Raw genomic sequence first — 60,948 nt, 5'->3', positions numbered from 1 at the left:
CTAGTAAGAGGCAGTCAGGACCACCTCTGGGTTCTTGGGACTGGAGTCAAGATTCACGACCTCGGTCACTTTTTAAGGAGCCCACTCTCACAGCATTTCTGGTGAATGACGGGAGGCAGGGGAAGCGAGGGACACCCTCGCCTCCGGTTCTGACCCATCCTTACTGGCTAGCTGACCCTGAGGAAGTCCCTGAACTGCTCTGATCCTCGGCATCCCCGTCTGTGAAAAAGAAGCATTCACATCCACCACACAGGGGTGTTGTTCAGATGACAGGAGAGAAGTCGCACGAACACAGCCCCTCGAGGGCTACCTGGAGCAGATCCCGTGCAGACCACGTCCCTTCCATTCCTTCCTCCACTCTGTGCCATGCTCTCGGTCCCAGGCTGCGGCGCCCTGTAAGTCCACCTCCGGTTTCTGTCATCGGCACCTGGGAGAAGAGGCTGGAGGGGGAGGGCGCGGTGCTGAGACCAAAGCCACAGCTGGCCATGTTTGACTCTGAGGAGAAACCACAGACCACCTGAGTCTCTTCACGTCGGCCTCAGCAGTGGTGCAGGTCTCTACCGTGTGACGAGTGTCCCCTCAAAGAGGAAGAAGTCCTCATTCTGGTCATCCAGAGAGGAGAACGAGGTCCAATAGGTAGAGGTTGGACAGGGACAGGCACCAGAATTACTAAGATGGCACTTTTCCGTACCTAGAAATTTCGGGCAGCAAAGCTGGCAGCCTCCGAGGTTGAGGATCTTGTTGAGGGATCCACACATTTGTCCGAGGCTGGTCTAGGTGACAGCTGGTCCCTGCCAGTTGTTCCCAGCTACGGAATAATGTCCAGGGTGCTCAGCACACTTGTTCGGATGACTAAATCACCCTGCAGAATTGCAGACAGCAACTCTGAAAGGAAGGCTACATCACGTGGCGTTCGGACATTCTTCCAAGACCATTTGGAGAGATAAAAATGATTTGAAGTCAGTAAGATACCGACCAAAACACATGAAAGAGGAACGAGATGTCCACAGGGCTCATAAAAAAAAGTTTTGACTTATTCCTGGGAATCTAGAGAGAGCAGGCTTTTGCTGGGGCTCAGGGTGCCTGCCTCTATTGGTATTTTTGGCTGGCGGGCTTCTCCAGCACCCAGTCTGGTTTACGTGAAGCGGAAAGAAAACCCGGAAGAAAACTCACCCACCGTGTCTCTGGGCCCGGATGTCCCAAGCAGTCTGACTTTATTTCCACTGTTCGGTCTCTTAGAATTGTTTTATAAATAGTATCCAGTGGCCTTAGTTGTACTGAGTGGGAAGAAAAAAGTAAAGTACCTCTACTCCATATTTCCTGGAAGCAAAAGTTGAAAGTATATTTTTCTTGTTCGACACTGTCTCATCTTTTGGCTGGTTGGCATTACTTATCTGACCTTGATTTTATGAACGACTTTCATTTGTATTTGAAAACTCTCTCCATCTCAGGAGCTTCTGAGGCATGAACTGGAACTTGTCTCAGATTCGTGGGCACACAGCCTCGTCTCTCATAAATGCTTCCCGGCACCCACGGTGGCTGCAGAATGAGCCACAGCTTTCCAGGAGGTGAGATCCCCGTTCGCCACCGCCTACCTCTGGCCTCGGATAGTCACGATGCAACCACAAATGTAATCCATTTCTCGTTGGGTTTTTTTGTTTTGTTTTGTTTTCTATTGACTAGTCAGTGGGGATAATTGCGATGGGCTTTGTCATTATAACTTTAGTGCCAGAAATTCTCCCCCAAACTCTTGGCCCCGCAGGGTCTGAACCCACTCACGCGGCCAATGGCAAACTGAGGAGGACAGCGGTAGGGACCCGCCCGGCCTGATGCACCCCTGCACCAAGCAGAGCACCCCTGTGAGCCAACACAGGTGCAGCAGAGGCTGATAGGGTCCCAACAGGCACCTGCTTCTTGCTTGTTCAAGAAAACAAGAACCTCAAAACTGCAGGAGAGAGGAGGATCCTCATGAGCCACTACTTTTAGGACCATTATCATACCCACTGACTAGTCAACAGAAGAAAAGGAAGAAAGAAAGCGAGATTAAATTTCTGGTGTTTTCATATGCAGATATATCAACAGGCCACCTTCTCCATGGGGCAGCTTCCCGCTGTAGGTAGGATCCTTTTGCACGCCAGGAAAGACGGACTGTTTGTCTGGTGTTTGGATGCACCCAACACCAACCTAAAGAGGCATCCTTGACCGCGGGCAGAAATCTCTCGGACGAAAGAAGAAAAATAAAAACATAGGAATGCCTGCCTGCATTTACACGTGACCTGTATGTGTGGTGAACATTTTATTCTTTCCCCACAAACGGGTCAAGGGAAGGACACTTCAGGGTTGGAACACAAGAATGCCAGGTTGGCATTCTTTGAAAAGCAGAATTATAAAATCTGGGGGGGGAAGGGGGGGAATCAAAACAAGCGTGTGTCCCCAGTGCGCTCGCTGTTGTTTGTAGACTGAGGCCGGTGGTAGAAACTGCAAACCGTTCTGAATGACCCAAGACCATGATTCACATCCCACTGGCGAGCAAAGCCAGATGCGTGTGCGTTCTCTGCAGCACCTCAGAGAGGAGGTTGGCTGCGTGGGTGAGATACGAATATATTAATTTCCCGGACGCTTAGCCTACCGGGCAAAGATTAACAGGCCCGTGATACGTGAACGCTCTCCGATTTCTCCCTGGGTGATACAGAGGAGGGCTTGTTTGTGGGGTTGGGGTGAGGTAAGGCAAGCTCTTGGGGAGTGATCTTACCACACACACAACATCTGGCCCTGTTTCTTGCTCAGGGCACCCCGGGAGAGCGGCAGGACACATGTCCGCTGGAGGAGGGCACAGTTGGAAATTAGCCTGACCAAGTAAAAGTCTGGATCAAAGGTTGGTCTCATTCTAAAGTAAACTCCCTCCAACCCTCTGACTTTTGGATAAGAGCTGAACTGAGCCGGCCACGGCCTCACTCGGGGCCACTCGCACCAGCCCGGGGAAGAGCATCAGGACTCCTGCCTCCGATAATAATGCCAAGTGTGGATGACATCCTAGAGCACATAGGGGAATTTAACTTCTTCCAGAAGCAGACGTTCTTTCTCTTAGCTCTGCTCTCGGCCGCGTTCACCCCCATCTACGTGGGCATCGTCTTCCTGGCCTTCACCCCGGATCACCGCTGCCTGAGCCCCGGGGTGGCCGAGCTGAGCCGGAGATGCGGCTGGAGCCTGGCAGAGGAGCTGAACTACACAGCGCCGGGCCCGGGGGCCGCGGGCGAGGCGTCCCCTCACCAGTGCCGCCGCTACGAGGTGGACTGGAACCAGAGCGCCCTCAGCTGCGCGGACCCCCTGGCCGGCCTGGCGGCCAACAGGAGCCACCTGCCGCTGGGCCCCTGTCGGCACGGCTGGGTGTACGAAACACCCGGCTCGTCCATCGTGACCGAGGTGAGTGACTGCAGGACTCAGGGCAGGCGAGAGCCAATACACTGACTTTTCTTAAGGGAGAAGCCGGTAAGGCCTGGTTCTTACGCTGTCTGGACGTGATTTGGGGGCTCAAAGGATCTTATAAAATCCTCATTTCCGACAAGAACATGGAGCCTCTTATTTCTCTGGAGGATGAGTGAATTAGTGAAAACTTCGTCAAATTCTGGCAATAATGATTCCAGTTTATGTAAGTTTCAGGGGTAAGAAACAAGGGAAAGCATAGCCGAATTCTTGGACATAATTCCAGGAAAAGGAAAATTTTTAAGCCTCTTTTTTCTGGAGCCTGAAAGTTCATGGAACTCACCTGAACGGTGCCTTACCATGATACGATACATTTTTCTCTTGATAGCTACTTTTTTCTCTTGGATTTGCTCAAAATGTTTGCATAAAAACCATCTGGGGTTGAAGTTTCTGCTATGGTGCTATTGTTTTATTAAAAACTACAGTCAACATTAATAGCTAATTGTGAAGCCTCCTTTTAATAAATACAGAGAAAACAAAAAAAAAATGGGGACCTGCTTTTATTGGAGGCAAACCAAAATGGGAGGGTGCATTTATTCTGAAAATACAGAGAAAGCCAGCTGCCTGGCTTAATTTAAAATGACTGCTTGGGTAACGTGAAGACATTCTGTATAAACAGACATTTAGGTACTGGAGCTTTTCTTTTTTTTTTTTTATTAAAAAAAATTTCTTTAATGTCTATTTGCTTTTGGGAGAGAGAGAGAGAGAGACAGAGACAGAGGCATACCCAGGGGAGGGGCAGAGAGAGAGAGAGGGAGACACAGAATCCGAAGCAGGCTCCAGGCTCTGAGCTGTCAGCACAGAGCCTGACACGGGGCTCGAACTCACAGACCAAGAGATCATGACCTGAGCCGAAGTCGGATGCTCAACCGACTGAGGCACCCAGGCTCCCTGGTACACGAGCTTTTCTTAAATGGTCCGTTGCTTACATGAAACCATAGATAGAGATCACAGATATAACATCATACAATTTCAAGAGGCTTTACAACGTTGCTAATCTCATCCCTTCATACAGAGATGAGAAAACTGAGTCCCAGAACAGAGAAAAATTTTGCCCAAGGCCACAGAGTTAACAGTTCACTCTAGAAACCAAATTTCCACCTGTTCCTTCAACATTGCTTCTTGTTCCAAATGAGAGCAAATGTAGCAGGCTGTGAAAACATTCCAGATTCCCTTACTATTTTTTTAAATGTGTATTTATCTATTTTTGTGAGAGAGAGGGAGAGAGCATGAGCAGGGGCAGGGGAGAGAGAATCCCAAGCAGGCTCCATACTGTCAGAAGGAGCCCGATGCGGGGTTTGATCTCACGAGCTGCGAGATCATGACCTGAGCTGAAATCAAGAGTCGGAAGCTTAAGTGACTCAGACACCCCCCGACCCCGATTCCCCTACTGTTAAAGAGACAGCAAAGAGACGCTGAATACCCCAGCGCCCTCGGGCCAGCGTTGGCATCCAGCTTACACACCCATTTGCTTTTTCGTATCAACATTAGAAAGGGAAAATGGAGCAACATGGAGTACTTACCTGATTTCAGCTAGTTTCGCCAACAACAGATTTTGGCTTAATGACATGCTTCTAGGTGGAAGGCTAAATAGATTGTGGGACAAATCTCTTGGTTGTATAAGGAAAATTCACATAAGCAAAAAAAAAAAAAAAAAAAAAAAAACAGTTGGTTTATTGCCATTCATCCACATCAGCTCAAGGCAAGGAATATTCGAGGAGTTCCCTGGGCTGAGCTGTGTCTAACAGGATTTTGTTTTCTCTCCTGACCCGGGAAACCTCTCGCCCCTCGGCAGTTTAACCTAGTGTGTGCCAGTTCCTGGATGCTGGACCTGTTTCAGTCGGCTGTGAATGTAGGATTTTTTATCGGTTCTGTGGGTATCGGCTACATAGCAGACAGGTGGGTGTCACACAAATGTGGTGGAATTTAAATAGTCCCGCAGGTCCGGAAAACACTTGGATTCACCTGCCCCTGCTTGAATAGCATCCTTTCCCAAAGCACACAGACCACAGTTTCCTGGCCTCATGGCAGCCATCTTGACAATTTGAGATGTCTTCCGCTGCTTTGATAACCATGGCCGACGTGTCTGTTTTCTAAGTCCCTGGGGTCACAGAGGAATGTTCTATATTGGGCAGCAGTTTTTCCGCGTGGACTATCCAGAAGCCTAGGGTTAGAAGGGAGAGTAATAAATGATGTGACCCCTTTTGTGACTCCCAGTTCATTGGCCTCATCACTAGGTCCCCATTCATGAACCATCAGGGCTCCTAAGCTCTCCCTCCTCTGCCTGCCTCTCATAGACCCAAAGCCAGTGTAGACCTGCCCTGCAGCTGTCCTTGCCTAGCCCATTGGGTCACAGAATTCCTGATAGGGATCCTGGGGACAGATGTAATTGTGGGTACGGAACCTAGGTTATAATCTGGTAAAAGGGACACAGGGACCGTCTACCCTGACAGAGGTAAATATCCACTATCACAATGTCAGTGTTTCCGGAGAGAGACGAGGAAAGACCTGTGTGTGTGGAGCATAGAGCAGATGGTCCTCTGAAGAGGTCCGGTTCAGGGAGCTAGTTTTCAGTGAGTCGTACTAATCCAGCTCTGCCTGTATCTTTTGTATGTCCATCACTTTGCACTCCCAGATTTACTGTGCTGAAAGTGGCTTTTGACATGCATTTTTACTCGGTTGATGGCCAATTAGATATTTTTCGGAGTCCTCAAAAGAGAAAGTAACAGAAAAATTTGCTTTATAGCTGATACTTGAGCACTCGAAATACCAACTGTTTATTGGGTGTTCTCCATGTGCCAGGCACTGTGCTCCAGTGTTTGAACAGTATCATTCTCGTGAATAACCAGAGCTAGTGCTATGTAACTATATAATAAATACATATAATCTAGGTAAACCCGCTTTATGCTCACTGCTTTCCCCAACTAGATCTGTGGTAGAGATAAACCCAAACCTGTATTATATTAAATGTAAACAGAATATTTTCTTTGATGATGCTATATGGTCAGGCTGGATGGAAACTTGCAAATGAGTTAAAGATCGGTAACAATAGTTAATCCATCCCCTCCCAGGGGCATCTGTGTGTTCACAGCCCGGGCCCACTGTGGCGGCGGGAGGGAGAGGGGATGGCAGTCGAGGCCGCTGAGCCACAGGGCAGTCCATCCATCGCTCCACTTCAGTAACTGTCTGCTCCGCCCTCCTTCAAAGGTTCTTCCTGGAACTTTGTGTGGGAGGCTTGTGAGGTAAAAAGGAAGGTCATTTGCTTTTATTTTCATTGCCTCACAACCAATAGGTCGATGGTTTGGAGATGAGCCCTTAAGTCAAGAGAGCTGCAGGCAAGGGACGGTCTAGAGTGTGTGGCTGTCCGGCCCCCTGCCTCCTTGCCCCCTCTCCACTCCCTCCTTCCCATAAGGTGGGGATACTAACACTCAGCTGCCAGGATGGAAGTGAGCAAATAGGTGACTGAACGTCTCGGCTGGTTAAATAAATGAGTTAATTATTCTCACCCCACTCACAGAGAAGGAGACAGGTTATAATTCCCCACTGACAGTGCATTCCTGATTTATAACCCTGAGTCAATTATCCACCTTTTTGGATGACCTCATCTCATTATTTTCTCCTATTGTTGAAATCTTCTATGTAAAGTTGATTACTCACTATTCTTCCCCAAAAAGCTATATACAAATCTCCATTTCTTTTCCTTTTTTTTCTTGAAAGAGAGAGAGAGAGAGAGTACAAGCTGGGGAGGGCAAGAGGGAGAGAGAGGGAGAGGATCTGAAGTAGGCTCCATGCTCCGTGAAGAACCCAACGACGCGGGGCTCAGTCTCATGACCCTGAGATCATGACCTGAGCTGAAATCAAGAGTCAGACACCCAATCGACTGAGCCGCTGGGCGCCCCCATTTATGTTTCTTAAATTGTCTGAATTTCTGTTGTTTATTGCCCCTTCTTCTGTTCTACTTGCATATGCGGGTGAGAGTCTGCAATAGCACAACAGCCATTGGATTAAAAAGAAAAAGCAAGTTATCTTTTGCATAATTAATGCTTTTTTCTGAACAATATTCAGATTCTATACAATGGTACAAAATCTCATGGAAAATCATTTCGTGCTACGGATTAAACTAACATTACTAAAATCGATTGCCTTCTGTGATGCTTTTTAAAGATATGAACCAACAGCTGATTAGGGTATCTTTTAGAAGAAAACCAGGAGGATATTATGAAAAGGTTGCAAATAAGAATACTGAGTTTTACACCATGTCAACTTTCTGGAAGTCAGCTTTGCTGATGGAAGGGAGGGCTGAAGGAAGGGCATGTGTTAGAGAATTTGAAAACAAGCCCTTAATAATATGTCTAACTTATGTCATCATTCAAACCTCCTAAAGAATATTTTTTAGTATCACCTGATGCAAAAAAAAAAAGGGTAATCTCTCACCAATTCCCGGTTTTTTACTCTACTGATGGGTAGTTGTAAGTTCTGTATTTAGTGGCATGCCTGTAAATGTTTAATGACCGGCTTTCTGAGGGATAAAGGCCTGGTGTGTAGAATTTGCTGATTTCCCTGGTGTAAGTACTCCCACAGTGGTCCATTTCAAGCTACCAAAGTGAGGTCACTGGACACAGGGTTGACCAGAAATAGGCACCATTGTATGGTATTTCCACTGTATGGATACAGCAGACAGAGGTAAATAATCTCATGAGCATAGATAATGGCCGAACACAGTAGAGTAATTAGGAAGCAATGTTTTGCATATTTATTACACTTGTTTTTAATCTAATTTCCTTATTTTTAAGTGTAGGATTTAATTTCTAACAGTGGCTGTGTTTAACAATTAGCTTGCAAATTTTCTGAGATCCTAATGACCAGCTAACAAGAGCCAGCCCCTATTCCTCTGTATTTTGTGATGGAACTAGATCAGAGCAGAATTGGAGTCTCAACGGGTCATGGTCAAACTTACCCAGCTATGTGAAATCTTCCAAAACAAGTTCTCCGCTACCGACCACGTGCCAGGCACTGTACTGGGCACACTGATGTGTTATAGATCATTTAGACTCATCACAGCCTTTTAACATGATTTTGTTATTCCCAGTTTGCAGATGAGGAACCTGAGGCTCGGTGAAATGAAAGCAGTGCCCCCCAGACATTAATGTGCATGTAAACCAGCTGGGAATCTTGTTAAAACTCTGATTCGGATCCAGCAGGCCTAGAGTGAGCCCTGAGCCTGCATTTCTAACCCCTCCTACACGATGCGGATGACCCTGCCCACATTCTGAGTGACAAGTAGTCAAATACGTATGAAGCCAGAAATACTGGAATCCACCCCCCTCTCCTGTTTCAGCTCTTTGTTTTTCATTTAACCACTTACGTGGTTGTGTTGCAGGCAGAAAAAGTCCCAAACCACTATCCCAGATCTCCAAAACTTCTCCCAACCATGCCACAGTTTTGTAATGGCGTCGTGACTTTATTTGGCACGTGATCCCCGCTGAAGTTTTTCTGCATCACAGATTTGATTTTCTGAAGGTTTTCATGCTCTCAGTTTCCAATGGTAAATATTCCCTCTTATCAGCCACAGGATTTTGTCCATCTACAGGAGCGTGACTAGTATGGGAGGCCCAGGTCAACTTTGGAAGCTAAAGAGCTATCACCTGAACAAATGTTTAAAGACTCTTTCAGGGTAAAGGAAGGGGTGTGGGTAGGAGAACACGGGAGATGAAAGGCTAAAACATTTTGTCAAGATGGGATTTTGGAAGACTTTGAATAAAAGGCCAAAGAGGCAGATATTTACAGTGGGGAACCATTGACTGAGAATTAAGAAATCAATGGTCCAAACAGTGTCTTAAGAAGTTTAGCAGTTTAGGGGCACATGGGTGGCTCATTCGGTTAAGCGTCCAACTCTTGATTTCAGCTCAGGTCATGATCTCACCGTTTGTGACACTGAGCCCCACGTCGGGCTCTGCGCTGGCAGCATGGAGCCTGCTTGGGATTTTCTCTCACCCTCTCTCCCTCTCTGCCCATCCCCAGCTCATGCATGATCGTGCTCTGTCACTCTCAAAATAAATAAGTAGCCATAAAAAAAAAAAAGAAAGAAGTTCAATGGTTTACATTTATTACTCATGAGAATGCTTGATCTTTCAATTTCCAATTTAAAACATTAACATTCCCCGATAATTGTTAAGGATGTCGTGGATTATTTTCAAACGGTCAGTTGGTATTGAAATGGTCGCTAGGACGTAGTAGCCTAGGAGCAGAGTAAGTATTAAAAAATATTCAGCCACCATCAAATGTGCAAAGGAATGACATAAAACAGTCCGTGACTTGAGTTTGCAGTGGATAAGCAAAGACTGACTAAAACATTGCCTTCTATGAAGAATCTTTAAAATACCCATTAACGGCCAACTAGGACGATTCTTAGAACAAAACAAGGCGGACGCGATGACAACATGAATTAGCAGTGCTCTGCCCCAAGTCAACTCTCAGACAGCCTGCTTGACACACAGAAGGAAAGACATGGGGGGAAAGGAAGCCAATGTCTCTAGCTCTTTCCGTGTAATATCTCACTTAACCCTCTTGTCGACTGGGTAGGACAGGTCTTTTCCAGCTGAGGAAACAGAAAGATTGACTAACACAGACATCGGAGTAATTGGTAAGGCCAAGATTCAACCAGGTTTCAAAGTTTTCCCCTCCTCTGTGTCCTGGGACCCTCTCCAGGTCCCTAAGCTGATGAAAACCCAAGTCTCTCAGATAGAATGTGAAGAAGCTAACCTGGGGTACTCCATGACAAAGGCCCTCCGCCCCCGCAGCTGACACCAGAGACCATTTCCGGGGAGACATGCAAATACCCGAAAGTCCAAAGGCAGTATTGAAATTTTTGTTTTTCCAAAAGAAAAACTCTCTGGGGTGGGCAGTTGGTGGAGACTGTTGGTGCAGAGGCCCCAGCTTATAGGATGATGGAAGACCCAGATGGGCCCCTGGGTGGCCTGGAAGAGTCACCCCCTGCCTGAAGACCCTCCACAGTGTGAGACTGAGAAGGTTCTGGGGCCCTGGGGTGAATGAGGCATAGAATTTTCACAGAGTGCCCTGGGGAAAAGTACTAAAGTGAACTGACCTAAAGTCAGGGATCCTCCCTAGGTGGGCATCAAACCGCGTCTCCTGAGTTTGCCTAATTCAGAGCCAACCTCCTCTTGAGACTTGCATAACTTCTGTGCGTTTTCTACAGCCTTCATGAATCTAATCTAATTCTATTTTCTCTCCTTGCAGGTTTGGCCGTAAGCTCTGCCTACTGGTTACGATCCTCATAAATGCTGCATCAGGACTCCTGCTGGCCGTTTCCCCAAACTATACCTGGGTGTTAATTTTCCGTTTGATCCAGGGGCTGGTCAGCAAGGCAGGCTGGCTTATAGGCTACATCCTGAGTAAGAATGTTTGTGGCTGCTGCTTGGAGAATTAAGTGACATTTTGCCAAAATCCATAGGAGAAGGGAAGGGCTGGGCCCCAAAACGGACCCAGCTTCAAGAAAATGTTGAGAGATTTTTTTTTTTCTCTATCAAAAGTATTTCTAAAATCTTTTCAGCAACTCAGTCTACATTCTTTCTATAAAGAAAACAATGAAGGCAGAAATGAGGGTAAACATACCATCCAGATTCTAATATAACTTTTTAGGAAAAAGCTTTCTATACCCGGGGGTTTACATGCAGAGAAAAATCTAGCCCTCCAGGTCTATACATAAAGAAAATTCAATGGTGAGACATACGTCAGCTTTATGAGGGACTTCACTGCTTTGCATGAATGGATTCTTGCAAACCACTGTTCTCCTCAATTTATATACGAGAAAACGGAGAATATAAGCCCCGTAGGCAATCTAGATTCGACAGCCATTTGTCTGACCAGGAATATCATTTCATCCCACACACTGGTAGCCAGTTATGCTTAAACTCCACGGAGTCCGGGAGAATACTTGAATCCCAATAAAATAGCAAAGCGCCTTTAAAGCCATAGTGAGAAAAATTAGCACCATAATTAGATCTGGGGGATTAACGCCATCATTACTTGCCCCTGGCTACATTCAAAGAGCATCCATACAAAGGGAAATGGGCGCTTTGAAATCCAAACCATCACCATCATAAAACTCTCATTACCCATGAGAACTAGAATATGAAGAGCTGGAATATGTGTGCTTAAAATTTCACCTGGTAAAGTTAATTTGGGGAACTCTGTGAGATGCAGAAGGCTACTGTCTTGGTAGGCACCTCCCTAACGTATTCCCAGGCAACAAAGGAATTAATTAATGTACAGTTATTCAACCAGTAATTGGTTTTTAGAACACATGATATGTAGAAATATGTGTAATTTCATTGTATACATTTAAATTTCAGCCTTCTGCCCATTAATCTCTTCTCCAGTCCCTCTGAATGTCCTTGAGGTACACCTTGCTGCTTGACCTCTTCCCTCCCCACCACCCTCAGACCTCTCCGTGGCCGCAACCACTTTGAAAGGCAGATATTTCTATTTATTGAGCACTTACAGACTTTTGTTTAACTCTGTTTTAAATACTTTTTGATAATTGGCAGTAATTTCTAGAAATATTTTGGGGGCGCATTTATATTTGGTTTATAAATAGTTGACCTCTTGAACACGATTCCTAAACATTTAAAGCAAAAGGTCTGTGGCTCGTGGAATATCTGGAATTGAAGTTCTAGAGCGTTTGTGGTAACGAAATGACTGTCCCCTAAATCCATGTCCTGCAGACTTCATACATCTGTCAGGGTGGAGCCATGGAATGGGGGAAAGCTGATTCGTATGCCACATGCAGAGTTATGCTGCCAACCTGGCTCTTGGAAAACAAAGAGCCATGATTTGTTGTCTGATACCTAAGTTGTAAATACTCCCACCATGACTGAGGTTAATGGGTTTAATGACCAAGTTGCAAAATCCCTGAAAATTTATAAAGCGGTTCGTGCAAGCCAATGCTAGCAGACTCCAATCAGTTGGGAAACCCACTGCTAGGTTTCCAAGACATTTACATGCATTATTAGGATTGGCAAGAAAATACTTAACTCATATAAGAGATGTTCATTTACCTAAGAATCCTTTACAATCTCAATTCAGTGCTTGATCCATTTACTCACATCGTAAATTACCCCTGCCTTACTACTCTAGATCAAACTTTTGCAATTAGAAACAACTGGGTTACGTAAAAAAAAAAAAAAAAAAAAGCAATCACATGGGGCACCTGGGTGGCTCAGTCAGTTAAGCATCTGACTTCGGCTCAGGTCATGATCTCGGGGTTTGTGAGTTCCAGCCCCGCATCAGGCTCTGTGCTGATGGCTCAGAACCTGGAGCCTGCGTCGGATTCTGTCTCCCTCTCTCTCTCTGCCCCTCCCCAGCTCATGTTCTGTCTCTCTCTTAAAAATAAATAAACTTAAAAAAATGTTTAAAAAAAAAGCAAACACAACTTAAAAAAATAAAAACTTTGGATTGCTTCAAAAAAACATTTTTTTTGCATGTATCTGAAATCCAGTCACATTTTCCCTGGAAATTATTCTATCAATCAAACATTTTGCTCACACTGGCAGGCCTTTCCCCCCGCCACCCAATGTGGAATTACAAGATCTTATATTACTACAACAGCAAAATTATAACAAAATCAGTCCCAAAGAACACTTAAAATTATTCAGAAAGTTGTATACAACATTCTAGAACTTGGACTCTTTTTTGAGGCTGGCACTCTAGTTTCCCCGAAGTTGGATGGCCAACTCCCTGTCCTACTGACTTGCGTTGACCGTTTGGATTCTCTCTGCAGTTACAGAGTTTGTCGGGCTGAGCTATCGGAGAACAGTGGGCATCGTTTACCAAATGGCCTTCACCGTTGGGCTCCTGGCGCTGGTGGGGGTGGCATACGTGCTTCCTCACTGGAGGTGGCTCCAGCTCACTGTTTCCCTGCCCAACGTCTTCTTCTTGCTCTATTACTGGTAAGTCCATTTGGAACAAAAAAGGAAATAACTTGAGCTATTTTGTTTTCCTGAAAAGGCTACCTCTCCTTAATGCACACCATCCTTCTGTATTGCAAGGTGTCCTTCACTCTTTCCCTTCATGGAAAGCCCAGGTCAGTGTTTCAGGGATAAAAACAAAACAAAACAAAACAAAAACAACAACAAAAAAAAACCCATGAACTTCAACGTGTCTTGCCCTCTGGAAATCAAATGTCCTTTTGCTTTGGGCTTAAGAGTTTTATAACTCACATCTTTTTACATTATTAATGTGGTGTTTAAATTAACTTTTAGTGGCTGTAATGCCCTTGGCAGAGGTTGACAATATTACTATTCTCATTCCATCCCTGCTCAGAGGAGACTTTAGCGTGCAAGTGTTACCACTTCCCACATCCCTGCCCAAGGCACACATCTCCAATCAATCCAGCAGTCTTTATCCCAGATCAGGCAGACCATGTCAGTCAGAGTCGCCAGGACATGTGAAACTTGTTTGTCACACCTGCCGGGGAAACCGTGGAAACAGCAGAAACTATCAGAAATTCCTAATGCGAGTTTACCTGAAATAAAACAAGAGGGATGCTAGGTCATCGTGCAAATCCCTCTCTCAAGCAACAAACCACTTTCTGGACGTAGTCACCTGTTCCTCCCAGAGTCATCCTGTCTAAGAATTAAGCATCTCAACCCTTTCCAGAAAGCCTGGCTCTCCTCCAAAATCCGGTCAAACTCTGAGAGGGACCCTTACCTCCCTCCCATATCCATTCTATCTCCTTTGCATCTCTGAAGCCACCCCCACGATAGACTCACCCTGGTTTCTTTGACATTCGCTCTTCCATATCCTCCAATGCATGTTTCACACTCCATTTCTAAAATTAGTTCCACCGTGTTCCCTTCCTGCCTAAAAATCTTTCAACGGTTTTGTTTTTCTGATGCTTTAGCATCACAGAAAAGGTGCACCTCTCATCCAAGTTCTGGTCACCTCTGATGTGTTGCTTCTTGCCATTGTTACTCAATAGAATCAAATTTAATTTACTTCCAATTTTACGACCTCCGTGATGGGCCTACATCATCGAAAATCAGTGGAGATATAGAGTAGAAAACAGGTGTTTAGGGGGAAGAGTGGAGGCAAAGAGGTTAGGTAAGGGACTATCGCCATAATCCTTGCAAGAGAGACAGAGCCTGAGTTAAGACAAGTGGTGGCCTATGAAGAGGAGAAAACTGGAAAGAAGTTTCATCAGCGAGCAGGGACAGAGCCTGGTGGAGACCAAATGGGAAGGTTTAGGGAGAGGAGGTGCCTCGTGGGTGGAGTGGAGGCTTCTGTGTCTGCACGTGCTGAGATAAGGAGCACAGGAGGAGGGGTGGGTTTGAAAGGAGGGATGATGAGGGCGAGCTTTGGACACGCCCAATCTGAGATCCATCTGGAAAGGACATCAATGTGTACACGGCCAGGGGCGGTTGAACCTGAGGATCAGGAATTCAAGAAAAATCCCCCTGTTGGTGGGTAGGGGATAGAGGCAGTCCCTCAGAGGAAAGGAGCAGAGCCCGGAGAGGAAGTGAGTGGGGCAGAACACAAAAGAAATATACTATGGGGCGCCTGGGTGGCTCAGTCGGTTGAGCGTCCGACTTCGGCTCAGGTCACAATCTCACGGTCCGTGAGTTCGAGCCCCTCGTCAGGCTCTGGGCTGATGGCTCAGAGCCTGGAGCCTGCTTCCGATTCTGTGTCTCCCTCTTTCTCTGCCCCTCCCCCGTTCATGCTCTGTCTCTCTCTGTCCCCAAAATAAATAAACGTTAAAAAAAATTTTTTTAAAAATATATACTAAATTCTGAAAGCCTAGCTGAGGACAAGGAGCCAGGACAGAAGACAGAGGTGGTGCCATGGCTAGAAGGAGTAGGGGGTGGGCTACAGGGGAGGAGGGGATGCGATGGTCACCAAAGGGGGGACTCCATGCAGGCTGACCAAGGCCAGTGGGGGGCCCTGTCCCCTGCCCAGTGGCATTTCTCTCATGTCTCTGTAACCTTCACGTTTCACTGCTTGTTGGGGTCAGCTGTTCACCTGACACTGTGGGACTGGCATGTGTGTCCCAGTAGCTGTCAGCTCTTAGAGGTGAGGTGACATTAGAAGCCCTCTGACACAGCTTCCTGCCCAGGGCTGGAGCCCCAGAGCAATGCCCCCAGAGGATCATTATTCAGCCTCTGCTTGAAAACTGTTCTCGCTCTTACTCTGTCATCAAGCAAGCGACTTCACTGCAGAACCCAAAGCTCGTCTTCAAGAGACTTCTCATTGACCCGGAATTTACCTTCCTGGCATGTTTACCCAGGGTTCCTAATTCTGCACTGAGAGCTTCAAAAAATTAATTTCTATTCTACCGGGCAGCTCTGTACCTATCTGGATATGCCTCCGAGGATCCATCCAGACGTTCCACTGGGAGGCTAGCCATTTCTGGTTCCTGTCTTCTCCGACGTGGCTCCCAGGTCCTCCTTGACCCTTCAGCTCGCTTGACACCTGGCTCGGCCGACTCTGCTTCTGGGGGTGTGAGCGACTGGGCTGAACCTGTGCGTCAAATGTGGTCTAGGAAAATCATGCTACGGCATCACGGCAGAAAGGATGCTCACCGTGAGCTGTGGATAGGCCGCCGCCGAGCACCACATTTCTGTTCCTGATGTCGAGCCTTAACTGAGGAATTGGACTTGATTCCTCTCTCCATGGCACTCCCACAAACATCCATCCCGAGTTCCTTTTGGGCCCTCTCAGAGCAACTTTCTCCCCCAGGGTGAGGCCCCGACATGGGGCCTTCCGGACTCTGTGCCAGAACTCCCACCAGGGCGGTCCTTCAACCTCCTTCCTGCCAGTCCCTCTTCCTCCCATCGACCCTGAACCAGCTACTCCAAGAATACTCTCCAAACACAGATCCAGGTGGCTACAGTCCTGCTGCAGGAGGTACAGGGCCGCCCACCCCTTGTCCTGCCAGATCCAGCAATCTGGCTTTTAACCTCTGCTACCGTCTTATCTCGAACTCTTACCTCCTTCCTTTGAGAAATCAGCTCTCAGAACAATATACGTAAAATACTTGGTTTCCCCCGTGAGGGAACTGCATTCTGCTGTCCCCATACCCGGCAGATCTCAGCACTCGCAAAGCCCAGCTGACCTGCCTCTCCTCCCTCTAGCACAGGGCTGCCTGGGCATCCGGTTGACCACCGGGGACTCTGAAGAGGATGCCCCAAAAGTCTCCTGCACAAGGCTGAACACAAGTCAGCGTGTGAGGGGGGAAAAACCCACGTAGCCTCTGCAAAATTTTAAAAAATTCTTTTCTTGGGAGAGAACTTTGAAGACGGCTTGTCTCAGCAACTTTCAAACATGCAATACAGTTCTATTAACTGTAGTCACCGCGCCATATGTCGCATTCTCAGGGCTTCTAATTCTTTTGTAACTGGAAGTTTGTGCCTTCTGACCCCCTGTCCCCATGTTATCCACTCCTCCGCCAGCAACCACCCATCTGTGCTCTGTATCTATGAGCTCGGTCTGTTTGTTTGTTTTGGAGTCTACACATAAGTGAGATCATGTGGTGTTTGTCTTTCTCTGACTTATTTCATTTAGCGTAATACCCTCTAGGCCCACCCATGTTGTCAGATGGCAAGACTTCATTCTTATTTATGGCTGAAAACTATTTCATTGTGTAATATACACCACATCTTCTTCAGCCATTCATTCATCCATCCCCGGGCACTTAGGGTGTTTCCATGACTTGCTGAAGTAAACACAGGAGTGCAAATACCTTTTTGAATTGGTATTTTTGTTTCCTTCTAATAAATACCCAGAGGTGGAATGGCTAGACCATGTTGTGCTTTCTATTTTTAATTTTTTGAGGAACTCCACACTCTTTTCCATAGTGGCTGCTCCAGTTTATGCTCCTACCAACAGTGCATAAGGGTTTCCCTTTCTCCACACCCTTGTCAGAGTTTATTGCTTGTCTTTTTGAGACTAGCCGTCCTAACAGATGTGAAGTGATATCCCCTCGTGGTTTTGATTTCTATTTCCCTGGTGATTAGTGACGTTGAGCATCTTTTCATGTACATGTTGGCCATTTGTATGTCTTCTCTGGAAAAAATGTCTATTAGGATCCTCTGCCCATTTTCCAAATCAGATTTTTTGGTTTTTTGCTACTGAGTTGTATGAGTTCTTTATATATTTGGCGTATGAACCTCTTAACCTGGCACATGATTTGCAAATGCTTTCTCCCATTCAGTAGGCTGCTTTCTGTTTTTGTCGATTTCCTTTGCTGTGCCGCCCCTGCACAGTTTTATTTCCTTTGTAGATCCACCCCAACCTCACTTGCAGACACTTGACTATGACCACTGTGGGAAGAAGGTTCAGTAAGACCTCCACCCATCCCCCACTGAACAGCTCTGATAACACTTATGCTATTTCCTAGGTGCATCCCTGAGTCTCCAAGGTGGCTGATCTCCCAGAACAAAAATGCTAAAGCCATGAGGATCATTAAGCACATCGCAAAGAAAAATGGAAAACCTCTGCCAACCTCCCTTCAGGTGAGCCAGCGGCTGAACTATCAAATGATGGAACGGTGACGAAGGAGAATCTGGTAAAGCCGTGTGTTCTCAATGGGGAGTCATAGAAGGGGCCCACCATGTGCAACAGGATGTTTCCGTTGTACTCGGATTCATGGTCCCCAGTAATATATTGGATTCTAAATAGATCCAAAGCATAAAAGGAAAAGGAAACTGAAAATCACTGAAAGGCAAATGAGGAGTTTCTATCATGTGCCACCCAAGGCTGTGTGGGCCACTTGTACCCAACTACCCAATGTCTTCCTTACCAGATCGGGGAGGGGGGAGGGGCTCACAGAGGCAAGAGTCTTCAAACACAAATAATTTCTTAGAATTTTAAACATTTTGGATAGAAAATGTCCCAAAACATCGTGAGCTCTCTCCTGCCTTGTGGAAAAAAACAAAACAAAACAAAACAAGTGGCTGGGGTGCGCATTTTCTCTGCATTTCGTGTTTTGCCTCTAGGAGACCTCATCACCTTTAACTTAAGCCTTTCTACCTGGTGGGACAGAACAGAGAAAATCAAGCTGATTGGAAAACTCTGTCAAAATAAGAGTAATTCATCTCTGTGTGAGGATCTAAGATAGGTTCCCTGTAAGCATTTGCGATTTATATGACTTTAGACTTGAGCATTTGGGGACTCAGAGGCTTTTTTTTTTTTTTAAGTTTCTTTATGTATTATTTTGAGAGTGTGTGAGGGAAGGGCAGAGAGAGAGGGAGAGAGAGAATCACAAGCAGGTTCCGTGCTGTCTCACAGAACCTGTCATGGGGCTCAAACTCATGAACCATGAGACCGTGACCTCAGCCAAAATCAAGAGTCAGACGCTTAACTGATTGAGTCACCTGGGCGCCCCTGAGAGCCCTTTTTTTTTTCACTTCTTCTCTGGTTTCTGGTGGTTGGGTAGACAGTCTTTTCTACTGATGACCAGCCAAGCACTGATTAAGTTTTAGGCCATTTCAGAAATTGGTCAGGGATTAAAGCACATGAGTCACTCTGGCCAAAGTTCAGAAAGAATGGAAAGAGCAGTAAGTCCGCTGGAAGTTCTTCCTCTTGTCCTCGGGCTTTTAGCAGCCGTCCAGTGTTGCTTCCGGAAGGAGTGGTTTTTGAGAACATTCTGCTTCCTGAGCCCTGGAGATTGGGTCTCAACTCCACCACCTACTATTTTCTTCTAGAGCAGAGCTTCTGGAGCGTTAATACTTGTGCACAGGGTGCACCTGGGACCCTGTGGAAATGCAGATTCCGATTCAGTCTGTCTGGATGGGGGCCCAGGTCTTTCATTCTAACAAGCTCTAGGCGATAAAGAGCTGCTCCCAGTGCAAGGGTCCCAGAGCAGAGCTTCCTGACTGCGGGGTCCCAGCCGGTCCTGCAGAGAGGGTGCCCCGTGCCCTCAGCCCACAGGGCCGCTGAGCCAGGCCTCCTCCTGCCCCCCTGTGCTTTACCTCCAAGGGCCCCTTGACAGGGGCACATGAGTTACCCAACTCCCCCAAATCCCAGCTTCCTCTTCTGTGAAAGGGGTGAAAAAAGGTGGACACTAACTTCCAGGATAGTCCAGATTAGCCGAGCTAGTACATATGAAAGGCTCACTATGAGCCCCCAGCAAGTGTCACCTACTGTTGTGATTCCCTGTACTACACAGGGACACTGTCTTTTTTTTTTTTTTTTTTTTTTTTTTTTTTTTTTTTGACTTGCAGGTCTGACAATGCCTTTGTTCCCCTGGCTTTTTTTTTTTTTTTTTTTTTTTGACATATGAGATTTATTGTCAAATCAGTTTCCATACATACAGGGACACTGTCTTAAACCACACAAAGCTGTTCCTACGATTTCTATTCCTAGAGCCTCAGACCTGATGAGGAAGCTGACGAGAAGCTGAATCCTTCATTTCTTGATTTGGTCAGAACCCCTCAGATCAGGAAACACACTTTGATCCTGATGTACAACTGGTAAGGAATGTTTTTCACTTCAAAACCTCTCCACATTTTTTTTTAAATTTTTTTTTTCAACGTTTTTATTTACTTTTGGGACAGAGAGAGACAGAGCATGAATGGGGGAGGGGCAGAAAGAGAGGGAGACACAGAATCGGAAACAGGCTCCAGGCTCCGAGCCATCAGCCCAGAGCCTGACGCGGGGCTCGAACTCACGGACCATGAGATCGTGACCTGAGCCGAAGTCGGACGCTTAACCGACTGCGCCACCCAGGCGCCCCTCTCCACATTTTTTTTAAATCCCCATCATCCACATTAAGGGAGGGACCAAGAGCACCGTTCCATAGCCTAGTTCCAGTATCGGTATTGACCGTGGATGGTGAGGGGACTCATTTATTGCAGGTTTTCCTGATATCATTTTGGGGGGGGGGGGGCAGATGTTGAAATCGGCTTACAGTCCCAAAGCATAGATAAGCACATTCTCGACTTTGGCATTGCCAAAGGAGGTTATAAAATACCAAGCCGAGACTCCCCACACTGCCCCCCTGAAAATACTGATTTAACTGGTTGAGGGAAGGTCCAAGGCACCGATATTTTAACATTCTCCAGATGATTCCGGTATTTAGCCAAAATGGACAACTCCTGGTTCTATATTTATGATGAGTGTAGATCTCTCCTTATTGTACAGGGCTAGCAAGGGAAGGGTCTTTTCCTTTTCTTGTCTATTGGAGAAAAAAATAAACTTACGAATGAGAACAAGCCACAAAGAGTAATCCACTAACTCCACAATCCGTGGCTGAAGCGTGATTGTTTTCACTGTCTGCAGGCTTCTCTTGGAGCTCTGAGCCCTCACCCTGCACCAAGCCTTCCTTGGTCCAGTGAACTTTCCTTTCAGTGTGCATTGGACTGACACCGGCCAAAAGGAGATTTGTAACCACTGGCAGAAGCAAGGCTCACCAGGAATTAATCTGCCACCCTTTGCAGTACTGCGCGTAACACGAAGCAGTGAAATGTGGCTTCGTTAGCCTTCTTTCCTTTTCCGAATAATTGTGGCTCTTGCCAGGGGTCTTCTAGTTTCCATTACAGATAACAAACACTTTCAGTCGACAAAACAAAGCAAAAAAAAACATCGTCACAATGCTATCTGGATGGTGTCAGAAGAGAAATCCTCAAGAAGTGAGGCCGTACCCATTTGGGAATTTGGTACCCATTTGGGTCTCTGGTCTCCTAAAATTTGAATTAAGTAGCCAAGCCTTTTGATCCCGATTCCATCAGAAAACCACAAAGAGATAATAATTAACAGCCACTAATAAACGGATACAGTTTTACCAAATAAATCACTCTAGAAAGAAATTTCTTCTTGCCTTTCAGTTTGGCCAGGGAATGTTATCTTAATTTCTTCTGCTTTCCTGGTTCTGGGCTCACAACCAGCCACCACAGTGGGTCAGATGATGCAAAAGCAGTGGAAGAGAGGGAATAGCACTAAGATGACCAAGAAAGGTGACCCACAATCCACTCTCATTTCCAGAAGCTGCTCCTTCTCGATGATTTGCTTTTGGTGCTTGGCTTGACCTGAGCTCTCCTCTCTGCTCAGGTTCACGAGCTCTGTTCTCTACCAGGGCCTCATCATGCACATGGGCCTTGCAGGGAGCAATTTCTACTTGGATTTCTTCTACTCTGCCCTGGTGGAGTTTCCAGCTGCCCTCCTCATCATCCTCACCATTGACCGTTTAGGTCGCCGCTATCCATGGGCTGCATCAAATATGGTGGCAGGGGTAGCCTGCCTAGCCTCGGTTTTTATCCCTGATGGTAAGTGTCAGGCCAAGCTGGGGTCTTGTCTTCTAAGGCCCTGAGAAGAGGGAGGTCATAGGCCTCTGAGAGTAGGACTATGTAATTTGTCATCCAAATCAATTTGGAAAGAGTGAACACAGTATCTGGGACCTCCCTGAGCAAACCATATAGCCACCCTGTCTTTAAGAACAATTGTACCCAAAGGTTGCCTGACATAATACAATCACACTTGATTGTTCTCTAATGTACTAGAACAAGAAAGGCTAAGGGGACTCATGCTACAGACCATTGGCCTGGCCCAGAAAAGAAAGCATGGGCTTTGCAGGGGTAGAGCAGGCCCAGGGTTAAAGTCTTATTTTAGTGTTTCCCAGACACTATCCAGACAACTCCCTTGGCCTCCCTGCATCATTCTGCAGAACAAATAAGGAAGTTTAGGTAAATGCAACAAATGAACACTTATTCAGTTCCTTTCCTTCTTTTTAAAATGCGTTCTCAACGAAGGAGAGTAAGAACCTATACGATAGAATCCTCTTAGCAACTAGGAGCTTTGTTTGCATCCTTCAGTTATTAGGAATTACTTAAAATATTTCCGTATTTTACTGTTCCTTGTGGGCGACCTCTATAGACTAGAGTTGGCCCAGCTTTGAAAACTGGTATAATTCTGTCATCATTAATGACTGGGGTCTAAAGAGACTGTTAGAACTGTGTCCAAGTTAAAACTAACAGATGTGGGGAATCTTGCTCAAGACTTGGAGTCTATAGAAGAAGCATTTTGCATTCTCAATCCATTCTGGAATGTGGACTTTCCCTTTGCATGTCTCTGGAGCACTGTTTGCAGACCAGGGTTTGGAGACCATTACCCAGTGCTGTGTGTGTAACTGGTGTGTGTTCTCCCCTCAGATCTGCAGTGGCTAAGAGTTACAGTCGCGTGCTTGGGTAGGATGGGGATTACGATGGCTTACGAAATGGTTTGCCTGGTCAACGCGGAACTGTACCCCACATTCATCAGGTTAGCACGCTTTCCTCAACGTGAAGAGGGTGGTCGGGACATTTGGTTGTTGGCTAGAACTACCACAAGTGCCAGTGGAGGACACCTTTTCAGAGGACGCCTTCCTTTCCAAAACACGGGTAAGAGAAGATTAGAACATGTGAAGGCAGTAACGAGGCCACATCTCACACTTACGGCTAGGGTGAAATATAGCGTATTGACTGCAAGAGAGCAATGACCAAATGGCCCTGGGAGAGCGTGGTCAGAAACAGCACACACAGGACCACAGAACAGCGTAGAGAAGACAGGTGATAAGAGTAAAATCACCCCCCCCCCCCATTAAAAATCTTCAAAAAAGCTAACATGAAATAAGCACAACAGAATAGGGATGGAACTGTGTATCACACCATTTGTGTGTGTTGAAAATAATGTGAACCTTTTGGTTTTTTTCCAGTTCACAGACATTTTAGTGATGTAGGGAAGTATTTATGTGGAGGCGGTGGGGGATAACTACCATCCGGCGAGAAGCTAAAAGTTCAATCCATTTCCTGCATTTCAGGAATCTCGGTGTCCTTGTCTGCTCCTCCATGTGCGACATCGGTGGCATTATCACACCGTTCCTGGTCTACCGGCTCACCAACGTCTGGCATGAGCTCCCACTGCTGGTTTTCGGTAAGAGATCCTCAGACATGTCTTTGAATGAAACCCTATTTTCCTAGCATCCGCCATTTTTCTATCTCAAAATAGGTATCATGCCTTCCAGCAACTACTAAATACAGCTAGTAATTAGAACTACTCTTAACGTTAGTAAGACTAGTATTGGTAATACTATTAGTAGCTACTAAGACCCAGGCATGGGAGCCCACTAGGACTCACGGCCTTTGTGGTACAAAGTTCAAGAGGGAGTAAGATGGAAAGACATTTGCCTGAAGAAAACCCCTAACTCTCCTCACCGATTTCCACCCCTCCTTGGGTCTCTTTGTCAAAGAGCTCACTCTGCCTCCTCTATGGCCAGACGTGAGAAGATACACAACTCTTCGCTACATTACTTCAAAGAAAGGCAGTTATGGTTTTACAAAGAGCGTTTTCAAAATCCAGGGGAAACAAAGACCACCATTAAGGAAATGCGTTGGCTTAACAGTACACGTGTGCTGGTGTCGGGCACCCCTTCCTCGGATTCCTTGGGCAGTTAGAGTTAAGGAGGATTGGCTCAGTGCTTCCTTCCAACACTGAAGGAATGCACCAGTGCTGAGCCCTCCCCTCCCCGACCAGCCTACAGCCAGGAAAGTGACAGAGACAAATCTAATTATCAGCAATTCGCACACAGAGGCCGGTGTTGAAGGTCTGCAGGCTATCAAAGGGCTCTGGGAATCCTGGGCACTTCCGTTCACTCATGGCCATTGCCCTTCCCCGCAGCTGGGGACTGTGAGACCGACCCTGTCCTGGGCACCACGCAGAGAGGTGTCCAGATTCACGCACACAGCATTCACCTTCTCACGTTAGCCAGGAGGCCTCAAGGCACTCATTTTCACCTTCTTTTAGATCCATTGGGAACCACTTTTAATCGGACAAAAAACGTAACATTTTCCCCCATGGGCCTCCAACACTCACTTAACTGGAGGGAGGGAGGACAAGACCCTCTGCACATTGGACGAACACCCAAATGGCTTTTCCCCTAATGCTGCGCATTGTTGCACACAAACATGTCCGCTCCTTCCTCTTCTCAAGGGATTCGGGAAGGGGAGGGGGGGTTTTCCACTGCTGTGCATCTGCCAGCAAATGCTCCACGCCGCCAATAGAACTCCCCCTCGGAATAGACCCAAAGAAGTCTTCTATGTTGCAACGTAATAACAGCAAGATGGCCAAAGTTGCGAGAACACGAGCTCTTTACCCTGAGATAAGCATGATTTGGCCACAGAGTGGCTGGTACCACTTACCTATGGGGCCTACATGCCCCAGGCGCCTTCCTCTCCCCACACCAGTTGAGGGATCCGCACGGAGCCTACTTTCCAACTTGGAGGAGTCCCACAAGCCCCTGTGGACTCCTTCCTTCCAGGGAGGAAGGTGGAACCGCCTCAATCTCGGCCCCTCCCTTAGTTGGGCAGTGAGTGATCATGGATCAGTGAGACATTTGTGGGTCAAGAACAGAGACTTCATTTACCAGAGCAACGTAAGGTCCAGACCTAGAGGAGCCTCTGTTAACCCTCCCTCAGGATTCACCTTCCCCTTGAAAAGAGAAAGGATCTTAGCTGCATTTCACCGTTTCAAATAAATTCGAAGACAACTCCCATTTTTATTGGGAAGCGAAACTAACACTTTGACATTTTTATTCCTTTGCGTTTCTTTTGCCCACATTAATGGTGTGCCAACTGTGGTCTTGAAATCGCCGGAAGCGGTTCTCCAGAAGCCTGAAAATCAACACATCCAATGCTGAGAAAACCCCAATTGGAAGAGGACTGAAAAAAAACTGATTTAAGAAATAACTCGGTTCAGGGCGCCTGGGTGGCTCAGTCGGTTAAGCACACAACTCTTGATTTCAGCTCAGGTCATGAGCTCATGGTTTGTGAGTTCGATCCCCACACCGGGCTCTGTGCTGGCAGTTTAGAGCCTGCTTGAGATTTTCTCTCACTCCCTCTCTCTCTCATTCCCCCCTCTCAAAAATAAATTAAAAAAAATTTTTTTTTAAAAAGCAACAATCTGGTTCATTAAGCCTATCTTTGCAAATATAAAATGCTAAAGGGATGACAATTTGAGCCATCTATTATATTCTCTACATAATTCACTTACTTCAGAGGATCAAAGCCCACAGAATATGTTTATTGTTTGCACGAGTTACAACCAAGTGAATCGTTGGTGGTTTGGTGAGACTCTGAGGGGAGAGCTACCTCGTTCATGCACTGTGGCGGGCACGGCCACTTAACAGGCAGGAAGCCACTTGAGTCACACAACAAGCATGTGATGTGGAGATGTCACCCCACTTCATGGCTGAGGTTTAGAACAGAATTTCCCAGGGCTCTGAGACCAGTGAGTGGAGGCTCCGAAGTGGAGCCCAGGGACCCGGAGCTTCAGCCGGCGTCCTGAACTGTGGTGGCCTCTACTCCTGCCATTTTGCAAAGATGTCAAAACGGAGTCCAGTGTGCCCTTCTTTTGAAACTCCAAACCAGCGAAGAACCCCCACCTACTTCCTGTATTCTACCATAGCAAAGCATAAAATGTGACCTTAGAATCCCAAAATGTTAGCGGGGATTTAAGGAAGCATAAACACCCTAATGTTTACGATTACCCCCTAGCGTGTGCAAAAAATTAGAGCTGGAGACAAGGGAAAAAGGAACAAGAAAAAGACTCTATCAACCCCCGAATTAAAACTAAAAGCATAGGCCTGGCTATACTTTTTCATACTGCGATGCAGTAATACATGGTTCATTACCTCTGTTTGCTCACAGTGGTCCAAGTTTTTGACTCATTTTCATTGCTAAGTGCTTTATGTTGGCAGGGTTATGTTCTTCCTTTCCTCGGAGTTGATTTTTTTTTCAGAGTTATTTTCTAACTCTGTATCTTAATATCGTGGCAATGTTCTCTAGCCTAGAATAACCTTGACTCAAAATGTTAAGTATTTCATCTCCCTATAAGGAATTGCAATCCAACAGAGTTTGGAATCAGCAAAATATTTATAGGACAGTCAGAGAGAGCAAAGAAACCCGTAACTATAGAAAATCACACACAAACGTTTTTTTGAAGAAATTAGTGGAGTTCTAATTATAAAACTTGAATGTTTGGGGCCCCTGAGGAGTTTAGTTGGTTGAACATCTGACTCTTGATTTCAGCTCAGGTCATGATCTCACGGTTCGTGGGATCAAGCCCCACGTCAGGCTCCGGGCCAACAGCAAAAACAACCAACCTGCGCATTTTAGTTCTTAATGTGATTTGCATCTGTTTGACCTTCAGCTGTGATTGGCTTGGTTGCTGGGGTACTGGTGTTGCTGCTTCCGGAGACCAAAGGGAAGGCTTTGCCTGAGACTATAGATGAAGCCGAGAACATGCAGAGGTAAGGAAAGAGCTGAAATTCCTCTGTGCGTACGTGTCTGGGCCAGTTCTGAGGCCAGGTGGAAAAAAAAGAGGAGGTTGAATTTGTAGCTCATGCCGTACATTGAGATCGAGTCACACGAAATCAAAGACTGAAGAGTAAAAACAAAACAAAGCAAAGCAAAACAAAACAAAACACAAAGAAACAGTACAATAATGAACACACACCAGGAGATACCCTGATACTTTCAGAATGGGGAAGGTCTCTGTAAGTAGGGCAAAAAATCCAGATCCCTTTGAAAAGAAGATCAGTAAGTGTGCCTTTCTGAATGAAGAATTCTGCATTGAAAAACCAACATCGTCTAAAAAATAATAATAACAAATGTGGAGAAAATATTTACTCCTCGACAAGGGGCTGGTTTTCCCACTATATAAAGGGCTCTGACAAATCCATTAGAGGAACCACCCAAAAGGAAAAAATGGGCTAAGGACTTGAATAGGTAGTTCAGGGAAAAGAAAAGAAAAACAGCTCTTAAAGGTATGAAAATATGCTCAGATCTCCCATAGTAAGACAGGTATAAAGGAACCCCACACGACTCACAGCTGAGGTTGTCGAAGATTAAACTGCTCATTAACTATCATGTTGGGAAGGACCGTGGGGAAACGGCGCCCTGTGTTGTCAGTGGGAGTAGAAACCTGAACTCTCTGTGATGGCAATAGTATCAAAAATGTGCATTTCTTTTTACCCGGAAATTTCCACCCTTCCAGGAGCATATATGTACAAGATTAGGGGGGCACAGGATTACTATTTAAGACCGTGTTTTATGTAAGAAAATTTTGGAAACAGCCTAAATGCCCACTGATTATATAAATTATGGTAGGTCATTCGATAAAATACTCTGCAGCCATTAAAAAGAACGAGGCAGGGGCACCTGGATGGCTCAGTCGTTAAGGTGTCTGACTTCGGCTCAGGTCATGAACTCACAGCTCGTGAGTTCAAGCCCCACGTCAGGCTCTGTGCTGACACCTCGGAGCCTGGAGCCTGCTTCGGATTCTGTGTCTCCCTCTCTCTCTGCCTCTCCCCCTCTCATGCTCTGTCTCTCTCTCTCTCTCTTTCAAAAATAAATACACATTTTAAAAAAAGAATGAATAAATACATACCCGTGTTAAATATCTATATACATATACATATATATGTGTATTTACTGTATCTCTGAAAGAAGATGGAAAAGCTGTAACATTGGCCATCTGTGGAATTGGTGGGTGGAGAACATAGGTGGGAGAGATTTTCTTTTTTTTTTTTAAGTTTTTATGTACCCATTCTGAGAGAGAGAGAGAGAGAGAGAGAGAGAGCAGAGGGTAGGAACAGAGAGGGGAGAGAGAGAATCCCAAGCAGGCTCCACACGGTCAACACAGCCTGACACGGGGCTCGAACTCACGAACCACGAGATGATGACCTGAGCTGAAATCAAGAATTGAGCACTTAACCAACTGAGCCACCCAGGAGCCCCGGGAGGGATTTTCAACGCATACCTTTTTGTACATTCTGAATTTTGAACCATATGAACCTACTCAAAAAGTAAACTTAAGAAAATCTAATAAAGACAGGTGCCTGGGTGGCTCCGTTGGTTAAGCATCTGACTCTTGATTTTGGCTCAGGTCACGATCTCACGGTTCGTGAGTTCAAGCCCCACATCGGGTTCTGTGCCGACAGCACGGAGCCTGCTTGGGCTTCTGCCTCCCTCTCTCTCTCTCTGCCCCTCCCCTACTCGCTCTCTATCTCTCTCAAGAAAAATAAATAAACTTAAAAAAAAAAACAAGAAAATCTAATAAAGATAAACATAGGACACACTCCCCACAGGTTTGTTTGTGCAGTGTGCTTAGATGTTCTTACGCATTTTATTTGTAGTACAGTTTTGGCCCGCTGATGCCGAGGACTGAACAGAATTTTACCCATTCTCCACGATGTTCCCTTTTAACACGTTCAGTACTTATGCAGATGTTGCTGCAGAAGAAATCACCGTGGTCGGAGGCTTTCCCCCGAGCTTGAAGGCCAGCATTAGAAGAGGCCCTTGAATTCAGCAGAGGTCACACACTGGCTGCCAACAGGACACTAGGGTCTCGAGCGCTTTGCTTGGCCCACGTGGGTATTTTTTAAGTGGGAAAGTCCACATAAAGTGGATTCCCAGGATCTGTTAAAGCAAACAAATTCAGAGGATTTGGTAACACGGAGCAGGCGTTTCCTCTTGTCGATGATTCGTCGGAGCTGAGAGGCAGCTCCGCATTTTGAAGGGCACGCCCGCTGGTGTAGGCCGCGGTGCCACCAGGCCCGACTGTCTTGTGCCCGCTACATGTGTATCTTCTGCCCGGTACCTGCAGACATTTGAGTCGAGGTCCCTGATCTAGACCAACTGTCCCCTCTGTACCCCCGTCTCAGGGAAGCTTCCCATGCACACGATTGTCCCCTTGAAGACGTCTGTCGTCTTGAAGACAGATTGTGCCCCATTGACTGCCACAGCCCTAGAGCTTAGCACGGTGCCTGGCACACACACAGAGCGGGTTCCCCGCCAAATAGCTGTGGGACCCATGCTGAGTTCCTTCTAGAGCATCTCTGACTGTGGTTTCTCCAGGCTCTCCCAGCCAGCTCCAGAGGTGGGAAGGATATGTGGTGGGGGAGGACAGGGGCTGTGGAGTCTGATAGGCGAGGTCTTGACATTTCCTATCGTGTGGCCTTAACTCTTCTAAGCCTCAGTGTCTTCATCTGTAAATGGGGACAGCAGTTTCTACTCATTGGATTTTTGTGACGAGATACATGCATGTAAGGAGGCGGGCCCTTTGTGGATGCCCAATAACCACCGATATTGTTCACAGAAGTTTTCATGGCTCTTCTATAAAATAGGTAAATATGTACCTAGATCACTGACTGGGGATCAAATTTTAAAATCTATTCGGAACGGTGTTGAGACAGGGAAGTTCAGCCCAGGGACGTACACATCCACATCCCCTCGCAGGAGGCTTTCGTTTTCGTCAGGCTGGTTCGTCAGGCTAAAGGGGGATCGTGGAGATCATTCCTGCTGTGGCTTTACGCGCCTTCTCTTCCCGTGACCCACAAATACATCTGCGAAGGTTTGCGCTTTTCTGCTGTCTGTATTACATCCTCCGGCTCACCTTTCGAAGAAGGAAGGCAGACCTGTGTGAGGCTTGAGGCCTGCACAAGGGAGTGAGGACGTGGACGCCGAGGCAGGGCTGGGCAAAGGGCCCCCCTGTGGGGAAAGACAAGCAGGGGCAGCCCACAGGACGCGTAGATGGCCGGGAGTAGGGGCACCCCACGCTGGCCCTGGGGGGCAGGCAGGCTGCCTCCGTCAGGAGAGCTGACCCAGGTCCGGTGTCCCAGACCCTGCGGGAGAGGCACACAAACAGGGTAGGGCGGGACTCCCTCCACCCCCGTCGAGTCACTGGGCTTCCGAGGGCCCTGAGCCCATCCTGGTTACAAAGACGGCCCTAGGGATTTCCTAACGTACACCTTATTTCATCCCTGACCCTTGTTTCCTTTCCTGTAAAATTGGGTAACAGTGGCTAACGTTTACTCAGAGCTTTAGCTGGTACTTTCCAAGCCCTTCCCGTGTGTTGCCTCATTTAATCCTGGCACCAACCCTATGGAACAGGTATTATTATTATTATTAGCCCCATTGGACAACTGAAAAAAATGAAGGCAAGACAGATGGAAGGATTCGTCCATGAGGCCAGTAAGTGACAAAGCCAGGCTAGTCCTGGCACCCAGGTCCCAGACGGCCGGGCTCACAAGCGGAAGAATGCAGTGAGGGTCCAGAGCGGGCTGGGGCTCCTCACCAGTCAGTCGGCATAGCTGTGCCGCCGCCGCTGCTGCTGTACCTGCTGCTGTTGCCGTGGTCACTGTTGTTGCTGTTGTTGTTGCCATGGTTACTCTTGTGGCTGCTGTTGCTGCTGCTGTTGTTGTCTTTGTTGCCGTTGTTACTGCTGTTGCTGTTGTTGTTGCTATGGTTACTGTTGTGGCTCTTGTTGCTGTGGTTACTATTGCTGCCGCTATGGTTGCTGTTCTCGTTACTATTGTTGCTGCTGTGGTTCCTATTGTTGTTGTTAGTATTGTTGCTGCCGCTGTTGCTGCTGTGGTTCCTGTCGTTGCCACTGTTACTGTCATTGCTGCTGTTGTTGCTGTTCTTGCCGTTGTTGCTGTTGCTGTTGCCGTGGTTACTCTTACTGCTGTTGCTGTTGTTTATATTGCTGATGCTGAGGTTTTCATTGTTACTATTGTTGCTGCTGTGGTTCCTGTTGTTGCCACTGTTATTATTGATGCTGCTGTCACGGCTGTCGTTGCCATTGTTACTACTGTTGCTGTTGTTGCTGCTGTGGTTCCTGTTATTGTTGTTGTTACTACTGTTGCTGCTGCTGTTGTTGCCATTGTTACTACGATTGTTGTTGTTGCCGTTGCTGTTAATATTGTTGCTGCTGTGGTTCCTGTTGTTGCCATTGTTACTATCATCGCTGCTGCTGTTGCCATTATTACTGTTGCTGCAGCGGTTCCTGTGGCTACTATCGTTGTTGCTGTGGTTCCTATTATTGTTGTGGCCATCATTGTTGCCGCTGTGGTTGTTGCTGTTGTTACTATTATTGCTGCTGTGGTTCCTGTTGTTGCCACTGCTACTACTGATGCTGCTGTCACGGCTGCTGTTGTTGCCATTGTTGCTACAGTTGCTACTGTTGCTGCTGTGGTTACTATAGCTACTGCAGTGGTTCCTGCGGTTACTATTGTTGTTGCTGTGGTTCCTATTATTGTTGTTGCTACTATTGTTGCTGCTGTGGTTGTCGCCGTTGTTACTATCGTTGCTGCTGTTGTTGCTGTTCTTGCCATTATTACTACTGCTGTTGCCATAGTTACTCTTGCTGCTGCTGTTGTTGCCGTTGTTACTATTGCTGATGTTGTGGTTTTCATTGTTGTTGCTCTTGTTGCTGCTGTGGTTCCTGTTATTGTTGTTGTTACTACTGCTGCTGCTGCGGTTGCTGTCATTGTTACTGTTATTGCTGCCATTGTTGTTAATATTGTTGCTGCTATGGTTCCTGTTGTTGTGGCTGTTAGTATTGATGCTGCTGTCAATGCTGCTCTTGTTGCCATTATTACCACTGTTGCTGTTGGTGCTGCTGTGGTTCCTGTTGCTGCTGTTGTCACTGTGGTTCCTATTGTTGTTGTTGCTACTATTGTTGCTTCTGTGGTCGTTGCCATTGTTACTATCGTTGCTGCCGTTCTTGCTGTTCTTGCCATTATTACTACTGCTGTTGCCATAGTTACTCTTGCTGCTGCTGTTGTTGCTGTTGTTACCATTATTGCTCTTGTTGTTGCTGTTGCTGTTAATATTGTTGCTGCCTTTGTTCCTGTCGTTGCCACTGCTACTACTGATGCTGCTGTCACGGCTGTCGTTGCCATTGTTACTACTGTTGCTGTTGTTGCTGCTGTGGTTCCTGTTATTGTTGTTGTTACTACTGTTGCTGCTGCTGTTGTTGCCATTGTTACTACGATTGTTGTTGTTGCCATTGCTGTTAATATTGTTGCTGCTGTGGTTCCTGTTGTTGCCATTGTTACTATCATCGCTGCTGCTGTTGCCATTATTACTGTTGCTGCAGCGGTTCCTGCGGCTACTATCTTTGTTGCTGTGGTTCCTATTATTGTTGTGGCCATCATTGTTGCCGCTGTGGTTGTTGCTGTTGTTACTATTATTGCTGCTGTGGTTCCTGTTGTTGCCACTGCTACTACTGATGCTGCTGTCACGGCTGCTGTTGTTGCCATTGTTACTACTGTTACTGTTGTTGCTGCTGTGGTTCTTGTTCTTGTTGTTGTTACTATTGTTGCTGCTGTGGTTCCTGTTGTTGCCATTGTTACTATCGTTGCTGCTGTTCCTGCTGTTCTTGCCATTATTATTATTACTGCTGTTGCCATAGTTACTCTTGCTGCTGTTGTTGCTGTTGTTACTATTGTTGCTGCTGTGGCTCTTATTATTGTTGTTGTTCCTACTGTTGCCGTTGCTGCCATTGTTACTATCATTGCTGCCATTGTTGCCGCTGTCGTTCCTGTCGTTGCCACGGCTGCTACTGATGCTGCTGTCATGGCTGCTGTTGTTGCTGCTGTGCTTCCTGTTGTTGCTGTTGTTGCTATTATTGCTGCTGTGGTTACTACTGCTACCGTGGTGGTTCCTATTGCTGCTGTTGCTATTGTTGCTGCTGTTGCTTTTGCTGTTGCTGTTGTTCCTGTTGTTGCCGTTGTCACTGTTGTCGCTGCTGTTGTTGCCACTGTTGCTAGTGTTGCTGTTGTTGTTGCTGGTGTTCCCGCTCCTGATGGTACTGTTGTTTCTGTTGTTGCTGCCGCTGCTTTTGCCATTACTGTTGTTGGCACAGAGACCCCGGGAGTGCAGCTGACTTCCTTGGGCCCCAACGCCTGGGGTCTGAGAGAACTCCAGCACTGCCAGGGGATTCGGGTGAGCTTCTGCTACCCTCCCTGTCTCAGACTGGCCCAGAAGCTGAGGCAAGACTAGGCATCCCCGAGCAGGGCAAATTCCGCAAGGAGCTGGGGGACCCAGGGGTCGCCCCACTGCAGATTTCAGCCTTACTATCAAAGGGCATGTCTGGGAGCAGCAGAACGAAGAAACCAGCATCTCTACAATGAGTGTCAGCAACATCCTGGTATTCATGAATATAAGATGACTGAGAAAATGTGCAATTCGAACAAATTTCTAGTTGATTTTTCACTTGTGCAACTGTTGAAAAATAAATGAGCTTTGGTAAAAAGTTTCTAAAATTGTATTTGCAAGAAATGATAGCTGTCTAGATTTTGCAGTAATCATTTTTTACCAATATAAGATTAAATAAGTCATCACCCACATCCTCCATTACATAGAAAAGTGAACACCTAAAATAAGGAACATAGGCCAGTCCCAGAAGAGCATTTTTGGAACCACCCCACCACATTAGTTGTTCACCAAGCCCTGTCAGTTTTCTTTTCAGGAATCACCACTCAGAACACACTGCAAAACTAATCCTGGACAAAACTTACATCAATTTTTTGTCCCATTCATTTACTACCCACTTTATTTTGGTTTATAGTTTCCTTATTATGTCTTTATCTCCTCTCCATTTTCTTTATTACTGCAGACCAAGAAAAAATAAAGAAAAGATGATTTACCTCCAAGTCAAGAAAGTAGACAATCCGCTAAACTAAGAAGAGAGACCACTCTTGCTATGGCCTTGCTGTGATGATACAAGTCCAGACCAGAGATTTCTCCATCCACCACAACGTCCATATAATTCAACCTTACCTCCTTTCGAACCCTACGAACCTAAATCTATAGCCAAATAGAGTTTGTTGTCCCACTTATTAAAATCTACCCAGGGGACAAAACCCTACCAAGCCCCACCAGCTTACTCCATTCCCAGCATTCCTAGGACAATGCTATTGGTGTGCTGGGAATTGTCTTTATCTTATTGTATTTTATTCTTTTCTCCACAATGATATCAAACCAAAACACATAGGAGAATCGTGGGCCAGGGAAACAGAACAGAGAAGATCTGAGAAACTATTAAGTAGAGCAGAGAGCCTGTTTTCTTAAAGAAATGATACATGTAAAGTAATATCAAGTTGTCCAGAATGTATGCCAAGAAATTTAAATTGGCCTTTCAAGTGACATGGGTGACAAAATTTTAAAATACATTATTATCTGGGTTAGATTTTTAAAGGAAACTAAAATAAAGAATCAGAAATACAACATGAGTAATCAGTAAGTCTGCTCCATTTAGACGAGTTGAATACAAACGTGTGCTTTCCACAAAAAAATCTGGAGAAGAGTTTGATAGGGAGCAGTGTTGAATTTGGCCTATTAAACCGATGTGGTAATGTCTCACCCTGATAAAAATTTCTCTAAATTTGTGGTTTAAAAAAATTATATTAATATTTTACCACGGTAATATAGTAAATTAATATTTAGAAGCTAAATACTTCAAGACCTATAATGAAAACAAAAGTTCCTTGCCCCATTCCACCTCTACCAATGCCTCCAGAATAATTTTCAACTATTTCAGCTGTTTCTTTCTCTTGTGATTTATATATATATATATCTAAATAACCTGCTTTATATTGATATGTCTTGCCTTTTTAACTTTAAATATTACATTACTGGGGTGCCTGGGTGGCTCAGTCAGTTAAGCATCTGACTTCTGCTCAGGTCATGATCTCATGGTTCATGAGTTTGAGTCCTGCATTGGGCTCTGTGCTAACAGCTCAGAACCTGGAATCTGCTTCGGATTCTGTGTCTTCCTTTCTCTCTCTGCCCCTCCCCTGCTCTCTCTCGCTCTCTCACTCTATCAAAAATAAAATAAAAACAAAAAAATTTTTTAAATAAATATTACATTACCTATTGACTTTCTGGTATAAAATATGAAGATTTAGCTCTCTTCATCTCTGTCCTCAATCCAACACACAGTTTTTCTCTTCAAACTCTGTGTTATCACATTTTTATTCAATAAATAGTTAACATTTGCCTAATTTGGGCTGTGTAACTATTACTAACAGCTGAGCCACATAGGGTACTATGATCACTCTTCCACTCTTTTCACAGCATTTTGTTCCTGTTGAGCCTTGGTTTTTGTTGCTGTTTTCTATATATTCACCATTAATTCCCCCCCCCCAACTCTTTGATAAAACTATAAATATCTCAGTGCTTTCAAACACAGCTCCTTTTTCCAGAGAGCCTTCCCACCTGGAGCCTGCAGTTCTCCTGGTCCAGTGAGCCTGGCTGCCATTGAGCCCTACTGCACAGCTGTTGCCCTGGGCTCTCCTTTCCCCACCTCCTGAGCATGTCCAGTGCCTCTGTTTTGTGTACCTCTGTCTGCTAGATCCAAAGTCTTCCTCATCCTTGGTTTTCTCCCTCGTTTTGAAGAAGCACATCTCCCAGTATTGTCCTGAGAAAGAGCACACACGTGTCCTTCTAAATTCTTCTCTGTCACATCAAGAGTTGACACTAACACATGACATGTTCCTGGCCCTGTGCCACCTGGCTTCTTATAAGCCTCTCCCAATGGGTAGCATTGGCCAGATAGGAAGATAAGAGCAAGAGAGAAGCCATTTTCCCCTGTACCATGAAGGAATCTTGGGCAGCTGCAGTAAGAGCTGCTGGCGACCTCAACCAAAGGAATGAGGCTCCTGGTCACTTCTCGATGGCACAGGTGCAGTTTTAACGGCAGCAGCAGCAGCAGCAGCAGAAGTGCCTCACTGACTTCCAGCAAGAACAGGATCTCAGGCCCCAGCCAGAAGGAATCACTGTTTGCTGGTCTTACGTCAACACCCTTTTCTCTCTCTAGGATACCTTTCTCCCGTTTGTTCAACAATTTTGTAAACGAGTGCCTGTATTAAATTCCTTCTCTTTGAAATACGTGCAGCGGTTTCTGTTTCGCTGATTAAACACAAATTAATATTCTACTTGGGACCATGAGTAGACCACACCCAGGACATAGATGCCCAGATAGGAAAATCTGCAATTTGTTAAATGATATGTTTGGGATTAAATGCATCGATGGCACTGTTGTCAGAAAAAAGTGGGATACTGACAGTATCTACTTATGACAGTTGCAAAACAGTTCCTTAAACTTAAGCTGCAACTACCTGAAATGAAGTACCTATTTAAAACAAGACTTTGGGAGGTCAAGGGACTGTTGAATTTGATCACTGCAGTGGAAGCTATAACCACAGAGTTTCTGGAGTAGAGTTGATTGATTCTGACTCCACTGGAGAAATTACAAAAAGAAAATAAGAACCTTATGCTTTCAAATATCAAGTTGAGGCATTGTCAGAGAAATTGGGAGCTCCTTATAATGGCCCTAAAAGACATTCTTGAGTTTTGTAGAGGCAAGGCTGATACCACGGACAAGCAAACTCAAAATTTGAGCCTGTGGGTTAAGAGTTACATCCTAGATTGAATTCACAGCCTAGCCATGCCTCTTAAATATAAATTACAGAATGGGTGGGAAAGAGTTGACTCCTGAGAAATAAGATGGAAACTATAACCACTTATAGTTATAGTTATAGATTCAAATGAATCTGAATATCTGTAACCCCCAAAACCTCTGAACCTCTTTGGCCAAAAGAAGCATCCCCTTTCTCCCTTTTTGGAAAACAAAAACAAAAACAACATACTTTCCCTTGCTTGAATACTTTTCATGACCTCATCTTACCTTAAAAGGGGATGATAGGACTCCTAAGACAACACCCCCTACTTCCTCGTGTTGTACCCAGATATGCCTAGAGGAGATTACAGCATGTCTCAAGGGGAAAAGTAAGAAATTTGTCTGGGAAAGAGCTTACACATGAAAAGAATTTCAAGATTTTGTAACATATCAGCAGAAATCTAGGGATTTTTTTAGGAATGAATTGTAATGATGCTAGGCCCAAGAAGATGAAACAGTGTTGGATCAGGTCCAATTTGTGGAGACGGGTGCTCTAATCCAAAATTCCAGATATAATGTGCCAGCTGAAAAACTTGGTATTCTTTCCAGTAGTTTGCAGACCAGAAACATTAGAGAAGATATAAAGGAGTTTTTCCATAATTTGAAATAAGGAGGGCTACTTAGGCAAGAATAAAATCTAAGAGACATAAAATGAAAGATTAATCAATGTGACTATGCAAAACAAGACTAAACTAGTTGAGGCTAGCTGTGTAATACACATACACACACATGCACATGCATATGTGTACACACACACACACACACACACACCCAAAAAATTTCACTACATGAGTGACAGATCTGGGGAAATATTTGCAATGTATATAAAATTTCCAAAGGGCTAATATCCAAAAGAAATAAAAAGCTACTAAAAATAAGAGCAAATAATTGATAAGAGGGGGACCTGAGTGGCTTAGTCAGTTAAACGTCTGAGTCTTGATCTCAACTCAGGTCTTGATCTCAGGGTTGTGAGTTCAAGCCCCACGTTGGGCTCCACACTGGATGTGAAGCCTACTTTTTAAAAGTCCAATATGGAAAAGACAGTAAAAGAGAAAAAATAATGGTCTAAGAATACAAATAGTTATTCACACAAGTAACATTAAAATGGTTAATTATGGCACAAAAGCAGACACTCAGATCAACAGAACAGAATAGAGAACCCAGAAATGGACAAACATATGGCCAACGAATCTTTGACAAAGCAGGAAAGAATATCCAATGGAATAAAAACAGTCTCTTCAGAAAATGGTGCTGGGAAAACTGGACAGCGACATGCAGAAGAATGAACCTGAACCACTTCCTTACACCATACACAAAAATAGACTCAAAATGGATGAAAGACCTAGATGTAAGACAGGAAGCCATCAAAATCCTCGAGGAGAAATCAGGCAAAAACCTCTTTGATCTTGGCCGCAGCAACTTCTTATTCAACATGTCTTGAGGCAAAGGAAACAAAAATAAAAGTGAACTATTGGGACCTCATCAAAATAAAAATCTTCTGCACAGAGAAGGAAACAATCAGCAAAACTAAAAGGCAACTGATGGAATGGGAGAAGATATTTGCAAACGACATATCAGATAAAGGGGTAGTATCCAAAATGTATAAAGAACTTATCAAACTCAACATCCAAAAAAAAATAATCCAGTGAAGAAGTGGGCAAAAACCATGAATAGACACTTCTCCAAAGAAGACATCCAGATCGCCAACTGACACATGAAAAAATGCTCTATATCACTCATCATCAGGGAAATACAAATCAAAACCACAATGAGATACCACCTGACACCTGTCAGAATGGCTAATGTTAACAACTCAGGCAACAACAGATGTTGGCGAGGATGCGGAGAAAGAGGATCTCTTTTGCATTTTTGGTGGGAATGCAAACGGGTGCAGCCACTCTGGAAAACAGTATGGAGGTTCCTCAAAAACTAAAAATAGAACTACCCTATGACCCAGCAATTGCACTACTAGGTATTTATCCACGGGATACAGGTGCGCTGTTTCAAAGGGGCACATGCACCCCAATGTTTATAGCAGAACTATCAACAATAGCCAAAGTATGGAAAGAGCCCAAAGGTCCATCGATGGATGAATGGATAAAGAAGATGTGGTATATATATATATATATATATATACACACACATACACAATGGAGTATTACTCGGTAATCAAAAAGAATGAAATCTTGCCATTTGCAACTACATGGATGGAACTAGAGGATATTATGCTAAGTGAAATTAGTCAGAGAAAGACAAATATCATATGACTTCACTCATATGAGGACTTTAAGACACAGAACAGATGAACACAAGGGAAGGGAAGCAAAAATAATATAAAAACAGGGAGGGGGACAAAACAGAAGAGACTCTTAAATATGGAGGACAAACAGAGGGTTACTGGAGAGGTTGTGGGAGCGGGATGGGCTATTGGGTAAATTATTGTTGCACTATATGCTAACTAACTTGGATATAAATTTAAAAATATATAAATAAATATTAAAAATAAAAATAACTAAATAAAATGGTTAAATCATGAAGAGGAAATGTGCAACCTCATTGTTTTGTTTTGTTTTGCTGAGAGAGAGAGTGAGCAGAGGAGGAACAGAGAGAGTGGGAGAGAGAATATCTCAAGCAGGCTCCGCACTGTCAGAGCAGAGCCTGATGTGGGGCTTGAACTCATGAGTCATGAGATCATGACCTGAGCTGAAATGAAGAGTTGGATGCTTATCCAGCTGAGCCACCCAGGCGCCCCAGCCTCATTGTTAATCAGGGAAATGCAAGTAACAATAAAATATTCTGCACTCTGAGAAATCAATAAAATTAATAAAAATTAATAAAGTTGATATCCAGTGTGGATGTGGGTGTGAAGAAACATACATTGTTGGCAGGAGTATTGATTGGTATATTCTGTAGGAAGGCAATTTGGAAGTGTCCATAAATATCAGAAATGTGTCACAATTTCACCCCTAGCTGTTTTTGAGACACACAAATGTAAACACAGAAGCATCTCAGAGAGACTTGTTTCATCATTTCTCAATGCTGGTGAAAATTGGAAATAACCAGTCTTTAAATATGAGGAATGCTTACATAAACTACGGTATATCTACTCATCAGTTAAAAAGGAGTGACAAAAATTTATAGCTGCTCCATAGGAAGATGCCCACGACAAAGGACAAAGGTGAGTTTTGGAATAATAATGTAGGAATAATGGGATGTACACCTGACTAAAGATCTAGGAGGAGGAAGTCTGGGACTGGGCAGTGAACAAGATTTTAGATTTTTCAGTAATTCTTGCATTTTTATGTTTTCCTATGCATGTGCATGGCATATATTCATGATATTTTTTAAAATAAATGATTAACTCTGGCAAACGGTTTGGCACTTTCTTAAAAAGTTAAGTATGCAATTACCATATGACTCAGCATTGTACTCCTGGCATTTATCCCAGAGGGAGGAAAATATATGTCCACGCAAAATCTTACACACGATTGTTCATGGCAGCTTTAGATGTAACAGCCAAAAATCTGGAAATAACCAAAATGTTCCTCAAGGAGTGAATGGTTAAATAAGCAGGGGTATATCCACGCCAAGGAATACTACTCAGCAAGAAAAAGGAACAAATTAATGCTACACAACTTGAATGGATCTCAAGGGTATCATGCAGAGTTATAAAAGTCAAATCTCACAAGGCCATTCATGAAAGGAAAAATATCTGTACAGATGGAAGATAGATTAGTGGTTGATTACAGTAGTGGTTACATAAATCTACATGTTATAAAATGTCGGAGAACTATACTTACATATCGTACCAGTGCCATGGTTTTAATATCATACTATAATTATGTAAAATGTAATGATGGGGAGAAACTAGTGAAGGGGACCCAGGGCTTTTCTGTACTATGTTTTGTGACTCTATAGCTATTTCAGCATAAAGTTTTAAAAATAAATCTTTAAAATCACAGTATTTTTTTATCTTATAATTTGCAATTTATTTATTTTTTTATGTTTACATATTTATTTTTTGGTTTCAGGAGTAGAATTTAATGATTCACCACTCACCTATAATACCCAGTGCTCATCACAGCAGGTGCCCTCCTTAATCCCCATCACTCATTTAGCCCACCCCCACCCTCCTCCCTCCATCAGCTCTCAGTTCTCAACAGTTAAGATTCTTTTATGGTTTGCCTCCCTCTCTGTTTTTACCTTATTTGATTTTTTCTTCCCTTCCCCTATGTTCATCTGGTTTGTATCTTAAATTCCACATATGAGTGAAATCCTATGGTATTTGTCTTTCTCTGACTGACTTATTTCGCTTAACACAATACCTTCCAGCTCCATCCATGTCTTTGCAAATGGCAAGATTTCATTCTTTTTGATGGCTGAGTAATATTCCTGTGTGTGTGTGTGTGTGTGTGTGTGTGTGCACGCGCACACATCTTCTTTATCCATTCATCAGTCCATGAACATTTAGGCTCTTTCCATAATTTGGCTATTATTGATAGTGCTGCTGTAAACATTGGGGTGTGTGTGCTCCCTTGAATCAGCATTTTTGTATCCTTTGGATAAAAACCTAGCAGTGCAATTGCTGGGTCATAAGGTAGCTCTATGTTTAACGTTTCGAGTTTTCCTGTTTTCCAGAGTGGCTGTACTAGTTTGCCTTCCCACCAACAGTGTAAGATGGTTCCCCTTTCTCCACATCCTCACCAACATCTGTTGTTTCCTCAGTTGTTAATTTTAGCCGCTCTGACAGGAGGCAAGGAAAACAAAAGCAAACATGAACTATTGGGACCTCATCAAGATAAAAAGCTTCTGCACAGTGGAGGAAACAACCAACAAAACTAAAGGGCAACCAATGAAGTGGGAGAAGATATTTGCAAATGACATTTCAGATAAAGGCTTAGTATCCAAAATCTATAAAGAACTTATCAAAGTCAACACCCCAAAAATAAATAATCCAGTGAAGAAATGGGCAGAAGACATGAACAGACATACCTCCAAAAAAATTACAATATTAAAAAAAAATGAGGGGCGCCTGGGTGGCGCAGTCGGTTAAGCGTCCGACTTCAGCCAGGTCACGATCTCGCGGTCCGTGAGTTCGAGCCCCGCGTCAGGCTCTGGGCTGATGGCTCAGAGCCTGGAGCCTGTTTCCGATTCTCTGTCTCCCTCTCTCTCTGCCCCTCCCCCGTTCATGCTCTGTCTCTGTCCCAAAAATAAATAAACGTTGAAAAAAAAATTTTTTTTTAAATAAAAAAAATGAAATGCCATGGGAGCTCAGAAGAGGCCGTTTCTTTAAAGCAATGTTTCTTAAAGTTATTAATCAAGGTGCTTTTGAAATCTGAAGAAAATCATGACTCCTCTGTCCAGAAAAACACATACCCCAGATCTGCATACACTTCTCCAGGTTTACTGATCTCTCATTCAGTTAAAAACTCTTGTGATAGACACAAGGCTCAGCAAACTATGGCCCATAGGCCAAATCCAAACTGCTGCCTGTTTTTTAAGTAGAGTTTCATTGACACAAAAGCACGTCCATCCATTTCTATACTGTCTATGGCTGCTTCATAACCACTGCAGCAGAATGAATAGTCGCTATAGTCTCTGGCCCGTGAATCTTAACACATTTACTACCTGGCCCTTTATGCGGAAAGTTTGCCAACCTCTGGGTAGAATTCCACCTCTGGGAGCCGGAAAGAACACCGAAATAAAAAATTAATAATAAGAGCACAGAGAAGGCAAGACTATTAACACTCCAAACTTTGCACGTCTTTTTCTGTGTGCCTGGAATTAAACACCATTTTCTGTAGGCAGGTAAGCATTCAGGTAGTCAGATAAAAAGGCGGCAATTAAAAAAGAAGAACAGGGGTGCCTGGGTGGCTCAGTCGGTTAAGCGTCCGACTTGGGCTCAGGTCGTGATGCCCCATGGGTTCGAGCCCCACGTCGGGCTCTGTGCTGACAGCTCAGACCCTGGAGCCTGCTTCGGGTTCTGTGACTCCCTCTCTCTCTCTCTGCCCTCCCCCCACTCTGTTTCTCTCTCTCTCAAAAATAAATAAACATTAAAATTTTGTTTTACAAAAGGAAAGAACAGCTAACATTTATGGAGCACCTTTGTGCGTGGGCTGTGCTCAGCGCTCTTGGGGATGAGGCCTCTTGCGTGGATTCCTCCCTACGACCCTGAGGTGGGCAGGGCTGCCCCCTCCCAGGATCAGTGACCTCAGGGTGTGTTGAGAGCGAGGTGACCCCAGCAGGCCCCCATACTCAAGAAAAGGAATGGGGCGTCCATGCAGGCTGAGAGGCTTGTGAATGGAGGGCTGGCAGACCACTCTATCCATATTGTTTAAGACATGCTTAGTAGAATCTCCATCACTTAATATCCCATTTATTTAAAAAAAAATTAACCTAAAACAAAAAGAATGTACTTATATCTTCTCATGAAGAGTGAAGATCTTTTCTTTAAACAGACGTCTCCTGATAGGACTTCTCCATGCTCTTTGTTGCAAAGACCACATTTGTAATGCATTGTTTATAATTTGCAATTCTGATTTCTTTGAAGTTGAGCCTATACTCAAAACACTTGGAAACAATCTGAATCCAAAGTCCCAGATTCTTACCATACTCTTTCTTTTATATTTGACTCACCCACATTTAGACGTTTTTGGTGACTCATTTTTATCGAATATCAAGAAGGCATTGGTTTACTTTAATCACATTATAAGAAAAACATAATTCATTTCTTATACCCCTATTTCATCAGGTTACATAATGTCATCAAGTTAGGTCATTGCAACACCAAGTTCAATGCGAAAAAAGAGATGTAGAGAGGAACGTAACTGACTCTTGGTCAGCTTGTAACTCAACTGGTAGATGCAGACGGGTGAACATTCTAGAATGTGCCACCCGGCCAGAGCTGAGGGTTCGTCAGCTGGTTGTACAGAGGGAAACGTGTCAGTCAGGGTTCTGCAGAGAAACAGAACTAATAGGATGTGTGTATGCAGGATAAACCAAAGAGATCATGTATTTTATATACGTACATAAAAGGAAATATGGGCTCACAGCATTATGGGGTCTGAGAAGTCCCACATCTGCTGTCTGCAAACAAGAGGCCCAGAAAAGCCAGTGTCATTCATTCAGTCCAAGTCTGCAGGCCCGAGAACCAGGGGAGCTGAGGATGTCACTCCCAGGGCAAGGACAGCAGGAACGGAATGGTCCTCCCTTCCTCCACTTTTTGTTCCATTCGGGCCTTGACAGATTGGGGAGGGGGCAGTCTACCAAGTTCACTGCTCCACATGCTAATGTCACCCACAAACACCCTCGAGGACACACTCAGAAATCACGTTGAATCTGGGCCGCCCAGGGCCCAATCAGTGTGACACAAAATTAACCATCATCACGGAGGGGAGATCCTGTGAGCTGGTTCAGCAGAGGCTGGTTTCAGGCTTCTCCTAAGCCCAATGCTGACATTTCAAACAAAACATAGAATTTTCTTTATTTTTCTCATGCAAGCCTCCATGAGTAGGACAACATGTATAATAACCAGCCCGAGCAAAGAGAATAAAAGAATAAAAACTCTTTTCCCTTTTCCTTGTTTGGTCAATCTTAGCATACCATCTATGATTAACAAGGACTCTGAAAATGTGAGCCTCAGTGACCCCCATTAAGTCCTGGAATCAAAAGTGACTTGGCAAAGACTTCTTCCTGGCAACTGCTCTACTCTGTGTCATCAGGCAAATGAGCCTTGGGCTCAAGTTCACATTCAGACGTCGCTAGCAACAATTCCTTCAAGGCAGGAAGATGTGGAACAGGGCATCAATGTAGGATGTGAGTGTGAGATGTGGTTGTGTGACACCCACGTGCCCTCACTCCCTGTCCTCCCTGCCTGGCCTAGAATATAACAAATCCTACACCACGAACGCTTCTCCTCAAGTGTGGAGCACACGGGATGCGGCTTCTGTCAGGACGAGTCCTGGCAAAACTGAGGTCCCACCTTCCAGATCCTCTGGTGCTCTCGCCTCTCCTTCTCCCCTCGCCCAGCCCCACTGCCTCATCCAGGGTCCCTTGAAGCCAGACAGTCTCCCCTCCAGCCCCTCATCTGAAGAAACAGGCTCTATGACCCAGAATCTTAGGACTCTGGCACTGAACCATGTGTGAGGGCAGGGGACCTTGGTCCTGGAAACCAGTCCGGCTGCACTCTGGTCACTGCTGGTCTCTATCCCTGTCCCTGGGCCTTCAATCCCGTAAGTGCTTGTGTTCCCAGAGGCTCCAAAAGAGCACGGCTCCCACCACCAGGCACCAGCTAGGGCTCCCACGTCAGCGGCTCTAGCCCAGAACTCTCTTCCAGCTCCAGACATCGCCACTTACCCGTCCGGAGGGTTTCTTGTAGACAGCGATTCTCCCTGAGATTTTACTGCCAGTACTGAAATGGTATTATCTTTAGATCTTGAAAAGAAGAATTCTGGAAAAGCCCGTATTTGTGTCTTGCATGTACATTTCCTAAGCCCTCTCTCACCCCCGGGACTACTTGGGGAATGTCACCACGTATCTACCCAAAAAGCAGATGTTCAGCGACTATTTCCATGTCAGGCAGAACTACTAAGGTCAGGCCACCAGGAAGAGGAAAGCGCAGTCCCTGAGCCCCTGGAGCTCACGACTTAGCGGGGGCCACACATGGGTCACAACAAGCCACCATGAGGTGCTGTCACTAGGCCCGGGCTGTGTGTGCAAAGACTCCCAGACCACTAACCACAGAGCCAAGTGGGGGCACCTGCTCCACTCAGTCAGTGCTGGCTCTGGAGTAAATAATGCCAGCATCTCGCTAGGCATCGGGACAAAGTGAACGAGACGGATGTGGGTTTTGTTGTCAGGGGGCGACAGAGGAGGCAAGGGTAGCCCAGTGTGGAAAGTGAGCCTGGGAACAAACAGGAAGGAAGCAGCTGGCCTCGCAGTCACTGCTTCCTGCTCACTGGGTGGGGACAAGTTTCCCTGACGCTTAGCCACAGTTCTAGCTAATTGTAGAATCCGTTGTAATTAATTAATGGCCTGGCTCGCAGGATTTGCCAGACGGAGGAGGGAGGGTGTCTTCTGCGGAGATAGTAGCAGGTTTGGAAGGTACTGTGTGGTTGAGGTACTGCACATACAGGAGGGGAAAGTCCGGAAGAGCAGGAGGGTATACGGACCCTTGACCTTGTCGGAGGAGGGCTGGGAAGAGAGGGACAGGCAGCAGGAGGTCAGGCGCAGCCCAGGGCTGAGCCTCAAAGGGCATGAGAAGGGGGTGGCTGACGGGGTTCCGGGAGGGAACCAACAAAGAGGTTGATGCAGCGTGGGGCCAGAGGTTAAGCGAGGAATCTGAGTGAGTATAGCAAGAACTGTCCCGTAACAGTCTAACAGAAAACAAGCAAACTGGAAGCTCATTAAATCCTCAGCAGTGACATTTCACACAGGGACAAACACCCGGGGACAGCTCTGTCAGTCCCGAGACCACCGGTGACTTCGAGCACGATACAGTAAGTTTTGTACACAAAATAACCCGAATTCATACAAACAGCTTTGAGTACATTCGAAGTACTTTCAGAAGGGGGAAAAAAAAAAAGATTTCAGAAATGGTTTCACCCAAAATGGTTAAGAGAAATAGATGGTTAATATTATATTTTGTAATATTTATTTTCAAGAGAAGCTTGAAACCTGGGTGGCTCAGTTGGTTAAGCGTCCGACCTCGGCTCAGGTCATGATCTCACAGTTCACAGTTCACGGGTCATGATCTCACAGTTCACGGGTTTGAGCCCCTCATCAGGTTCCGTGCTGACAGCTCGGAGCCTGGAGCCTGCTTCTGATTCTGTTGTCTCCCCCTCTCTCTCTGCCCCTCCCCCGCTCGTGCTGTGTCTCTGTCTCTCTCTCAAAAAGGCAGAGCACGAGCGGGGGAGGGGCAGAGAGAGAAAGAGAGGGACAGAGGATCTGAAGCAGGCTCTGTGCTGACAGCCGAGAGCCCAAGGCGGGGCTCGAACTCAGGAACCGTTGAGATCATGACCTGAACTGAAATCAACAGTCGGACGCTTACCTGACTGAGCCACCCGGGCGCCCCTGTGATGACTGTATTTTATAAAATATATTTGTTAGGCGATATGTGATGCACACGAGAGCACAGATGCATTGCGTGAGTTGTCTCTAAGCCTTCCTTCCTTAATTATTCCCTGGTCCACCGCTATCCCACCAAAAGTAACAACTCTTCCAGGTTTGTTTTGTGTGTGAGATGATTTTTCTTGTTTTCAAATTGAACTATAAGTGACAAACAATATCCAATTCGTTTCAGGAGCACATAACAATGTTTCAATATTTTTATACATTATCAAATAAGTTTGTGTACTACACAAAGTTATTTCAGTATTACGGACTGTGTTTCCTATGCTGTACATGATAGCCCATGACATTTATTTTATAACCGGACGTTTGTACCTTTTAATCTCCACCAGTTCTGCCCTCCGGCAGCCCTTCCCCACTCTGGTAACCAACATTTTGTTTTCTGTGTCTGTGAGTCTGTTTCTATTTTGTTTCATTCGTTTGTTTTGGTTTTCAGATTCCACATTGAAGTGTAATCATTTGTCTTTCTGATTGATTTCACTTCCAATAATGCCCCCCAGGTCCACTCATGTTGTCACAAATGGCAGGGTTTCCTTGTTTTTTGTGTGTGTGGCTGAGTAATATTCCAGTGTGTGCGTGTGCGTGTGTGTGTGTGTGTGTGTGTGCGTACCACAGCTTCTGTGTCCACTCATCCAGCAATAGATACAGGGAACACAGTGGTGCGCATATCTCTTTGAATCGGTGTTTTCATTTTCTTCAAGTAAATATCCACAAGTGGAATCACTGGATGGTATGGTAGGTCTAGTTTTAATTGTTAAAGGAAACCTCCACACTATTTTGCACAGTGGCCGCACCAGTTTACGCCCCCACCAACAGTGCATGCAGCTTGCCTTTTGTCCACAACTATTCTGGATTTTGTCTATCTCATTTCCTGGCTTTTACGTTTAACACACACACACACACACACACACACACACACACAGAGTCACGTATGTCTGTGTGCACCTCTACCTTGTTTTCATTTCTGTTTTATATTTATATTTTCTGTTCTTATGTTTATCTCCATTTTTCTCACTTGGGTTTGTTCTGTGATTCCCTTTCTAATTCTCTATTCCAAATGGCTCAAAGCCAAAGTCTTCCCCGTGTATCAAGTATTTGTGCTCAGAAAAATAGAACACACAAAAGAATACGATTTCATTTGTAGTTCAGTGTCTCTATCATTTACAAAGTTTATCTTTCCATCACAATTCATCACTTGGAGTCTTAACCCCCTAAAGCACTATTTCTCAGGTTACACGCTTTATGGCGTTTCATAATTGCACTTATACATAATTGTGAGTCTTTCTTGGCCATGTTTGATCCGGTAACTGTGGCAAGTAGTTACCATTCCATGTTGTTAAAGAAAAAAATGTACTTTTCTAACCAGGATAAAATATGATTTAATTACCAATCCAGCCAGGTAGTAGCCAAGGAAAGATGTTGCAAGTTCCTGTTCTAAAAAAACAAATAAACAGTGGTAACTTAGTGTTTATCTGGAAAAAAGAAACACATGGGTATATTTGAGGTTTCTTTGGTTATTGAAGATTCAAGCTCTTTTGATGTGCTAGGAAACAATGTTAAATCATTTGACCCAATACTCTTTAAAAATTCAAAAGCAATCAGATTAAATGGACGATTTTTTTTTATTCTTTCACACCAGATGATGACAGTAAAAAATCTGGTAACAATTACTTGAAGATGTGACTTAGAATAATATCTTATTTCTCTGACACCCTTCGAAAACCCAACCGTTCTAGTATTTAGAATGGAAAGGAAGTATGGGGCACATATGTTGCAATCTCACCAGCCAGTGAGATTAAACAAGAGGGTAAGAATGTTTCTCCCCAACCTCAGATACTGTTTAAAAAAAAAAGCAAGCGTTAGCCAACGAAGTTTTAAAGGGCCAGCTTTGATGAATGAAACTAATAAATATTGTGACAGCTGACTGTGGGGGTGAAAGCCCCACGAAGATAAACATCCCTTAACTATTTGATGTCTTGCAGGGTTCCCTGTGGGTGGAGACTTAGCTGTCATCCAGATGGGCTCTCTGGTACAGCAGCCACAAGAGGGAAGTAAAAGAAATGCTCTGGGAGAAACATCAGTGCTGCCTAACTCTGGGGAACAGAGACTTCGTGGCCCCCCTCTAGAGATCAGTCTAAATGAACACAACCTACCTTTGGCTATCATGCAGTCCAAGGTTTGAGCCTTCGCTCTCCTTGGAGAAGGATATCGTAACAAAACATCTGGAAGGACATCAGTGGTCATTTGCTGTTTATTTAGCTCCTGGGAAGCCTAGAAGAAACACAGCAGGGCCTGCTAAGGATGTGTAGTTGGGGACTCTGGTAATACCAAGAGTGGCTCCTTGGGATTTGCTGTGAATAATTTAAGAGCTTCTGGGTTGGGGCCTGCTATTTTCGATGTTGTCTGTAGGAATTTTTGAAGAGCATCTGCCAATCACAATGCACGAGAAAAAAAAAATTAAAATCTACAGGCTAAAAGCAGTAATAGACATTGTATGGACATTCACAGTGGTGTTTATTCGACCAGCACTTATTAAGTGTCTACTGTGTGCATGCTCTACACGGGGCATGGAGATTCCACATGGAATGGGAGATGTTACTCTTAGGTCGTGGGTTCTTGTAGGAGAAGAGACAACATTAAACAGGGAGTTACAGTTCCAGGTTGACATGGTGACTGAACACACTCATCCAGCTCAGTGACTTGTAGAGAGAATGTGCTTGGCCAACGGCAGCCCAGAAGGAGGAGCAAGCGTCACAGGGGGGCCTGATCTAGTCTGGGAGCCAAGAGGGGCTTCCGTGGTGATCTGAGGGTGACCGAGAAATGCCCTGACGGGAGTCAAAGGTGTGGGAGGCAACCTAACTCCATCCCTCACTTGGGACTGTTTTGCCATATGTGGGGAAAAGTCGCTGAGTGTGGTGTATTTCCAGGACACATTTTTGTTTTATTTTTTAATTTTTTTTCAACATTTATTTATTTTTGGGACAGAGAGAGACAGAGCATGAACGGGGGAGGGGCAGAGAGAGAGGGAGACACAGAATCGGAAACAGGCTCCAGGCTCCGAGCCATCAGCCCAGAGCCTGACGCGGGGCTGGAACTCCCGGACCGCGAGATCGTGACCTGGCTGAAGTCGGACGCTTAACCGACTGCGCCACCCAGGCGCCCCCACATTTTTGTTTTAAATTGTGGTAAGACACACAAAACGCTTACCGTCTTCGCCATTTGTAAGTTCAAAGTCATCGAGTACGTTCCCAGTGCTGTGTCACCACCACAGCCCTCCGTCTCCAGAACACTTTCCATCTTCCCAAACTCAAACTCGGTACCCACCAAACTCTCCCTGTTTTCCTTCCTGCCCCCCCGTCCCCGGCACCCACTCTTCGACTTTCCATCTCTGTGAAGTTGACCACCCTAGCACCTCGTGTAAGTGGAATCAAAGCGTATTTGTCTTTTTGTGCCTGGTTTATTTTACTTAGCATGATGTCCTCTGGTTCATCCATATTGTAGCAGGCGTCAGAATGTCCTTCCTTTTTAAGGCTGAATAATATTCCGTGGCATGTCTATACCACATTTTGTTCATCCATTCATCCATCAATGGACACTTGAGTCGCCCCACTTTGGGCTAGTGTAAACAATGCTGCTCTGGGTGTGAGGGTGCAAATGTCTCTTCAAGACACTGCTTTCAGTTCTTTGGGGTGTATACCCAGAAGCTCATTGCTAGATCTTACAATAATTCTATGTTTGGGGTGCCTGGGTGGCTCAGTCAGTTAAGCATCGACTTCAGCTCAGGTCATGATCTCACCGCTAGTGGGTTCAAGCCCCGCGTCGGGCTCTGTGTTGATAGCTCGGACCCCGGAGCCTGCTTCAGATTCTGTCTCCCTCTCTCTCTACCCCTCCCTCGCTGGCGCTCTCTCTCTCCCTCTCTTAAAAATAAATAAATGTCAGGGGCGCCTGGGTGGCTCAGTTGGTTAAATGTCTGACTTCAGCTCAGGTCATGATCTCGCGGTTCGTGGGTTTGAGCCCCCGTCGGGGCTTCAGATCCTGTGTTTCCCCTTCTCTCTGCTCCTCCCCTGCTCATGCTCTGCCTCTCTCCATCTCTCAAAAATAAAATAAAACATCAAAAACAATTTAATTCTATGTTTAATCTTTTGAGGACCCACATATTTTTTTTTCCACGGTGGCTGCACTATTTTACATTCCCACCAACGGTCCACGAGATTTCTGCTTTCTTAGATGGGCGCGTTTTCATGTGTGTGACTGAGGCGATAGCCTCTTTATTTGATAGCTCACCTACCTCATAATCACTTTGTGTCATCAAGAAACACACTCCAGAAAAGGCAGAGGCTTTTGCTTAAAATTTGTTTTTAATAAATCATATTTTTCTTTGGTTTTCTGTTCATACTCATAGAAGCCACAAACATGCTCTTTATTTTATTTTACAGTATTTGTCTATATGTGTTTTGCAATGATCTTTGGGCAAAAACCATTTTGACTCTAAGCACCATGATGTTGGCTGACTCTTGTCTGGGAAGCTGCTCCCGCCCTGGGAAACGTGCCCCATGTCCCCCTGTCCCTGTTCCCCGTGTCCCCATGTCCTTGTGTCCCTGTGTCCCCATGCCCCTGTGTCCTTGTGTCCCCATGTCCCTGTGTCCCCTGTCCTTATGTCCCCGGGTCCCCACATCCCCGTGTCCCTGTGTCCCCATGCCCCTGTGTCCCCATGTCCCCACATCCCCGTGTCCCTGTGTCCCCATGTCTCCGTGTCCCCATGTCCCTGTGTCCCCATGTCCTTGTGTCCCTGTGTCCCCATGCCCCTGTGTCCTTGTGTCCCCGTGTCCCCGTGTCCCTGTGTCCCCACATCCCCATGTCTCCATGTCCCCATGTCCCCGTGTCCCCATGTCCTTGTGTCCCTGTGTCCCCATGCCCCTGTGTCCTTGTGTCCCCGTGTCCCTGTGTCCCCTGTCCCTGTGTCCTCGTGTCCCCACATCCCCGTGTCGCTGTGTCCCCATGTCCCCATGTCCCTTAGCTGCTCCTCATACTCAGAGCTTAATGAGAGACAGTCCTAATGCTCCATCCAGCCCCACGGGCCCTCTGTTTAGGGCCCTAATCAACATGGGGTGGCATAAAATGCACAAAAATGTATTCTCGCAGCTGACAACGCAGGTCATTTTTTTCTTTTAGCCATAGCGGGTTGGGAGGCCAGGAACACGTCCGTGCCGGGTCTTCCGGGGAAATCAGCCACTGCTGTTTTCAGGGGACTCCTCCAAGAGCAAGCCCGGCCGCCTCTAATTTCCCTAAGCAGGAAATGGCTGCTCAAGGCCAGACCCTGACACATCATTATCCCAACTGAAACACATTTTCAAATAAAGGTGTTCTCTGTTCTAGGGACAGGAGGATGCTGTTCAATGTGAAGAGCCGCGGGGATTAGTAATTAACTTAATGAAACTCTTACTGAAACTTCTTAATGAAACTTGGAGGGAAACTCTTAAGAAATTCCCCTTCCCTTCCTTAAAATTTGGCTCTGGCAATGATTCTTCCTAAAGCATCCCGGAGAAGGAGGGATTAATAAAGGCCAAGTATCCCTAATGAAGTGAAGGCCCATTAAGCCAATTAAACGGGTTCTTCAATGGAACAAAGTAGCTAAATCACTGTGCGGTGGTGAACGAGAGAGTAGGCAAAGAGGTAAGAGAGAGGGCCAGAGAGGGGGGCCCGGGCGGCTCAGTCTGTCGAGGGTCTACCTCTTGACTTCCACTCAGGTCATGACGTCACGGTTCGGGGGTTCGAGTCCTGCACGGGGCCCTGTGCTGATGGCACAAAGCCTGCTTCGAATTCTCTCTCTGCCCAACCCCACTCTCTCCCTCTCTCCCAAAATAAATAAAAACTTTAAAAATTATACGTATAAAAAAAGTGCCAGAGGGATGCCAGGAAGGCCTGAGAGAGACGAAGCGTCTTTAATGCTGTTACCTTGTGTCTGCAGGTGCGGTCAGCTTCCAAGATGGCAGAGAGAAGGGGTTAAGAGCAGACACAGCGAGGAGGTTCGAGTTTTTTCTGTAACTGGCACCTTTTAAGACTTCTGCTATATACTTCAAATGGTCCTTCGGAATGTGTTACAAATTAATGCCACAACCCACTGCTAGAGTGTCGTTTTCTGTGTCCTTGTCACACCCACACCACCCCCCACAGCCCCCCCCCACACACACACACACCTGTTTTGCCCACACGCACAGCTTCGCAAAACCAGTCAGCACAAGATAGTATCTCATGGCTGTTTTGTCGGCATTTCTGTGAGGAGAGAGGTTGAACGTGCTTCTTGTTTGCTGGCAATTTTCTTTTTATTATCAAAGGACTGCTTTTGTCTTTTGCCCATTTCCCTTTGGGGATGTTCCACTTTCCCTTATTCATGGGTAAGAGCCTTTGATGCATTAAGAATATTAACCGTTTGACTGACACGTAATCCTCAAATGGTTTTCCTGTGGGTCATTGGCCTTTTAGTTTTTTATCGGGTCTTTTTCCCATAGAGAATTTTTTTGTTTAAACCTAAACGAACAAATCTGTATGCGTTCCCTTTACGGTTTCTTAACTGCTATTGTGTTCGGAAGGTCCAAATGCTGACCTATTTATTATCAGCTTCTCGTAGGTCAAACGGTTCTATTTTCCACATTGAAATAATTCAACCAGAAGGTACTTGATGTAAACTGGGTTCTCCCGCCTCCATGAGCGCTCACAGCTGTCCCCAGGCGCCAGGGGTAAGTTGCCATGATTAGATGACAAGATCTTGGGTCTTCATGGTCTGTCTGGGCCGATGGGTGAAATGGTGCTTCTTCAGCGGCTCTGCTCCTCCCCGGCCTCACTCCCTCCTCCAGTGCTGCGACTTTCTGGTTCTGTTCCCAGGCACCGCGCTCCGCACCGCCCTGTGGACTGGACGCAGCCTGAAGCCTGGGGTGACGCAAGGGGAAGTCGAGTATCATCCGCCGCACCCTTTCCTATGCCCGGTGCGCCCACTGCGTCTACGTTCCGTGTCTTGCGGCTTTTTGCTCAGCACGTCCACGTCGCCCTCTCCTCCGTGTTCTCGCACAATTCCTCAAGCTCCCCCTCTGGCTCACTAATGCGATTTCCTGTCAATTCCAGCCTGTTCTTTGTCGCCCCTGTTGCTTCTCCAGATGTGTTCTTCCTCTAAGTAGTACATCCACTAATGGGGCACCTGGGTGGTTCAGTCAGTCAACCAACCGACTCTTGATTTCGGCTCAGGTCATGATCTCACGTGTTCATGGGATAGAGCCGCGCATCAGGCTCTGTGCTGACAGCTCAGAGCCTTCTTGGGATTCTCTCTCTCTCTCTGCCTCTCCCCCACCTGCACGTGTGCTTGCTCTCTCTCAAAATAAATAAAATAAACTTTAAAATAAATAAATAAATAAACAAATAAATAAATGACAATATTACAAGTAATATATCCATTAACAAATGTTTTCCCTTTCCATGACCTCATCATCTTCTACAAACTTGGAAAGAACATGGATTGGAGATTTTCCTTATGTTTTCTCCTTTTTGGTGGTGGGGGGCAAGCTCTTCTAAAAGGAAATATTTGCTAGGATATCTCAAGTTTGTCATTTTGTCTTGAATTCCCGAATCTTCTTAATGTTTGGCTCTGCTTTCTCTACTCATTCCTTTTTCTCAGGTGAAATCTACATTCGCTCCCCACCCCCCACCAGAATTGGTAGATGAGATGCTTTCCTGGAACGTGTTTCTTGATGAATCATGAGGATTCTGTACAAGGTCTAGGGACTATTACATGGAAGGGTAATTATCACAGTCACCCATGAACACACACACACACACACACACACACACACACACAGAATGTGTGGGTCACACTTCAAAGCTTTTGGATTCGGACAAGTGGGTATTAGCATAGTTTAGACTCGCTGCAGTTTTCCTTTGCCATCTAGTTTGAGACTTGCTGCAGACTGGATTTGTACCCCCATCTCTGGCCAGATTTCTCTTTGATTCTTTTGCTTATAATGGGATGTCCTGGCATCGAGAGTCTGAGGTTGGGTAAAGGATTCCACCCACTCACTTTTCCTGATTAAACACAATGCCCAAACAATATCTCAGTACTACTCAGTACTACTCACGACTACTGCTCCCAGCCTTCTGTGTGGGGATTGGAAAACCACAAGACTCTGAGCAGGTATGGACCCTGAGCGGTTGTTCTCATCAGAGGCAGACAAATGGGAAAATGTGCCTGGGGTTGAAATTTGGGACTTCAAGGGCCATTCTCCTCCAACAATTGAAAGTTAAGAAGGTAGAAATTGAAGTTGGATAAAGAAATTCACTCGTAGCATCCCTGCAGTTTAACGTCCATAAATCTTACTGATCAAGAACACAGCCTTAAAGTAAGACACACACCTCTCCCTAAATGGTTTTGATGTTGTAACCAAAAGCCAGAAAGACCTCTAAGAAAAGAGCATCACAGAAAAGAATTTCCATATGTTATTAATTCTTCCTCAGTAGGAAAAGGGGAGTATACATTCATTCAGGAACCATGTATAAACTTATTTGTATTCTCTATTTGAGAAGAAAGGAAATATTAATACACAATTACTTAAACTAAATTAGCCCTGAGGGTAGGATCCACTCAAGTCTTTTTGTATCCCATCATCCTGTGTGAATGTATATCCTACTGAAATTACTTTAATCATCTGTTTGGTTGTTGCCTGTCTCCCCCAACTAGAATGTTAGCTCTGTAAGAGCAAGAGATCTTGCCTATCTTCCTCTCTAACTGAGTCCCCAGTACCGAAGCCTGTGCTGGCACATAATAGATGGTCAATTAATACTCGCTAAATGAGTTAATGGTGGGGAGCTGTGTTAATGGATCTATCGGTGGATGGAGGCAAAGTATCCCTTGATTTTGGCTTCTACCCAAGGATAAAATAAAAGTATAGGAGGTGGGAGGGAGAGGTGTCTGGTTGTGTAACCCAACAATGATGATGAATCCTGTAATAATTCAACAACAATATCCGGACAAGAGTATTTTTTACTGTCTCCATCAGGATGCCACCATCCATTAGTCATTAATTCATTCACTGTATTGCCTTGGTGTTGATTTTTTGTCATTATCAAGTATGGCATTTTCCTGTAACTTGCCATCAATTAGGGTCTCTGCATCTTTCTGTCCAGTGGCTCCCACAGAGGCACTGGCAGAAAATATGCTACTTTAACTAAATTAACCAGGATTCTTGCATCAAATATTCAAAATACCCACCCTTTTCCCATGAATAGGAGTGGTCCGATATTGCACAACTGTTCTTTAGAACAAAGCCAGCATAGAGCAAGATTGCAAGGGCCCTTTGTATGTTTCATATGAGTCTTTGGGGTGGGATAGTCTCATTTTTCCTGGAAATCTATTTTCCTTGTCTCAAGAGAGCAAGCAGCCTTTGGTATGGGCCCTGGAATACCAGCGGCTAGACACTGTGGGCTATGTCTCCAACTCTGAACAGCAACAATCATGTTAGGAGCAGCTGGTCCATAGGAACCACACTGAACACGGAAGAATATTCTGGAAGTTCCCAATTGCAAATAACGGTGGATCGTAAGTTTTATCTCCCAAATCCCAGACAATATTTCTGTGTCCTTAGTTCGGTTCGTGGGTATTTCACCTTATTTTGCCTTTTCCCCCACCAGCAACCAAGGGTTAGAGGGTTTTTATCTTTTCACTAGGCTTCTGGCTCACTGTAATCAGTAGATGATCATCACTTGATTCCCTCAAATTAGAAAAAAAGAATTCATATTGTGTTAAGTGCATACATCTGGCTGTGACCTTCTAATTCAACAATCAAGGCAAGTGTTTTGCCTTCTTCCTCAGTGGTGTGCCATGTGGTCCCTCCATGGAGGGCTTCTCCAGGTCTCTCTGGGCCTTGGCCCCTTCGCTGTCTGACCATCACCCATCCTCACCCCCCAGAGCCCGTCCGAAACAGCAGGAGGAAGGGGGGAGCACCTGCGCTTGCAAAAAATCCCTCCATTTTCGACGGTTCTGGCCTGGGTTCATCGTGCCATTTGAAGGTTTGCATATAATTACTGTGGAACATGGAATAGATAAGGTAGGAAGGAACTCTCCTAATTTCTGATTCTTCAGTTTAAATTAAGAAAGTGTATCATTTTGAAATATCATTCTGAAAAATGTTTCAAGGCAATAAACAGTTCTGTGATGATTTCTGCCCCGGGCACGATGTGGTGGCACGGCGGGCAGCCGGGCCCAGAGCCACAGCTCCTCGCCAGTGTGGGTCACGGTGGGGGCAGCACCCCATGGGCCCCATGGCCCCCCTGCCTGCCCTCCACGCCACACAAGTCGTCGTCCCCCGCGTGCACCAAGCAGGTCAATGTTTCCTATCCCTAACCTTCTAGTCTGCAGCCTGGCACCTAAAAGATGTGACCTTGCTTTCCAGGTCCCGTAATTCTGCATGGCCAACATATTTCAACGTAAAATGATCAAACCATGGACATTAGATACTTTAAGCATGTTTCATCTCTTGTCTCCATCTGCCTCTTTTCTAGGACTGTTAACCTTGGTGTTCATCTAACCTCGAGCAGGGAACTCCCATTAGTTGTTTCCAGCAATTAACAGAGGGTCTTGTAAACTCTATTAGAAACTCACGCGTGCTTTTTCTTGGCACAATTCCTATTATTTGTTTCATTCGATTATTATTATGGACTTCTGACTCTTCATAGGCTCAAACTATTCCATTCAACCATAATTACTGTTCGCATGATGTTAAAATTGTCCCTGTTTGGCCATTGTGAATCCTCTGTATTTAGTCGTGTTTTCTTTTTTAAGTTTATTTATTTATTTGGGGGGGCGGGGGGAGAAAGAGAATCCCAAGTAGGCTCTGCACTGTCAGCTGGGAGCCCGACACGAGGCTCAAACCCACGAGCCGTGAGATCATGACCTGAGCTGAAGTCGAGAACCAGACGCTTAAACTGATGGGGCCACCCAGGTGCTCCCAGCCATCTGTCTTTTTAACACTTACCTTAGCCACTCTGAGGGCCTTTGGCCAAAAAAAGTGTCCTTTCTTTTCTTGAATTTTGAATTTTTCTTGTTCCTAAGACTCGCGTGGCAACCCTTGGCAGAATCTGGGATTTTGAAAACTAAATTTAATGAAATTAACTTATTTAAGCAAATTACAAGGGAGGGACTAAAATCTGGACTTCTGCAGCAGGACGACAGGGCTCCACGGGCCCTTGCAGCAGGCAGAGCGGTACCAGAGGGAGCCTCAGCCACGGAGCGAAATTACTAGCAGTTTCCAGACACTTGACTGAAAATATGAATTGGAAGTGACACGAAAATCAGACCACAAAAGCCTTACTTTCCACAGGTCGACTACCAACCGTTTAAAGGAGACTGATCCACGTTGTCTTAACGATATTAATGGCTGGGTGGGATACCAGAGCAGATGGAAACCAACCAACCTGGAGCTTTGAGCCGGAGGGTAAGTCACAGAGGGTGTCTGTGAGCACCGGCATTCAGAATCAGAAGAAGTGACATCAGCGCCGGGGAAGGAAGTCACGGCGCTGGGAGACGGGGAGACACAGAGCTGACTGATATCTGGACCAGGCAGAGGTAACCTTTTCATCATGATTGGAGGGTGCCCGAGGCATAGGCGCAAGCTGACAGGCTTTCTCAAAACTAGGGTAACGGGGTGACCGAGCATGGTCCTCTAAATAGTCCCGACCCTCCCTCCGGGCCTCACGACGAGAAACACAACTAGAGTCTGACGTGAAGGGTGCGGGACAGGACCATGCCTTACTAACTTCTCTTCCCAGCTGCCCTCTGACTCTTCAAAGACCCCGTCATGACCCTCCTGGGGCCAGCAAAGACTTCATCTGATGTCACCAGCCAGGGTCTGTGTGAGAGCGAGCCACCCACACAACGCAGTAAATTTCTTTGGGGCCGCGTGGCTCTTGTGATCCCTTTTGTTTTCAGGTGTGGGGAGGACACACAGTGAAGGACTTTGTCAGTGCGTTGAGAGGATGTTCTAGACCCCACCCAACCGCACCCGCCATTGCCACAGGTGAGCTGTGCCAGCCGCAGGACACCTGTCCATCTTCCACGTCCTCACTTCTTTCTTGGCGACTGAAGGACACGGCGGCTCAGGCGTGGGAACCTGACCTGTGAGGGCTCACCTGACCAAACGGGCGCCTTATTCCCACATCCTCCTTCTAGCTCCCGTTGTCCCCCCATCTTCATCTAGAAAGAAGCTTCGAGCTTTACATAAATCGGGGCAGCCAACTGGCTCTTTGTTTCCTTGTCCCCTTCCCACCTCTGCCTTCCCGAAAGGTCCTGGTGGGGCGCATCAGCTAAACAAAAGGCCATCCGGTCCCTGGAATCAATTATGTCACTCCCCAGGGGGACAGCAGCGTTGGAGACACAGACCATTCCCCTCCACTCAAGCTTCCGAAGGGGCAGAAGGTAAGAATGCTTTCTCTTCCATTTGAGGGTTAAGTACAGTCCCTAGTGGAGAGGGGAGTTCTTGAATTAAAATGGAGCACAATTTTTAACTCCTATGCTTGGCAAATGTACCTATTGAGAGATTTCAAATGCAGTCATGCACGTTTGGGATGATTTTGTATGTAATGTAGTGTCTAATGTGAAATATATGTGTAGTGTGTGTGTGTGTGTGTGTGTGTGTGTGTGGAGAAACAGAATGAAATAAATTCATAAGACAAATAGGATTTGGTTCGGCCAGTAGAATATACGTCTTCTACACAAAATGCTTGGAGGCACAGCAGTGGGTCCTGCACGGTCTCGACACTGTGACAAACACGAGACAGAAAGCCCCAACGTGGTGTTTGCTCCTTGAATAACGTGCGTGGCTCAGCTCATTGCCATGAAGCCAGTAACGAAAAGTCAGATCCGTGTTCCCAGAAATGGACGAAATGTTAACTCAATAAAGCGAATTGCCAACCGAAGGGGATGGCCTGTCCCCGTGAGTTCCCGGGGGCCGCAAAATGTAAATGTGCGAGACGCTGGGCCTTGTTTTTCTGTGACTGAGCCTTCCCCAGCCCCCACTCCGGCAGGCAGTGGAAAACTCCATCTTGCCAAGTCGAGGGAGACTTGAGCCCTTCCGGTTTCTCTCGGAGAATTCAGGTAAAGTGGGGGAGTTAAGCTTTCCCCTTGCCCAGCCTCCCTAGAGGGCGGCACGTTGGGCTCCGGAGGCCTCCTTCGTGTCGTGACGTGGACGGAGCCGGTCACTGGTCAGCCTGTGTCCCTGCTGGCGTTCCCGGGGTCTCTCTCCCCTCGCGGGGCCAGCTGACGGTGCACACCCAGCCCCGGGACACGATGGCCGCACGTGAGTCACATCACACTCCTTTCACCAAACGGGAAGCCGTCGGGGGCTCCTCACACGGCCGCACGAGGAATCTGCCCTCCACGCCACGGTGGTGTGGACAGTGCCCTATGGGTGTTGTGGCCCCTGGGGCGCTGGGGCAGGGCCCTCGTCCCAGACCCTCAGATTTGTGTTGAAGGGTCGGGCCGCCCGCCAGCTACAGCACGGACAGCTGGTTGTCCTCCAATATCCAGTCCATCACTGCCTCAGTGATGGAACCCCAGTGTTATGTGAGGGCCACAGCCCCCCGTGTCCCGTTCTCTCTCGATGTGCTGGCCAGTGGGACACAGAGCTGCGTGCCACGTCCAGAAAGTGCCCCTAAAGGAAGACCGTCCTTCTCATCTGTGCCCCGTCTCCCGTGGTGCGGGCGCGTGCGGTGGGGACGGATGCGACCAGGGGGTCCCGGCCGCAGAGGGAAGTCCTGCCCAGCACAGCCGTGGGGGGGGGGGGGGGCACCTGGGCCCCGCCCTGTGCCACCCCCCCAGCTCTGGGGCAGGGTGCCCTTGAAATTCTTGAAGATGAGACAAAAAGAAACTTTTGTCTTATCCGAGCCCCCGATATTTGGGAGACTCTGGTAACTCACAGGCCAACTTCGCCCAGACTTCACCCCCTCGGGAGCCAGGGCAGAGGAGGGCGGTCGGGGCCCAGGACGTGTTCTCAAAGACCGGCACCTGAG

At 45.9% G+C, this 60,948-nt stretch overlaps 1 protein-coding gene across 2 annotated transcripts; it reads left to right on the top strand.

The window, feature by feature from the left end:
- Nucleotides 1-3,012: 3,012 nt before the first annotated feature.
- On the top strand, nucleotides 3,013-33,997 carry LOC125166130 (solute carrier family 22 member 2). Of its 2 annotated transcripts, none has more exons than XM_047859855.1 (11): nucleotides 3,013-3,423; nucleotides 5,279-5,382; nucleotides 10,741-10,895; nucleotides 13,283-13,451; nucleotides 17,897-18,011; nucleotides 19,864-19,970; nucleotides 21,547-21,761; nucleotides 22,644-22,752; nucleotides 23,291-23,403; nucleotides 26,677-26,776; nucleotides 33,931-33,997. In XM_047859855.1, the coding sequence occupies exons 1-11, from the start codon at nucleotides 3,013-3,015 to the stop codon at nucleotides 33,995-33,997; spliced, it is 1,665 nt and encodes a 554-aa protein (XP_047715811.1). The 2 variants fall into 2 exon arrangements, with proteins under 2 accessions (XP_047715811.1, XP_047715810.1); XM_047859854.1 differs by lacking the exon at nucleotides 33,931-33,997 and adding an exon at nucleotides 29,867-29,978.
- The last annotated feature ends 26,951 nt before the right edge of the window (nucleotides 33,998-60,948 follow it).

Source organism: Prionailurus viverrinus, chromosome B2, assembly GCF_022837055.1.
Source record: "Prionailurus viverrinus isolate Anna chromosome B2, UM_Priviv_1.0, whole genome shotgun sequence".
NCBI lineage: Eukaryota > Metazoa > Chordata > Mammalia > Carnivora > Felidae > Prionailurus > Prionailurus viverrinus.
The sequence above is the reverse complement of the archived record's forward strand: the minus strand, read 5'-3'. Positions and strand labels throughout refer to the sequence as shown.

Excerpts from the sequence above, each read along its gene's own strand:
- LOC125166130 (XM_047859854.1), top strand. The coding sequence starts at position 3,013 with ATGCCAAGTGTGGATGACATCCTAGAGCACATAGGGGAATTTAACTTC. Across the intron at positions 10,896-13,282 it reads GCTTATAGGCTACATCCTGA|TTACAGAGTTTGTCGGGCTG; the intron begins GTAAGAATGTTT and ends TTCTCTCTGCAG. Across the intron at positions 26,777-29,866 it reads GAAGCCGAGAACATGCAGAG|ATACATCTGCGAAGGTTTGC; the intron begins GTAAGGAAAGAG and ends CGTGACCCACAA.